Source organism: Chelonia mydas, chromosome 1, assembly GCF_015237465.2.
Source record: "Chelonia mydas isolate rCheMyd1 chromosome 1, rCheMyd1.pri.v2, whole genome shotgun sequence".
Classification (NCBI taxonomy): domain Eukaryota; kingdom Metazoa; phylum Chordata; order Testudines; family Cheloniidae; genus Chelonia; species Chelonia mydas.
Window position 1 is genome coordinate 199,363,872 of NC_057849.1, and position 72,089 is coordinate 199,435,960.

Below are 72,089 nucleotides of genomic sequence, written 5' to 3' on the forward strand. Positions count from 1 at the left end.
CATCAACTCTTCCCCTCTCTTTTGGTACTGAGAGCTAGCCAACCAAAACACTCCCACTGAGTTTTAATAAGGGAACAACAGTCCCCTTACATTATGTAACTATGTGCATACCATTTGCAATAATACATTGCCATAATTTCTGGCTGGATGCGGATATCTTAACCAGTGCACCAGTACAACTGTTTTGGTATAATAAACAAAAAGCTGATAATAAATACCACGGAACCACTACTTTTTAAATGATGGATGCAAATCAGCTTAAAGCACTCCTTCCATTCATAGTCATCTGTCACATTAAAAAAAAAAATCAGGTATATTCTGAGTAGTAACTGATAACATAGCACTGACCTTTAAGGACTGCATGTTTGACACACCTGGCTTAAAGTATAATTTTAAAAAGTTGATTTTTAAACATTTTATCAAATATATATCTGCATCATTATCCTAGGCTTCTAATGTTTGGTACCACTGTGTTCGTGGGAGAAAGGGGTTTTGAAAGATACCCAACTTGACCTATTTCTGATGGCATCATATCCAAATTTCCACCAACCAGAGAAGCTGGAGTTGGGAGCCAGGGCAGCAAGCGAGGCCCCCAGCCATACCATACGGGGTGATACCACTGAAATTATGAGTCTTGATTTTTACAGACCAAATGACACCTCCCTTATCTTCCGATCACTAACTTGCCCACGGAATTACACATGCTTCCAGACTAAAGGTGATTATTGGGTGACTTCCAACTATGCAAATTTAAAAAACATGCCAATTCAAACCAATCTGAAAAATAACCAGCTAACATATTTAAAAGGACCAAAACAAATGAAAATAGAGGCGCAGCAAGATAAGCTGAGGCTATACTGTAACCACAGATGATTTTTTAATACCTTAATGCCTTGGCAAACATTTGAGATAGATTGGGACATGGAGAAGAAGCAGCTCAAGCTGAATAAAACCGGGGTGATGCTGGTAGTCTGAGGAAGGCAAATGAAGGTGCATACCTGTCATTCGTGACTTGTGTTCTCAATCTAGGGGTAACTGCTGGATCCTCAGATGCTGGTAGATAGTTGTGTTGCAACTATGACCAGGAATGCATTTTTCCATCTCCATCTGGTCAGGAGAGAGTCACCCATCATGTGCCAGCAATGCCCCTCTGCCATGTACATTGGCCAAACCGGACAGTCTCTACATAAAAAGAATAAATGGACACAAATCAGACATCAAGAATTATAACATTCAAAAACCAGTCGGAGAACACTTCAATCTCTCTGGTCACTCTATTACAGACCTAAAAGTGGAAATACTTCAACAAAAAAAACTTCAAAAACAGACTCCAACTAGAGACTGCTGAATTGGAATTAATTTGCAAACTGGATACACTTAACATAGGCTTGAATAAAGACTGGGAGTGGATGTGTCATTTACACAAAGTAAAAGTATTTCCCCCTGTTTATTCCCCCCCCCCTCCCCGTTCCTCACACGTTCTTGTGAACTGCTGGAAGTGACCCACCTTGATTATCGCTACAAAAGGTGATTTTTCCTCTCCTGCTGGTAATAGCTCACCTTACTTGATCACTCTCCTTACAGTGTGTATGCTAACACCCATTGTTTCATGTTCTCTGTGTACATAAAATCTCCCCACTGTATTTTGCACTGCATGCATCCGATGAAGTGAGCTGTAGCTCACAAAAGCTTATGCTCCAATAAATTTGTTAGTCTCTAAGGTGCCACAAGTACTCTTTTTCTTTTTGTGGATACAGACTAACATGGCTGCTACTCTGAAACTCATCCTATTGTGATCCATGCTTTTGTCACTTCAAGACCAGAGTGATGCAGTGTGTGTTCTGCATGCGGCTGTAACGTAAATCAATCCAGACAGTTAAAATGGTGCAGGAATATGGCAGCCCTTTTATGAAACAAGGGCATGACACCAGAGCTCTGTGCACTGTGCTGGCTGAATGCTGGCTTTGGATGGAGTTTAAGGTCTTGGTGGTGACCTATAAAATAGAGCTAGCTGAAATGTTTCAAACTTGTTCTTAAATCCAAAATGGCCTTTTTTAAATATGAAAAAATAGTTAATGCATGTTGACCTTTTAAAAAAAAAGTGGGGCTTTTGCAAGTTTTCACATTACATTTTTAATCAAAAACATCAGAATGGTCCCTGGCAATTTTAGTCTACCAAAATAAATGGTTTACTGAAAAAACCTTACCAGAAACCTGCTTTTTGCTACACAACGCCGCCCCCCCCCCCCCCAAATCAATTTGATAACATTTTAAATAAAAAAAGTTGACTAAAAATTCTCTTTAAAAATTTGATAAAATGACAAATGGGTCCATTTCAACCCTCTAGAATGGGTTCAAACTGAAATTTCAGAATTTTGCCCACATTCCTTTCCCATTTTGACCAGCTGAAGTATAAATCCTAATATAGCTTGGGCACCGCCTATTTGAGGGGCCGCTCTGTCTTAGTGCCATTCTGCTATAGTTGCTAACAGCAGAGGCGCTTGACCTCACGTCATGCGACTAATATTAGAATGTTTTCTGTGGCTGGAGCGTACTTTGGTCCAAAATAGATAAAAGTAGGTGCTGTTGACCTTCAGAATGTAGACAGACAGATATTTACTGTGGCCTGGTCTACACACAGATTTTAAACCAGTATAACTATGTCAGAGTGGGGTGTGATTTCTTACCAATGTAGGTGCTTTATACAAGGATAGTTTATTCCCACTCCTATCCAGGAATAGCTAAACCAGTATAAATCACCTCTATCTATATAAGAAGATTCCGGGAATGTCTGTTTGTGTGTGTCACTCTGAAACCTAGAATGTCTGTTGAGTCAATGTGAAGTGACGGAAACAGCTGCAAGCATGGCTGAGACCTTTTGGTTTAGATTACCACCAAGTTCAATCATCACTGAGATTCATGGTCTTTCAGCCATTTTGATTTTACAAATTGCACCCATGTGACAGCATGAGATTTCAACTATGAGTACTGCTAGAATCGCATCCGGACTAGGAGGTGGCACTGATTTAACTATATCAGTACAGCTAAAGCAGTGCAACTTGTGTGTAGACAAAGCCTCAGGCTTTTGGTAAGGGTGATGTGGACTGAAGTTTGCATAGCAGATGGGGAGTTTTGCAGGAGTTCTGTTGAGAAGCTATTGGTAAAGTTAAGCTGCTAGGTTTAGTTGGTTTTGGTAATTTATGTCGAATATGTTTAGAATGCTGGCTAGGCATCTTTGTATTAAATCAACGTCATAATATCAGCATCTTAACCCAGCCTTAACCTAGAGAGTGCAAGATGTCACCCTTCAGTAGCTCACATAGTGAAACACTCAGCTTCAACAGCCTTTCATTCCCTAGGAAGGGCAAATCAGCCCCTTTAGGCTAGGTACTCAGCCCTTCAGTCCACTCACTAGAGCAGCCTGGGACTTTAGCTTTTCCAAAGTGTAGGGTAGTACCCTTCGCTGAGAATGGAAGCAAAGTTGTTCTTTCTCCCAAAAAGAGCTTCTAGAATTTCCATTCCACATTTCCTCGGTAACAACTTGCCATCAGCATAATGTTCCATGGCACTTGACCATTCAGCTCCACAGTGGTTATAAAAATCCCATAATAAAAAAGCCCTTCAAACTTTCTATATCATTAAGAAAACATATCTGATCCTTCAACTCACCAATATACAAATGATACAATTGTTCATTATAAATAATTAGTCCAATTCTACTGTATGTAGCAAGGAGTCTAAGTCTAACCTAGATCCAAACACCCCTGACATTCCAGGAAGGTGAGGTCTGTTATATATGTAATATTAATGTTGCCTGTTGGACTCCTGCTGTACCTTGTCCCGAGTACTCTAATCTTTTAGATAGTAATTAGTGGATTGACTTTGGAATAAATGGAGCGTATCTTGCACCAGTTTCGGTCTGGTCTTTGTTACAGTGCTCTCTCCACCCTTTGTGCTTAGGCATTGTTAGCGACCTGCATCGCATAAAACTGGATTTAAAAAAAAACAAAACAAAACACTGGACGGAAGCATCAACGTCTTGGACACAAATAGTGAGTGCTTTTTTCTTTTGCTTGCTCGCAATGATTTCTTCTCAGTGACTGCAATCATGGCAACAATTGGCCATGTGACAAAATAGAATGAAAAGAAAGTGGACAGATTATATCTATAGAACCAACTATTTTTACAGCAGATTATATTCCTAGCAAAGAACATACGCCTGCATTGGCTAGGGTTAGGACAATATTATGGACCATGTCTCTCCTAAGCCACTCATAGCAGGGAAGTTTTGATTTCATAATTGTGATCAAATCCCCACAGACAGTGGGTCTCAATCGGGGGGCCATGAGCAAGTTTCAGGTGGGCCAACAAGCAGGGCCAGCATTAGACTCACTGGGGCCTAAAGCAGAAACCAGAAGCCCCACCATGTGGGGTGGGAGCCCAGGGCCCTGTGCCCTGCCACCCGGGGCTGAAGCTGAAGCCTGAGCAATGTAGCTTTACAGGGGCCCCTGTGGTGTGGGGGCCCCAGTCAATTGCCCTGCTTGCTACCTTCTACTGCTGGCCCCGGCTATTATATGCAGAAAACCAGTTGTTGTGGCGCAGATGGGCCATGGAGTTTTTATAGCATGTTCGGGGGGGCCTCAAAGGAAAAGGTTGAGAACCGCTGTGCACAGAGGCTGGTCAATATGCAGCTCTAATGAAGAAGCTCAGTTTTGAGAACTTGGAGCACATTTAAATGACTCATTAAAGGACCATCTCAGGGATAGGTTATGCAGTGACAGCAGCCAAAAGAAACTGTTGTCTGAAAAGGCCCTGCCCGGTCATAAAACAGTGCTATCGCTGAGTCAACAGAAGCTAGAAATGTCAAGGAGCCGAGTAGGGGTCTGTAACCATGTATGAAGTGTGGTAAAAATCAATCCCCATGAGATGGAATGCGAGTTCTGTTTGGAGATCTTACGGAAATGTAAAGGCCACATCCATAGCACGTGTGGAGAATGACACCAGAAGAAAAAAGGCAAGATAAGTACTAAAGAGAGTCAGGAATATCAAAAGAATCTCTGTGCAACAGATCATTGGCCAGACAATGAGTTGCACTCTGAGTCCCCAAGGCTTGAGTCCCCACCGTGTTACTCTAGTTTTACACTGGGGAGGCTCCATTGATTCCAGTGGAAATGCACTGGTGTAAAACTGGAGTAATGTAGTCAAGAATTAGGTCCCCGGTGTTTGGAATATGTGTCAAAGCTGAAAAATAAAAAGACAATCCAGAGAATCTGGGTTACAATGAAAAGTCAAGGAGTTCTTATAGTATTATTGACATGAGTTGGATAGAAGATCTGAGGTCTCTTTCATTCCACAATAGGTGTTTATTCAGTACTTCCAGGGCAAAATGCAAATTGACTGACTCTAGCCCTCTGATAATGACATCCTGGAGAAGACCTCATACTGTGGAGTGTTTTCATATTAAGAGTGGTACATAAAGTGTACATGAGAACTGGATTTGTATGCTGTGGAAAATGGATGACCTCTCTTACTTGGTCCTGAGTGTCTGCATTATATCCAGTTAGACTGGTGTGAAATCCATGGGTACTGTAGGCCAAATTTTTACAAGAACTCAACACCCATTTAGGCATCAAAACTAATGGACAGATATTACGAACCTGTGATCTGTTTTCAAAATCTGGCCATGAATATCACAGTGGGAGTGGAGCACTTTGAAAATGCTTCTGCAGATTTAAAAAAGTTTAAAAAAAAAGCCTATTCACACCTGCAGATGTTCTTGTTCTTGTCAAATGAAAGCTACCAGACAAACTTATGATGCAAGTGCATATGGCATTGGGGCTGTTATCAGCCTTTCGATGAAAGATACTAGTGAGAGGTCCCTTAATGTTTGCATCAAGGACACTTCCACAGGTTGAAGAGAACTATACCCCTATGGTCTCATAAGCATTGGAGCTGGTGTGGGATTATAGGACACTCCTCCTGGAGTGGTGCAGATGAAAGCAAATGCTAGAAGCCATTAAGGATCAGCTATACAATTGACCCTTTGAGAGAAGGCAGACATGCCTTGGGACTCAGCAAGGTATGCAGGGACATGCCTGTGGACAGAACTCTGAGGTTTTTCCATGCCATGTGATGGACAGCTTGTCCTTGGGACAAAAAGAGACCACATGGCAAGAGAATATAAAAAGCTGCTGCAGCTCCTCCATCTGGTCTTCAGTCCTGCTTCATACCTCTGGAGGGACTTTGCTACACTGAAGCTTTGAACCAAGGATGGAAAGACCTATCCCAGCTTGTGGATGTACTCCAGAGACTTGATTTGAACCTGCAGTTTATTCTATCACTGCTGCAAGCCTGAACCAAGAATTTTGCCATTACTGTATGTAATTGATTCCATTTAACCAATTCTAGCTCTCATCTATATCTTTTCCCTTTTATGAATAAACCTTTAGATTTTAGATTCTAAAGGATTGGCAACAGCGTGATTTGTGGGTAAGATCTGATTTGTATATTGACCTGGGTCTGGGGCTTGGTCCTTTGGGATTGAGAGAACCTTTTCTCTTTTACTGGGGTATTGGTTTTCATAACCATTTATCCCCATAACAAGTGGCACTGGTGGGGATACTGGGAAACTGGAGTGTCTAAGGGAATTGCTTGTGTGATTTGTGGTTAGGCAGTGGGGTAAAACCAAAATCCTCTCTGTCTGGCTGGTTTGGTTTGCCTTGCCTTGCCGTGCAAAGGAACCCAAGCCTTGGGCTGTATCTACCCTGCTTTAAGCAATTTGTCCTGAAATGGCACTCTCAGTTGGGTCCCACAAGAACCAGCATCATTCAGTACACAGTCAGCCAGCCATCTCAGGTGTTTTCAACCAAGGCTTACATTGGTTAATTGCAATATCTGGGATAAAGTCTTTAACAGAGTGCAGCCACCTATACTGGTGTCTCCCAGCATGGAGAGAAAGCCATTACTCCACCAGTGCAACCAACACTTCTAACCCACAATGCAGCACTAGAAACTACCCCAAACACCCCTGTTCTCAGCAACATTGTTGAGGACTATCAGAGGCCCAGAATGCACTGGCACAATATAAGGCTTAGTCTATACTAGAGTCTTGTTGACAAACATCAGGTTTCGTCGACAAAACAGTGGAGGTGTACACATTACAATGCTCCTTTTGCCAACAAAACTCTCCTGCTTTGCCAACAAAATAAAACCACCTCGACCAGAAGCGTAGAGCTTTTTGCAGCAAAAAGTTACTTCAACAAAGTGTTAGTGTAGATACTGCACTTGGTTATGTCACTGTACTTGGCCTCCAGGAGGTGTCCTACAATGCCCATCATGACCACTCCAGTCAGTGGTTCGAACGCCACTGACCAGTTACATAGGCATCCACCCCTCCCACTTTGAAGGCTCAGGAATTTTTCAAATTCCACTTCCTGTTTGCTCAGCGTGGACAGCTCACATTGCATCTTCCCAGCTGACCATGGTGGCTCCACGCAGCAAATGTGCTCCTGCTTGGAGTACACCTGAGTTGTTGGACCTGTTGGCACTGTGGGGAGAGGAGGCTGTGCAGTCCCAGCTCCGCTCCAGCCATAGGAACTTCGATACCTATGATCAGATTTCTTGTGGGTTGTTGGATAATGGTTATGAACAGGATATGGTGCAGGGCACAGTGAAGATCAAGGAGCTGAGGCAGGCATACCAGAAGGCAAGGGAGGCTAATCGCTTATATAAGGAGCTGGATGCCATCCTTGGCTGTGACCCCACCTCCACTGCCAAGAGCCCCATGGATACTTCGGCAAGGCTGGAGGTGGACAGTGGACTCAACCCCAAGGATGAAGTCATGGATGAGGAGGTCAAGTTGGAGAATGATGTGGAGCACACGGCAGGCTCATCCGGTGGCTCAGTGAGTCAGGACCTCTTTTCCACTCCTGAGGGGGCTATCCAGTCCCAGCAGTCTGTCTCTGGGATGCATGATGCAGGAGAGAAAAGCACTGGTATGTGATCAACTTTTGAGTTGATGCTGCTTGGATATATGAGGTAGAGCTGTCCTTTGCTCTGTATATTCTAGAAGTGGGCAAAGGGATAGAAATGTACATGACTAGCTGTATTTGAGTGTGCTCCACATCCCCTTGGGGAGCCAAGCAATGCGGCAGAACAGCATGTTAATGCACACCACGATTTCACAGGACTCCGCCAGAGAGATTTCTAGGACACTTTCCTGGAGGCACTTGCCAATCCTATGCCGAAGGTTCCTGGGCAGAGCTGCTTTGTTCCTTCTCCCATTGTAGGAAACTTTCCCGCGCCACTCTGCAATCACTTGTGCAGGGACCAAAGTGGCACACAGGCAAGTGGCAATCAGCATAGGGACCGGGTCTGAAGCCGCACATGGGCAGGAGATGCACCCTTGCTTACCCTTAGGAGTGAGACAGCAGCTTCAATGTCCACCACTTGTGGAAAATGGTGGCAGAATTTACAGTATTGTCCCTAGTATTGTCCCACAGCTCTACTCTTTGTCCCATCTTGAGTGCCCCCCGGGCCAAAATCACCATGTTTAGTGTGTTTGCCAAGGTGTGCACTTGCAAAGGGAGTCAGAATGTAATTAATATGTAAAAAGAGGTGTATTTTACTATAATGCTTCAATGGTGTGTGTGAACTAACAATCATGTCTCTGTGTACTGTTTCTTGTACTTCTGCAGATGTGGCCTTCAGGGGAATCCCCTACACACCGATGGAGTGTCTCCACTAGATAAGGAAGCAAGAAGGAGCAAAGAAGACCTGTTGCAAGAGGTGCTCCAATCCTCAGAGGCTGGGAAAAAAAAAAAAAAAAAAAAAAAAAGAGAACACAGGGAGTGGAGAGAGACCCTAAAAGGAAAAAAATTAAATAGACAGGCAGGACAGAAAGGAGAGTGAGGAGTGGATTGTAAAGGGCCAGAAGTGGATGCTCATGGAGGAGCAAACAATGATGTTGAAGTCCCTAATCATGCTCCAGGCAGAACACATGCATGCTTCCCCTCCCCACCCCCACACTAACCGTTACAGAACTACTTTCCATGCCCTCCCCAAATTCCTCCCACACATTCCTTAAAACTTCCCAGAACCCCGTTCACTTCAACCCTTTGGACAGCTTCCAAAATTATAGCTGGACTTACGCACCACTATGAGAGCCTACACTACCCTGCACTCTTATCTCCCTTCCCACCAAGCCATTTGTGTGTGTTGTTAATTGGTATTTAATAAAAACAAACTCTCTGAAAGATCACCATGTGTAGGAAACAAATAAAGATTGGTTGTTGCTGCTGGTAGAATACATAGCAGCAGTTTGATCATTTGCCGACTACAATGTTCCCTAGTAGGGAATCACCACAATTTTCATGCAGAGTGCTATATAGAAAGACACATTACTGGTGCTCATTGTCAAAATGTTGCCTCAAAGCCTCCCTGATTCGAATAGCCCTCTGTTGTGCCCCTCTTATAGCCCTGGTATCTGGCTGTTCAAATTCAGCTGCCAGGCAATCCCCCCAGGGTAGAGTGCGGAAGGGAAACTTTTAACCCTTAACCTCAAATATTATGGAGTGTGCAGTAAAGTGCTATGACCATGGGAATATTTAGGTCTAACCTTCCATAAAGGCAGCGCCAGCACACTTTTAATCTGCCAAAAGGCACATTCTACGGTGATTCAGCACCTGCTCAGCCTATTGTTGTTTCCCATGTAAGGCTTCATGAGCCATAGTAGTAAGGAGTACACTGGGTCTCCCAGGATCACTATTGGCATTTCAACATCCCCCATTTTGGTGTTCTTGTGCTGCAGAGCTGGCGCAAACTCTGCACACAGTTCCAGGAAGATGACTTTCCACAGCCGAAAATTCTGCAGCCCCTTATCCTAAACCTGCATAACCATGTGATACCACCACTCAGTGCTTGTTTCCCGAGCCCAAAAGCAACAGGCCATAAGTACAGCTGCTCCATGAATGCCAAAGTAATCTGGTGTTTCTTGCCATGGCATACAGGTCAGGCAACTCTGATTCCCATTCAGATTGGTTCATGATATACTGCATGACCAGCCATGATGTGTTCATAACAGTAACCACAGCAGTAGAGTAGTTTGGGTTCCATCCTTTCAGACAGAGTTGGTGGATGCACAGTAAACGGGCCAGTGAAAACACAGTTGGAAGCCCATGGAATGCTGGGAGGGAAAAAACTGCCTCATGGGACACTGAGCTCACACCCATGACTCACTGCGATCCACTCTGCCTTCCCTCAACTCTTAGCTGCAGAAGGTGGTAAGTAGCACAGTGGGATAGCTACCCACAGTGCACTGCTCTGACTGTTGATGCTAGACCATCAATTGTGGATGTGCTCTGCCAACAGAAGGAGCACTGTGTGAACATGCCGAAGCAATATAATTATACCGGTTTTGGATTGTTGGCTTAAGTTGTGTTGATACAACTGTGTAGTGTAGACAAGGTCTAAGATGTACTGCATATTGGAAGTGCCAAAGTGATCAGAAACATTGCTGCTGTGGGGATGAGCTGAATTGTCACAAGGAGAAGGGAGAAGCGGCTGTTTCATGCCATCAGCACCACTTGTGATGGCTTCCTTGTTCAGTGGAGACACACCTTAAGCTAGAAAGCAAAAGAAGCTAGGCTATGTAGGCAGGATAACAGCAGAGACATCAAAGCAGAGGCTATGTTCTCCATTGTGCAAGATACAAGGGGAGAGAAATGTTCTTTCACTCTCAGACATAATAAAAGACTGAGCTGTCTGTTAATTTAAGATGAAAATGGAGGGAGGGGGAGGAAAAGGGCCTGATTCTCAGAGCAGCGTTGCTCCTTTGATTTCAATTGGAGCTTTGGATGCTCAGCACCTCTAAAAATCAGACCCAAAAAATCTTTGGCATATATTGTACCTTGCCACTAGAGCTGGGTCAATAATTAAATTTTTTTGGTTTAGTGGTAGTTCCAAAAATATAGGGAAAAAAAAAATCAGTGAGGGTTGTACTATACCTGAAAATTTTTGGTGAATCAAAAAAAATGTCTGTTATGGGTCTGTTCCAGAGCAAGGACTCAAACCCAGGTCTCCAATATCCCAGATGAGTGCTCCAAGTACTGGCTAATAGTTATATGGGGAGAAAGCAGTACCACCACAACCTCCTCCTCTGGCCATTTTGTGAACGGCCAAAACTATTAGTACCAAACTTGTGACTAGCTGTGGGTTGACCGAAACTGCATTTTTCATTGAACAAACTATTTGTCCAAAAAAAATTGCCCAGCTCTACCTCACCAGATTCAAAGTGTGTTGTAAACACATTCAACAAAATATAATTTGCAATTATCACTATTCTGTTTCAAGATGCTACAGATAGCAATATTTGTAGGCGCACAGAGAGGGTTAACTACCCTCTAGTGGTCATACATATTATAGTGTTTCTTAGTACAGGAAATGCCTTTCGGGACTGAAGGGTCCATAATCATCAATGGGACATAGGGCGAGTCTGTGTCTGGAGATGGAAAATTAAGCCTGGTGGATTGTGACCAGCAAACCTCATAGTTACTTTGTCGTTGGAATTTTTAAAAATTCCCTGTGTTGGCAAAATACCACAATAATAATGACGGGCCAAATCTCCTTTTCTATAGAAAAACTCAAAGAGGAAAATCTAAAGCAAACCCTCTTGAGTTTTCCTCCCATAACAGTCTCCCTTGGCGATGAGGGGGCAAGTTAATGGCAGCACAAGGGGAGTAGCAAACACATGGAGTCTGAGGTGCCACAGGGCTAACCTCACAGGTCTCAGAGCACCTATGGAGCTTGTGGAGCTTGGCCCAGGATTCCCTGTGTCTGGTTCTCCACTATTCCCTGATAGCAGCCATGCTGCTACTATGTGCCATTCTCCCCCCACCATCTCCCTGCCCCTGCCATATTGAGATGTCATTCCACCTTAAATTACACAATAACCACCATCCAAAATTAAGATGGTTTCTTAAGGGACAAAAATCCTGTAACAGTGGCTGCTCCCTAATTCTGCCACCAATGACTGGTAGCCCTCCCTCACACACCAGATTTCCGCAGTGCCTCAAAACAGACTTGTTTCATGGGTAAGGGCTTCTGTTAGATTGATGCATGGGAGAAATGTAGCCCATTTGCTCCATTCCACTCAGTTCCCAGTCCCTGTTCAACACGCTTTCTACCCTTTAGCTCCCTTCTGCAACGGGGCCCTTTGACAACACATCTGTAATTTTGTCTGTGGTTATTTGAATTTGGAGGAGAAATGGGAGAGAAGGGATGGAAAGGCAGAAAGAAGAAGGAGAGGGAGAGAGATTGACAGAGATCCCATTCTGTGTGTGTTTTTATATATATAAATATAAAAGCAATAATTGGGTTGACAGAGGGACTAAATCCCCACTGAGGATAAAATACATCTGGGACGCAGAACAATTCTTCATCCAGTTTGGCTATCACTCACTTTCCAACCTAACTGGCTGCTTGTGCTTCCCAAGAGGCTTCATGATGGATCAGAGGCAGTGATCCCTTCTCTCCAGGTCCCCCCCCACCATTTCCACCCCCTGCCAACCTTTCCAGGACCATCTTGCTAGTTCTGAGCCTGCAGCTCTCTGAAAGAGGGAAGTGAAAGCAACAAACCTCTGGGGAAAGTGGGGTGAAGCTGGAAGGAGCTAGGATAAAGGAGAAGAGGCTGGTCCATGCAGAGAGCCTGAGGCAGTGTCTGTTCCTCATGCATTGTTCACAAACTCACAAGCTGTCTTACAGAGAGCAGCAGGAGGGATGGAGGAAGCAGAAATAACATCCCTGTGGAGAGACTAGAAGAAAGCGGAGGTTCAAAGAAAAGACAAGGCTGGAGCAATGCATTTGTAACCTCTGAAAGGAACAAAAAAAATATCCTTTATCTTCCCACTACAGCAGGGGGTTTTGGTGCCCCGGTCCTCAGGAGGGCATCATGTCAGAATTATCCAGAATGGTTTAGGGGTTCTATCCCAGGAGGACACAAATGCAGAAGCCTGCCTCCTTCCTGATACAGCCTGATCTTGGAAGAATGCAAGTTAAGAAGATTGCTACAAATGAAAAAAAAAACAAAAAACCAGGAAACTGTAAGAAGTGGTGTTGATGATTCGGCAGGTAGCTCTCTCCTTCAAAGTAGGACCGAATGCCCCAGTGTGGCGCTAGGGGAAGCTTTGCTGCTAGAAGTGTTGTGTTTCAGATGACAGAACTGATGCCCTGACCACTTGTGGTCATTCAAGTTCCTATTTTGCTAGAATAGAGTTGTTTGTTACAGTTACTGGCCAAACTCTGATTTGGCTAATTACTAGAGGAGGACAGAAACTGTAAAGGATTTCCATGAATCCTTCCTGGAATTTTCAAATGAGTTAAATTTGGTTGCATTCAAACCCCTTTTGCATTTATTTGCCATGAACTTTAGAGTGGTTGAGTTTCAAGGAAAGCAAATTTCAAAGTTGCTTATTAAGATTGCCTAACATTTCCTATTACAAGGCCCCGTTTTCAGTTGCTTATAACTTTGCCAAACTTTAACCCTTTGGGCTCTGTAATGATTCCCAGGATCTATCTGTATCACATCTGAACTCTGTAAGATTATGAACTCTCAAGCAAAACTTTATCAAGCAAAACTCCATTTTGAATGCAGTGTTGTTGCCTTCTTGGTTGTGATTTAATCTTCATGTTGGGCTGGAATTCCAAGGAAGATGGAGTTGTACAGGGATAACGATAGAGGGTTACCAGATCTGGATGGTCCTCTATGCAAATAGAGGCACTGTAGTCAATAGGCTAGCTCCTATCCAGGAGAACTCGTCTGTCAGGGAGAGGTGGCCTGGCAACAAAGTCACCAGGTAAGGATCTATAGTCACCTGTTGAGGCTGATCAGGGAGTCACATTACAGAGAAGACATGAGGTTATGAGAGAGAAAGGGTGAGAAAGAGGGAGAACAGACCAGAGACTCTGTGTTCTGGATGAGAAGCCATGTGTAGGAGGAAGAGGAAGGATCCTGGGTTTGATACTGGGCTCTGCCTGAATCCAAAGAACTCTCCAGAGTGGTGAGGAAACGGAGGCAGGGAAATGTGTATACATGTATTTATTATTTTGTCTAGATCTGTATATTTCTCATGCTAAGTAAAAAGTGAGGGTCTTTTAGAATGCCTGTTGGCTTTCATTATCATGTGACCCTGAAGAGTAAACTGCAAACCAGAAGGCTTACACCTGTGGTGGAACTGTGATTAAGTGCAAAGGCTGCTGGAGAACCATGGGTTAGATGCCACTAGTTTCAGGGTCTAGGCAACTGAACTGTAGGATCCTCCCCTGTGAAGAGGGCTGTCAGACATGAGGTCTGTAGCTAGATTCAGAGCCTAAAGGCCCAAAGCCAGGAAGGTAATTAAAGATTCTATCCTGGGGCTGATTTTGTTCAATATCTTCATTAATGATCTGGAGGAAGGCGTGGATTATACCCTCAGCAAGTTTGCAGATGACACTAAACTGGGAGGAGTGGTAGATATGCTGGAGGGTAGGGATAGGATACAGAGGGACCGAGACAAATGAAAGGATTGGGCCAAAAGAAATCTGAGGAGGTTCAACAAGGACAAGTGCAGAGTCCTGCACTTAGGACAGAAGAATCCAATGCACCGCTACAGACTAGGGACCGAATGGCTAGGCAGCGGTTCTGCAGAAAAGGACCTAGGGGTTACAGTGGACGAGAAGCTGGATATGAGTCAACAGTGTGCCCTTGTTGCCAAGAAGGCCAATGGCATTTTGGGATGTATACGTAGGGGCATTGCCAGCAGATCAAGGGACGTGATCGTTCCCCTCTATTCGACACTGGTGAGGCCTCATCTGGAGTACTGTGTCCAGTTTTGGGCCCCACATGACAAGAAGGATGTGGAAAAATTGGAAAGAGTCCATCAGAGGGCAACAAAAAATGATTAGGGGGCTGGAGCCAGGGCCGGCTCTAGGTTTTTTGCTGCCCCAAGCGCAAAAAAACAAACAATCCCCCCCCAAAAAACCCCACAGCCAGAGTGCCACCGCTTGAAAAGTGCCGCCCCAAGCATGTGCTTGGTTTGCTGGTGCCTAGAGCTGGCCCTGGCTGGAACACATGACTTATGAGGAGAGGCTGAGGGAACTGGGATTGTTTCGTCTGCAGAAGAGAAGAATGAGGGGGGACCTGAAAGGGGGTTCCAAAGAGGATGGCTCTAGACTGTTCTCAGTGGTAGCAGATGACAGAATAAGGCGTAATGGTCTCAAGTTGCCGTGGGGGAGGTTTAGGTTGGATATTAGGAAAAAAAACATTTTCACTAGGAGGGTGGTGAAGCACTGGATGGGTTACCTAGGGAGGTGGTGGAATCTCCTTCCTTAGAGGTTTTTAAGGTCAGGCTTGACAAAGCCCTGGCTGGGATGATGTAGTTGGGGATTGGTCCTGCTTTGAGCCAGGGGTTGGACTAGATGACCTCCTGAGGACCTTTCAAACGCTGATATTCTATCATTCTATGAATGCATATACACAAGAATTGCTCAATCTACAGTTAACAAAAAAGTTAACAGAATAAATGTTAATGATTTGAATGCAGTCAAGGACAATATAATCCACTCAAAGATATTTTTCAAATAGCAAACATGGCTAAACTAATTGGACAAATCCTTGTAACCCCTTTTCCATCTCAATCAGTTTGCTATAGTTAGCTGTAACCCACATCAAGGTAACTCAAAGGATCCATTAAAAAAAAAATATAGAAAGACCAGGAAAATCAGATAATGATATAGGGGTTGATTCTGTGCTGCATGCTCAGAAGGCGCAGCTATGGAGTGGGGTGGGAAGTTTTGTACCATTTCTGCACCACATAGGATTCTGTGCTGTTGCAGGGGCTGAAATGGACCCTGGCACAAGTTACAGAAGCCCTTATCTCTGCTGCTCTTATTTATAGCAGCTTCTCCGTGACTGCTGCCCAGCATCCCCAAAGTGTTCAGTGCTGTGGGCTCACCCTCTCCTATTGCCAGCAAGCCACATAGGCTGAGGGCCTATAAAGCTTTATGTTACCCCTTTACCAGAAGAATTCTCCCCTTACACCTTTACAGCCCATATATGCTGTCAGAGCCATGTAGAGGGGCTAATGCATGAACTGCCTCCATACATTTTACTTCAAGGAACTGAATGTTTTAAGCATAATGTTCAAACAAGTTCCCCGCCGGCAGAAATTTTGTACTGGTAGTTCATTCATCCTTTCCCTTAGCAATTCATTGCTGACACACAATTGCAGACACAAATTGTAACAGAAGGTCTGGTTTGAAAATCAGGCCCTTCATATGAATAGAAATACAGTGTAATTATCAGTCTAAGTAGAGGGAAAAGTCAGAGGCTGTTACTACCTTGAAAAGAAACTATCCAAAATGCATTCACAAGATACACATACCTATCCTACCCCAAGAAAATGAGCAGAAAATTGGAAGTCCCACAAGATTTCAGTACTGCAGACATCCGCAGGAAAAGCTGATCTATATCCCCAGCAGATCAGCTCTGCAGGTAGCCTCCTGGGCTTCACTTATCCACAGGTTGAATCCATAAAATAGTCCCAACAGCCCAGTCTCAAGGGGAAGAATTTCTATTAGTTCTTTGCAGGCAAATGCAGCAAACAATTCAGCTGAAGGCACCACTTAAACACATTAACATAAATAAGCCTTAATTCTAAAACAGCATCTTTAGCCAATTCACCTGGGGTTTTATCATCCACCTAAACTTAATTGCAAGCAATCTTCTCACTAAGAGCAATACATTAAGCATCTTCCCTCTGTGCTCCTGCAGATTGACTTTATACCTGGCTGGTTGGGTGCTACTCCTTTCAAGTTTGGCCCAGGGGCCAGCATTCCAAATGAGCTTTGTTAGTTCAAGCTTGATTACATTATTCATTATGTATTGTTTGCTCAGCTCTGTTAATTGCATTCTCATTGTCAATATTTTCCCCTGCAGTCTCAATTAGGTACAAGATTCTTCTTCACTTTCTATCCTAACCTGTTGTATCGGCGGTGCTTTTCAAACAGCTGCTGTGTTCTGTACTAGAGGTGGCAGCATTTCAGTGCTGGGGTGAGTGGTTCAGGAGACAGAAATCAAGCCACACTCAGTTCCAAAGATACGATGGGATATCTTTTTGATAAACTGCATTTTTCATCCACCTTTGACCACCTCACCTGAACACTGGCTGCTAATCCATCTTCTTCCCTACCCACCACAAATGTGCTTTTTCCTTTTCAAAATTACACAGGTCCAAAGTCCAGGAAGGACAATATTCCATCTGAAAGAGTGACCCATTCAACGTCCAGTATTGCATGAACCATTAGGACTCAGCACTGGTTAGCAGCTTGGCATATCACAAGATATCAGCCCTCAAAGTCACAACTCTGATTAATAAAAAGCAGCTTTAAGTCCTTATCATAGGTTTGCTAAAATGTATTAGTTCTTATTTTCCTCTTTCTTTGAAGTCTGTGCAGTTGGATACATTGATACTATGGCAACATGGCTTAATGGGCAGAAGGGAACAAAAATCTTACTATTCACCCCTTCCCTTCCCCCCCGCTCTCCCCACATAACTCTCTCCAACATTTCTAGACTATTTTCACAGTGAAATATGTAGCACATGCAGGTACAATAAGTGCAGTGAGAGACAAAGGCTTTGCTGGTATTTGTTTGGGATAACCTACATTACATGCTTGAGGCTCCACTATTCAGGCTGATGAAAACTGCAACCCTCACCATAATGCCATCACTATATATAGTCTGTAAAGTGCTTTTCAAAACCTTCCTGAAGAGAAGAGCTGTTCAAATGTACAATAAGTTATTGGTTTTTATTATCCAGGGTATCCTTTGCCCCACACTAGGAAGCACTGTCCCTGTACATGTCTCCATCAGAGCTCCCACTGCCCCACACCAGGCAGCAGTTGTCTCTGTACATCCTCCTGGCCAGAGTTGCCTCTGCCCAACACTGGGAGGGGCTGTCTCTGTGCCTCTGCCCCCCCAGTACCCCTTCTGACCCACATTGGGTGATGGTGGAGGATTACCTCTCACAGATTCATAGAGTTCAAGGCCAGAAGTGACCATTAGATCATCTAGTCTGACCTCTTGCATGTCACAGGCCAGAGAATTTCACCCAGTTACTCCTGTACTGACCCCAATAACCTGAGTGTTTGACCAAAGAACATCATTCTGTACCTCTCATTGTCAGAATCATATTGGTTCTCTCTTTCATTAGTGGAATATATTTAAACCCTGGCTTTTTACAATTTTCCTGAGTCCCTACTATTGTAGACCAGCCCAGTTCTACTGTGAGCCTGTGCACCGCACACTGGCTTTATCCTTAACAGGACATTTTGGTGTCCAGAACACAGAGATGTCACAGGTGAATGGAAGCTTGGGGGCATCACAGCAGCGATCAGAATGAAGCAAGAAACGTAGCGCAGCCCCAGGTCACTTATCTTCCCTGCTTGGATAATGGGATCCTGGCAGCCTCTCTCCTGTTCGTGAGGTTGCAGCTCTAAAACCTATTTTCCATGGAAATCCTCCAAGATAAAGTGAATGCTGGAAGAAAGAAAAAAAAACAGGGGTGGTGGTGGGGGGGATGCTATTTAATGGGCATGCACGCTGCAAAAACAAACCATTGTGAAGGAGAGTACTGCAGCAGCTATGGTGTTAAGGCTGATGCTTTGTGGGGATGGCAATGCCCATGAACAGGCCTCCGCTCTGAGCCCTCCTCTGCACAGCCATCTATCCCTAGATCCCTTCCCAGACCTGTTCCACCAGGCCTCAGCCTGGAAAGACTGAAAACCTGGGGGGTTGGGGGGCCCCTTCCCCAAACAAAACCCATGAAAACCCAAATGCAAAAACAAATGAAAAACATTTTCAATTCAAATGAGCTGAAACCATGCAATTAGTTTGCTTTCAAACTTTTACATCGAGAAATTGGCAAATTTCAAACAAAACGAAGCTTCTTGTAAAAAATTTCCTTTAGTTTGAAAAGCCTTAAAATCCAAATCCAGACACACACGTTGAAGACAGTATTTCAACCAGCTTTACTAATGAGACCTAAGGCCAGTTTGAACCATAGGGGAGCCACTGAGGTCAGTGAATTACACCAGTTTACATCAGGGTTGGATTTACTCTTAAATCCTTTAAATCAGTGCTGATGGAGCCCAACCTGCAGTAAGGCCAATAGGGGTCCAGTTGATTGCACCCAAACACTGGACGAGAGAAGCAAAATCCCAGGATCTCTCGGGTTTGTCTGTGCTGCAAGTGCTGCGGTGGCACAGCTGGGGCGCTGCAGTGCAGACCCCTGCTACAGTGACAGAAGCAGCTTTTCCATCACTGTAGTAAATCCACCCCTGCGAGAGGCAATAGCTAGGTCAATAGAAAATTTCTTCCGTTTGACCTAGCAGTGTCTTCACTAGGGCTTAGGTTGACTTAACTATGTCTCTCGGGGGTGTGTGTGAATTTTTCACACCCCTGAGCCACGGAGCAAGGTTGATTTAAGTTTTCAGTGTAGCAGAGCAGGCTTAACACCCAGCAGAAACCCAAAGAGGAGCAGGAAGGATGAAGTAATTCCTTGCCCATTTTGGTTACCGAGGCCAGGTCTACACTACAAACTTATATGGTTATAACTACATTGCTATGGGGTGTGAAAAATCCACCCCCCCACCAAGAGATGTAGTTATAGCGATCTAACCCCCAGTATAGACAGTGCTATGTCAGCAGGAGAGCTTCTGGCACAGCTGTGCTGCTGTAGACAAGCCCTGAGGCTGTTTCCTCCCGCCCAAAGCGGCCCCACCTGTCTCTCACCTGCTCAGTGCTCAACTCTAGGGCAGCGTTCAGTTGCGGGGCTGGACAAGCAGCCCATTGGTGCTGAGTGAAGTACAGGGAGAGAAGAGAGGGAAGGAAGGAGCACCTCTACAGCGACATCCACCACACCAACAACTCCCATAAATCCAGCAACAATATCGCCTGACCAAAAAAGGGGCCAAAAGAAAGACATGGCTAGAGGTCACACCTCAGTGACCACGCTGCTTCACTTCCCTACCGCTTTCTACACTGTCAGCCACAACGTGCTATGATCTGTTTCCGTGATACAGTGCTGCCAACCACAAAACTCCAGACACCCAAAATCCTGAGAGCAGCCCCAACATTGTGAGTTGTGGGAGAGGAAGTTTGTCTGTCTGCCTTTGGCTGCTTGACTCCCCTGCCTACCGTAGCATATAAGACGCTGCCTGATGGAGAGGAGCCGCCAGCTTCTCCCCAAACCCCACCAGTCTGTTTCATTAATTCTGTACCTCCCAGCTCCATATCTGCCTGCCCACAGCCCAGCTATTAATTATACACCCCCTTACCACTCCCCCAACCCCACATCTAGTCTTCCTACAGCTGTGGAGGTTCTTCACCCCCCTCTCCTGGGCCTGGAGGAGCAGCTCCAAGGAGGTTCTTCTCCTCCCACTTCCCAGGCCTGATGTTGCAAGGATGGGAGGGGAAGCAGCACAGAGCAGGCTGACCCACTGTTCACAGGAGGTGTCAGGGCTGGGGCATATCTTAGAGCACCCTCTTCCACCAACACCCCAGCTTGCTCTTGCTGAGCCAGCATCCTCCTGGGAGCAATTCTGCCTGGGACCTCCTCAGAGAGTCCAGGCAAGGTAGTTTCCAGCCCAGTCAGTTTTTGCAGTTTCTTTTTCTTTTATTTCAAGTCAAGTCTGTCCCTCAACCCCTGTAAGTTCCTCAACCCAAAAGTTCCTGGATCTTACGTCAGAGCCTCTGTGATAAAAGGACTTCCCTTCTGTCCATTTTGTTTCTGGGAGTGCTTGCTCCCAGCAGTAGCTCTAGCATCTGACAGGTACTGCAGCTCTCTCTTCATTTCCTGCTTGACCTTGTATGAAGATCAGCCAGTTAAGCTGCAGATCTTTTCCCAGGTGCAGCAGGCAGGGCTAATCAACCAGCCAGCCACCTGCTGGCCTCTGACCTCAGTGGAATAGCATCCTTTATAACCTTCACATACCTCCTTCCCCCTTGAGTGGGCAGGTCGGGGCACTGGACAGAGCTCCCCGTCTTCTGCTGTTCAGGAAAGGAAGTCTGCATTCCAATGGTGCTTCCCAGCCTGGTGCTCTATTTGAAATCAAAGGCTGTAAGGCTAAGTACCAACACGTCACACAGGCATTTGAGTTTTTCATGGTTTGGAGCCACCTTGGTACCTCATGGTGTGTGACCAAGATAAAGGGTGTACCAACTAGGTAATGACTCGTATTTACAGCCCAGTGGATGGCCATGCATTCCTTCTCAAAGACAAGAGTATCAGATTTCCCAGTCAAGGAATTTTCTACTTAGGTACAGGATAGGGTATTTTTGTCCATGAAAGCTTTGGGATAACACTGCACCCATAGTGCAGTGCAAGGTGTGTGTTTGGAGAATTCATTCTCCGGAGAAATCAGGGCTGTGCAATCTGGCTTGTTGACTAAAATCTGTTCAATTTTCCAAAATGTTTGGACACACTGGAGTGACCACGTGACTTGTCCAGGAGATGATTCTTTAATGAGGTCAGTAAGCATTGTGGCTAATAGGATGAAGTTGGGCACAAATCTTCTATAGAGCCCAGCTAGGCCTAGTCCTGTTTTTTTGTTCTTCGTATGGGAGTGTTTGCTAGGGCCACAACTTTGTCCACTAAGGGTTGTACCTTACCGTTCCCTACTAGATACCCCAGATATTCATTTCCCATTTTCCCACCTTGCACTTCTTTGGATTTGCTGTTAAAGGGGCCTCCTGTAGGACTTGAAGAAATCTGCTAGGTCTGGTGGTGGGTGGGCCAGTATTGACTGTAAATCACCATGTCATATAGGTAGGCAGCAGCATAGCATTGATGGCTGTTGGGTACATACAGATTTCTCTGTGGATACAGGAAATCTGAATGGATTGATCTGGATCCAAGGCTGTGGGTGAGATGCACCCTTGCTGAAGTGCAGTTGGACAGGAAAATGTACCAATAGGCACTGGGGATGGTTGTTGAAAAAGGACTTGGGGCCCCTCCCTTGCAGCATGGGCTCAGTCTTCAATGAGTATGGGGCCCAAATCAGCTGATCCATCCATTCATGCCTTAATCTACCACAGACAGGCTAATCTGTTCCAAGAAGCAGACTGACTGCTGCTGTGTGGAACAAAATATTCCTGCTTTGTCTATACTATGAAAAATATCTGGTGCTAACAATGTCTGTTAGCAGTGACTACAGCTCACTGGGAACACAATTTAGCCATCAGTGTTGACAAGGACAAACTGGGTTCAGCACTGTTTTGGACACCATGATTAACACCTACCACGCAACAGTGTGGGGGTGTGAGTGCATGTATGCACACCTGCACCAATTCATCCGCATAAAGGGACACAACTCTGCATGAGCAAATATGCATGCACACTCACTAATGTGCATGACTCTGTGAAGGAAGGTGCACATGTGTGTGAGAATTTGCATGCATGTAGGCTGTTGGATTTAAGGTACTCAGCACGGATATGGCTACAGGCCTTGGGACAGAATCTTCTAGATAGTTCAAAGCAGCTCATCTGTTAGTTCCAGCCTAGCTCCCGCCAAAAAACCCAAAACAAAAACAAAGAAGAGGGGTCTCTGTAGTATTAGAATTGTGTGCTAGTACGGGGCATTCCCTGGTATACAGAAGGGAAGAGAGAAGGCAGAGGTTAAACCATGATTTTTTGATCCCTCTTGCAGCAAGAGTATAGGGCATATTTTCATTCCATTATATAAAAATAATTTTGTCTGTTTTACGCAATCTGGATAGGTACCCTCCCCACCCTCCATTCATGGGCATTTGTAGGAGTCAAGGTCCTGGGGTAATATAGTTGCAGGTGTGCATGAGCGGTCCCTGCTCCACAAGGATTGCACTGGATTGTAAAGACAGAAATTCAGAAGTAGAAATGAAAGAGGTTTTTTAAAAAAGTAGCAAACTTAAAACATTGTTAAAGGTTAGAATGATTTAGAACACCCAGTCTGAGTGGCCACGCTTGGCTGTTCTCAGAGTACGTGTGAGGTGACTGCATGGACAGCGCTTTTGCAGTGGCCAGGAAAATTGCGCTCCTCACAGCCTCTTTCGTTCCTCAGCTATCTCTGCGAGAAGCCTGGTGGAGAAAGATACCTGCCTGCATACAGGGAATTGGTACAGATCAGCTCATGCTTCACTCTGCCAGACTGGGAGCAGTTGAACTCTAGGCGGAACACCTGCTCCCCTATCTTGGCAGTGGTGGTGGTGGGAAGAAGACATTCCAGCCACATGATCTACTCTTGTATCTCTTTTGCCAGGGATTAATTTTATTCTTAACAATAAAAATTGTGGCCAGATTAATGCCAGATGACCTCACACAAAGTGTGTGCATACCTGAAAAAGACACAGGACAGGCAGTACAGAGTCAGATACCCACTGCTAGATGCAGTAATGTTGTACTTCCGTATGTGGGTTATGCAATTTTTTTAGTTGATCTTTAGTATCATACTGTAACATGACAATAAGTTGCCTGTTCCAAAGAGCCAGACTTCTAAAAGTGGAAGCACCCTATCAGCAAATGCTAACTGGCTGGCTCCAGGGTGCTACCCTCAAGAGTGACATCATAGTATCAAAAACACCAATTGGCTGGCACTGTGAAAATAATTCCTATGATAATACTTTCAAATGTGACAACGTGCAGGACTCTCCACTCATAGCTTAGTAGAAGATGAAATAACTTATAAAAGACCATATTCCCATCTATGCACAGGAACGGCATTAGTATCATAGTCACGGGGAGGTAACAGGTCTTAATATTGCAGTTACTAAGAAAGAAGGAAATTTAGGGCTAGGTAGCCCCCAGCCAGCAAGAAAGGGTTAAATGCTGAAATGGAGAAGACATACTGTCTTGTTACATTACCTGTCATAGGTACTGGAACTAGGGGTGCTATTGCACCCCCTGGCTTGAAGTGGTTTCCTCCATATACAGGGTTTACAGTTTAGTTCAATGACTCTCAGCACCCCCACTGTACAAATTGTTCCAGCGCCCCTGGTAGTAGCTGCCCTACTTGGAGGGAAGGGACTTCATCTGTGGCTCATTGAGAGGGGGTGTGCATGTGAAACGGTTATTATGGATGGATGGACGGACAATTCTGTTCTTAGATGCAAATGGTTGAACTTTGAGTGTTCCCTGAAGATCTCTGCAATGGTAGTAAGCTGGACAGTATAGGGTTCCTGGAAAGCCTTTATACTTTGTGAGCTAAAATGGCCAGTATTACAACAGTGAATTTCCATTCAAACCTGAATTTTCAACTCTAACTTTCTCAAAATATCTTTTCCTAGTGGGATTTCTTGCCAAAGGATTGTGTTTTGGGCAAGTTGCATGTAATTTGGAAAAAGGTATTTTGGTGATACAATAATTAAACAGAAAAATAAGGGTTTTAACTTTTTGAAAAGTTTTCTATTGTTTTTGGTGGGGCATGGGTAACACCAGCTTGGTCTGAATCTCCACATTTGTTTTATTCACTGTCTTTAATTCAGTGAGATCTAGTGCGAGATTCATTTTTACAAAACCAGCTAGGCCCTGTCTATATTAAGAAATTTTGTACTTTTGTAACTACATCCATGTAATTACATTCGTGCAAATTTCCTTAATGTAGACAGGGCCTTAATTAACCATGGTGATATCTACAATAAATAACTGAATCTCTGATAGATCCATGATGTCTCTGCAGAGTTTATAGACTTTGAGTGGTTGTGTGGAGTTTATAAGCTCCATATACGAGGTTGCTCAGTTTCAAAATGCGTTCATTGAAGTAACAGTGCTTTAACTGAGCTCATATTTCTTTATCTTATTGCCTGACAGCCTCCAGGAATTTAATATGAAGATCAAGAACCTGCTGTCCCTTCCCTGAGCAATAGTATGCCGATATGTCCTCTCCTCAGCCCGGCATTCTCAGCTCAAAGGAGAGTAGAGGAAAAGGAAGAGAGAATTTCTGATGGCTTCTCAGCGCAGCTTGTCAGAGGCAGATTTAGGCCATTGGAAGTCATTACAACAGAAGCAACCTCTTAGTGTTTCTCCTTATTTTATAGACGCTGCAAAATAAAGGCAGAAAAAGTATAACTCTGGAGGGCTTCTCTTTCCTCCCTTTTGTGCTTCTGTCATTGCAGTTGACTCTTCTGCTAAGCTGCCTGGGAGCTGTCACCCTGTATAGTCTCTATGAGATCTACGGCAATCCAAAGCAGCAAAAAAGTGTGTGTGTGTGTGTGTGTGTGTGTGTGTGTGTGTGTGTGTGTGAGAGAGAGAGAGAGAGAGAAATCCAGGAGGCCGATGAAAGGAAAGTGATGAAGTAAACAAAAAAAAACACAACAAAAAGCCCATGACCAGGCTGGATTGGTTGTACTCAGTGTTTGCACACTCTGGAAATATCACTAATGATGAAGAGGAGGCAACAAATTGCTTTGAAGCCTGCTGTGATCCTCTCCCTATTCTCTGTCACCCTGGAGATGACCTGTGTGCATTGGTGTTTCTTTCTTTCTCCCCCCTCTGGGATTTAATAGATGTGGTAACCTTTGTGCTCTTTATTGTGCAGCCAGGAAATAAAATTCCACTCAGTTAAGCCACATTGTGAGTGGAAATGCAGCCGTCAGCTCAGGTAGACTTAAAATACTAATGCTCCAAAAATCCAAGTCATCTGACCTCTAAACGCTGCCAGGAGCCGAAAAGCTGCTCCGGAGAGCTAGTCTCCACCTCCCCCCCACCCATATCTTTCCCCAACCTACCAAAAAACCCAATCCTGCATCCACTGAAGTAGACAACAAATCCTGGACCCCTGTTCACCCACTACAGCATACAGATAATTCCTATTGACTTCAATGGCAATGACTCAAATTCTGCCCGGAGAGAATAGGGCACAAGATTGGACCTGTCACTGCACTATATTACAGTATTGCCTAGAGGCCTGTTGAGCATGGTGCCTTACAACCAAAGATAGTCCCTGCCCTGAAAAGCTTACAATCTAAGCAGACAAGGCAAACAAAGAACATGGACTGGAGTTTGGTAACTCACTGGGTCCCCAGCTCCAGTGCTAGGGAGAAGTACCTGCACCGGAATTCTTTGCTGCTCCCCCGGAAATGGACTCAGGGTGCAGATTGGGAGAAAAGAAGCTGTACTAGACTTCTGTGCTCTTGTGGAACAAGCACTGGCTGCAGTCACTTGGAAGAGCCTTAAATCAGGCATCTGTCCATGCTGTGAATGGACTCTGTCCCCACTAATCATTTGCATTAGTCTGATTGCTGGTGAGTGTTCTGTGGCAGCCAGAAAAGTCAGCAAGTCCCAGTGGGAATCTAGGACAGCTGGGTTCAGAACACCACCAGTTTACTGGTGTTAGCAGCCCTGTCCATCTAGTCAGCGTCAGCTTCTTCACTGAGTGGGTGCAGTGCTGGTCAGAGATGATACAAATCCTCATGAAGGGACAATTTATAGCATGCATTGAGTAACTAGAGTGCTGTAGTTTGGTCAGTTTCAGCCAACCCATAAATCTTTGTCTTAGATCAAGTCAAACGGGTACTAAATCTTCCTTTAAAGCTTGTAAGACAGTGCCAGCCCTCTTATTAGCAGGTACAGTTCCATTGACTGCAAACACTTGTTTGCATGTGGGTAAAGGCAGAATGTGACCCATCATACTCTGCTTATTATAACCTCACTTTGCTTCCCCTCCAACCTTTTTCATTCCCCCACCTCTGCCCTTCTTTGCCTTGTTTCTTTTCTTCCTCTACTGGTCTTCCCATTGTCTGCCTTTCCCTCTCCTCCTCTTTCTAATCCCTTTCTGGTTTTATCTCCTCCACTATCTGTCCCTTCTTCTGTCTCCATTACCCTCTGCTTGATCTTTTTTCTGAAAGATGTCGTGTACTTGTAATGGTCCAAACACTGCACACCAGACATTAGGGCTGCAAGTGACACATCTCCATCATTGACAGAACTCTGGGTTTAAAGGGTCAGACCTTGTTTCTTGTTCTCCAGATACAATTCTAATTCCCGGTGAACACACTGGCACAAGCCATTTCATCTTTTGCCAGATAATAAAATAACTCTCTGTGCCAGTCTCTCTGGGATTGTCACACCCTGTAATAGATCAGATCCTGGGGGGGGGGGGGGGGGGGGATAGGAATAGTAACACAACATATTCCAAGATTTCCTTGGTGTTGAGCAACATCATTTGTGTCTATAAGAAATATCCTTCCCTCTTGGATTATGTGATAAGTGACCATTTGCAGTTTATACAGAGCAGGAATATAGCAAGGTCGAGACTCACTGGTGCGGCGCCTCCCACTAGTCATCCTGGGAATTAGCTCTCCAGCCTCCAGAGCGCCCTCTGCAGGCTGGTGTCCCACTTGCTTCAGGCCCCTGTGTCCCTCTCAGACCCTGGTGCCCCTCTACATCAGGGTTCTGCCCCCTGTAGTACCCCTGCAGTCTGGGTCTCCCCTCCCTCTATCCCCACCTTGCCTCAGCAGCTACTGCCAATCCTCATCTAGCCCCCGCATACTGGGGCAGACCGCAGTCTATACCACTCATCAGCAAGGAGGGTTTGGACCTGCTGCCTTTGCCTAACCTTGGGCTGCCTCTCTGCAACCCCAGTACCTGCTTTAGGCCTTCAGCCAGGCTTGCTGTCTGGGGGTTTTCCAGCATGGAGCTCCCCAGCTCCTCTAGCCTTTCCCCAGCCCTACTTCACTCTCAGTACCATGGTGAGCTCCCAAGCAGTCAGGCCCATCTCTCCCTGAGCTCCTGGCTCACAGCCTTTTATAAGGCCAGCTGTGGCCTGACTGGGACGTGGCCCCAGCTGTGGCTGCCTTCCCCATCAGCCTAGCCTTTGGCTCGCAGCCCCAGCCCTCTCCCAGGGCTGGCTGTAACCCTTTCAGGCCCAGAGCGGGTGACCACCCCGCTACAAGGAAGAAGGAATGAACTGCATAAGGCAGATTGAAGACAGGGTAGAGGGAAATGTTGTCTCTATAGACCACAGGTGAAAGGCATCAAATAATACAGAGGGGATGTAGTCGTCTCTCCTCATCGCTTGGTGCAACCCCACCAGGAATATTTCATTCTCTCCTGGGCATCTCACAGCCAGAATGATATTAATACACTGGAGTGAGTAAAAAGAGCAACAACAATGATTAGGGAGATGGATTGGCTATATTATACTTTCCTCACTGGGCCAAAGTATGTATAGCTTGGCTTGGAGAGCAGGGCAAAGGGCATTGTCACAGTACACATTGCTCACCGCCAGGCTGGTGCCTTCTCCTAGTCATGCTGGGGATTAGCTGGAGGTAGACGCCCCAGCCCATGCACACCATCACTCAGTCCCTGATTCCGCCTACAACCCCCCTCCTCAATGGGCGGAACCACAGTATTCTCTTCACGACTCCACAGCATTCTCTTCACGACTCAGCCCTCTGGCTGTGCCATCATCCATGTTCCCCTCCATTCCAGGAGTTAGTATCATAGTCTAATAGCCCAGTCACTTCCCCAGTGGCAGGTGCAGGGGGGGACCGAAGCCTGTAGATTGCAGCCACGTGCTGTCCCCGCTCCAACTGCTCAGTATGTTTCCCTGGGCCACTTTCCCATGGTCCCAGCACCTTCTTCACCCTTACCTCAGGGTCTCAGCATGTCAGTCTTAGCAGCCAGCGAGGAGCTCCCTCTTGCTCCCATGGTCCCTGCCAGCAACTGCTCTGTCCATGGTGTCACATAGGGTTGCCAACTTTACAATTTCTGAAAACTGGACACCCTTGCTCCGCCCCCTCCCCAAGGCTCCACCCCGTTCACTCCTCTCTCCTCCAATCAAAACAGACACCTAAACCCTAAAACAGGAATTATTGCAGAAAATGGCATTTTTCCTACACCCTCTTTCAATCTTAACCATTATCACATGTTCAGAGGAAAGTGGGGGCGGTGAAGATTTGCTGCAATACTTATTCATTTTTGTCAAGGTACTTTAGGAAGTGTCAAGGAGTTGCTCACTACTACTAAAATAAGTACCATTACCTATATCCCTAACACAGCACTGAACCAGAGATGCTAACGAAAAGAAGGAAAAGACTGCTGCCATAACAACCCTTCAGCAGAGAACTGTGGGGATACTGATAGTTACTACACAAGGTACTTTGCATCATGAAATATAAAAACAGAAAATGCATTTCAGCAACAGAAACCTACTATGACTCTCCTTCTCTTCTCTGTACAATGAAAGAGAAACATGGCCATTTGCTGGCTACATTTTCATTTTGGCTGAAAAGTTCATTCTTTCCCCTGTCCAAAGAGACAGCATCTTAGCCTTACCTTCACCAAAATCACATTTAGATCAGGTGAAACATTCCTCTCCACAGAGATCTCTGTGCTGTGCAGTCAAAAGGTCCATGGCTCAACTAGGCAAGTCCTGTAATAACCCCAACAAGGCAGTGGGTATTTAGGACCCTTTTTAAGTAATATCATTGAGGAAGGAGGGAAAGGGAGAGAAAAATATAGGGAGAAGAATTGATACTGACTCTACTGAGCTAAACCTCCAGTGCCCCCCCCCCCCCGAAAAAAGGTTCCTAAAATGTTAAATAATCTGCAATACTGACACAATGGCACCCCCCCCCCCACACACACACACCCCCCAGAGCCGAGGATGCAGCACATAGTAATTCCAGGGTGTTGGGATCTGGTGGGTGAGCGGAAGAGAGGTATTGTGGTCTCCATGTTTCTCCTGGGCAATGAGTGGGAGGGGAGCTGTGTCTAGGTCTTGGCGTTTGTGTGTGTGTGGGGGGGGAGGGGTGTGCACACAGGTAGAGTGCATACCCTGGAAGGGGAGGGGGTGAGGCTCAGAGCCAAGGCAGTCCCTTTGGGGAAGCAGGGCACACGGGGGTTTTACTGCAGGGGCTGGCTGGGGACATGGCAACTCTGGGCTGTGGGGGGAAAGGAAAATCAGCAGCAAGGTGAAAATGCTGCTCAAAGCCCACTTACCCCACCAGGGGGCCAGCGGATCTGCTCTGCCCGGTGGGAGCAGGGATCCTCCCGCTGGGGCTGAGCAGGGATCCCTTTCCCTGCAGGCTGCATCGGGCAGGGGGCACAGCAGGCACACAGATGCAGGGGCATGCCCTGCCCCAGCTACTCACCCATACAAGGTGAGAGCTGGTGAAATAGGGGCACTGCCCAGGGGGCGGCAGGGCAGGAGCAGCAGCAGGGGGAGCATCAGAGCCTGGGCTGCTCCTGGGCATGCTTTCGCTGCCCATCCCCAGAGCTGGTGCCATCGCCAATGCTGCTACCACTAGAGGAGATGGTGAGGGGGACTCCAGAGCGGGTGCATGCTGGGTACAGCAAAGGGGGGGGGTGGCGGCGCATGGCCACTTGCTGTCCCCCACTGCCAGCTCTGTGCCACGATCCCCTCGCAGCGCCTCCCTGCCCACCAGCCCAGCCCCAACTGTTCTGGTGTCCCTGCAGGCGACAACCGGACTTTGGGTGTCTGGTCAGTGTTTCTGACCAGACACTGTCTGGTGCCCTGTAACGGGGTCAGCACCCACCTCTCATGCATGCTCCCTCTTCTCTGGCCTATATACTTGCAATCACAGTCTTTTCAGCAGTGGCACCTGCCTCTCAAGGGCAACCCCCTTTGGTTAGCTGGCTGTGAGCCTGCTTTTTGTTTTAGTTCTTATATCGGGGTGGCACCCCCTTCTTGTGGGCACCCCCCTGACTGATAGTTCTCTCAGTGGGTCTCCAGTGACTCAGCCCCCCGGCCAAGCCACATACACTGTCCCCCTTCTGGGGTATACCGTCCTGAGTTCTTATCACAGCCCTGGTATGGGGCTGTAACTCTTAGGCTTCTTCCCAGAGGCACTGCCTTCTTCAATCACCAGCCGGGACCCATCTTGGTACCCACAGGTGTTTCAGCAGGCCTCCCTGGGTGCAGTCTTCAACCAGACCAGCAGGGTCCATCTCAATACCTTCACTGGCCTGGCCAGGTTCTATGCTCAGTCCCCCTGGGCTTCAGCCTGCCCGCGCCGCCCTTCCGCTGGTCCTGCTGCTCTTCAGCCTCCTTCCCTGGGCTTCAGGCCTCTCTGCAGTGAGATCCCCACAGCGAGCTGTGCGCGGCACTGCTTTCAGTGCCTTTCAGCCCGCTGCCACACAGCCGTCACCCCTCCAGCTCCAGCCAACAACTGAACTTCTCTGCTCTGCTGCTTGTCTTGTATAGGACCCTTCTGGCCTCGGATTGGTCACTCCAGCAGCCCCTCTGATATGCTGCTCTTCTGCAGCCACTCTATAGACTGTCTGGAGGACTTCTCTAGGCTCTCATCTGGGGCAGGGTGATGCAAAGACACAAGGCCTCCAGCAGGGGGCTTCCGGACCTAGTCCACCCTGCCATATGCCCTTTTCATCTAGACTTTCTGGTTGAAAACTGGGCACTTGGCAAGCCTAGTGCCGCAGGACTCTCGGCCTGCTGGAGACATAGTCCTGACTCCTTGAGCTCCCAGCAACAACTGATGACTTCTGGCACAGCCGCTTCTTTTATATGAACCCCCTGGGCCTGGATTGGTTGCTTCCTGCAACTTTTCCCAGTTTGGCTGCGCCCAACACAGACTCTCTAGGCTGCTTGGAGGACTCACCTCCAGTGGTCATTTTACACCTGTGTTGGGTAGACATGCCATCACAGGCATGATCATCTGCCAATATTCTCCATTTATTAATGTGCCGATCCAAAGACCTCTGAGCACCACACAGTGTTGAAACAAGGACGGAGAGGAAGCATTTAGGAGATGCACTTACAAGGGAAGTGCATAAAATTTCAAGTATCTGGGAAAACACCTGGACCCTGACATATATTAGCCTGTGGGATGGTCTCATTCTGCTAAGTCTCCTCCATGCAGCTCCCTCAATATTGGGAAAAATGAGTTAGGTGGTGAGGACTAACAGAGGTTAATCAGAAGTGAAGACTGCTCATTTAAAGCACAGGCCTATGTCAGAGGAGCTGAGTTTATTTGCAGTGCCAACTCCGCCAAGCAAGGAAATCACAAATTAAGGCAACATTCGTGCCCAATGTTTTCCAAATGGAGAAACTGAGGCACAAAGCTGTGAAAAGACTTGCCCAAGGTCATATACAGGAGGACTCTCTTGATTCTCAATACTCTGCCTTAATCGCAACATTACACCAACTTGCACACTATCACAGCACATATCTATACATTGTGTATGCATAGTTGTTACACATTCCACTAAGGCTGCTTGCATGGGTTGTTCGGCTTCTTTTGGTGTTGTAGAGAAGACAAGCCTCCACTACAGATACTAAAGCACAAAAGCAGCATTTAAGGAGGATACATGCATACATGTTCCGAGTGTGCACACATCTAATGCACACAAATACATTGTCATGCACAGATCTGCATATATCCTAATCCTCACACACATGCATACATACATCCAGCATCTGCAGACAAGCACATATATAAATAGGCATGCACATATACATGGGTGCATATGTATAGGGCCAGATTTACAGATGGTACCAATCAGTTTAGCACCTACTCAACATGGCCATAAGGCATGCACAGAGTCCCACATATACACAGGCATATGTACTGGCCACACATTAATAAGCACTGGGATGCTATGTTACAGCTGCCAGTTTGGCCACCTCACAGCTCAGGTTTCAGATCCATCATGTTCCGGTCAACAGGAACCTCTGGTTCATTTACAAGGTATTGATGGAAAGGCTGCAAATGGTGGAGTGCGATACAGCAGGGCCCTCTTGAACCAATTAGGGTTAACACATTTCTGGTTAATGAGAGGTGTCGGTCATGATTGCAAATTAATATTTTCCAGTGGGCTACCCAAGTACTCAAATGTCAGTATTGATCAGACTTATCTTTGCCCAGTTAATACTGATGGATTCAACAGTACCATACGCCTGCTCATCTGTTAGCCAATCAAGATAAGCCCTGGACTTTTCCTAAGAGCTATATTTATCGTCATCGGGAATATTGATATATCTCAGTGCTACACACCAGCCAGCACTCTCAGAGGATGTGATACTACTCTGGAAATCATCCCAGACTGGATGACCCACAGTGTGGAGCACAATTGCTTATCTTTGGCTCAGGGGAAGCAAAGGATCCTCCTTTTGGAACTCGGGGCAGTTTTACTGGGACCTCCATATGTCCCCTGCATCAGAGCAGCACAGGGTCAGATGAGCAGAAAGCTCTATTTAGTTGCTTGTAGCAAATTTCATTACACAGTACAGCTGAGCTGAAGCTGCAAAACTGGGAGCAGGATTTTGACCCTAACCCCTCCTCTCTCCAAAATGAGCCATTTGGAACTCTGAGAGCCAGAGGTTCAGGTGAATTTAACCCTCTTGTTGCATGGGCATGTGGCACACCAGGGCTCTGGACATGTTTGGGAACAGCCTGCAAGAGGCACAGAGCAGGAATGAACTGGCACCTTGGGCTTTTAATATAGCTCTCTAAGCTGCTAGCCTGACTCAGTGGTAGTCTGGTGTGTGGACGCTGCGCCTTGTGGACAGGATTTGGCAGCGGCTATCAGTAAGAGGATATTATGCTCCAAGTCAAATGTTCGCTTTCTCCGTGTCAGAAATGCATACCACGCCTCCACCTTCAGCACGGGGAAACTGCATGAAGACTAAAACCTCAACACCGCCCACAAAAGCCCATTCTAAGCTGAAATGTAACCGCATAACAAGTTGGTGCAGGGGAGCGCATTTTGCCTCTAAGGCCAGAGTCCTCCCCTGCCATTAGCAGGAACAACTCCCATCAATTTCAGTTGGAATTGAACCCGTAGTGTGAGAAGCTGAACTGGGGTGGGGGCCTGGGGGAAAGAGGGTGAGAGGTTTAAGGCTGGTTCTGGTTTGGTGTGACACCAGGGGCTCAGAAGTGCAAGCTGGTGGCCAGGCTGCTACCGGACAAACACAGGCCCCTCTGTGTGTAGCACTGGCCTCTGTGCATGCTCAGTAAAGACCTCTTTCCTACAACTCTGCCTGCCTGCCGCATTGCTTATTGCTACTGAAACAGCGCTTCCTTTGGTAAAGGCTGGATTTCGGTCTAGGCAACCAGTCTGAATTAGAAGTTATCAGCAAAAGACTATTAAGTGGTGGCCTTACTCATGTTTCTAGTGGACAAAAACAACAACTCCTCACTGCCATGATTGTACCTTATTAGCTTCTATAGTATTGGTCTCAGCGGATAGACCAAGGTCTGAACGGTCCCTGGAGTCTGAACTCCACTGTGACAACACAGAGGTGGGGCTGCCAGATAGGATCTCCACACACTCTTGTTTGGCAGCATGGGGAAGCCTGCACAGCCACTGCCACCCGCGTCAAGTTTGTCGTTTGGATAAGTGAAGGACACCTGTCTCCAGAGCTCTTAACCGGACAATTTTCACCATTCACTACATTAAAAAATAACCACTTGACAATAGACATTATTAAATGGCACATCTCCTTGCCCCACAGTAATTGCCATGGTTTAACAGCCACAGATACGTTGCTGTTGTCTTTTTAATTTGATTTAAGTAAAAAATAAAATGTAAAGCCATTTGGCCTCATGCCACCCAACACAGGACTGCAGAGCAAGCGTGAATTATAGAGCAATATTTCACAACTTGTCGTGTCTTATTACTTAACTAATAACAATATTTACCCAGGGTTTTCCCCAAGCATCTGAGACAGGTTTAAAAGAAATCTTGATTAAAGAATGACAGCCAAAGTATTGGATATTAAATATAAATAAGAGTAATGTGAAGAGAGCGGAAGAGTTTACTGTTGTATCCTGGTAGTTTGCAGTAAATCAGTATGATGTGAAACTTCTTTCTCGACAGTCCTCCCCATCGCTAGCTCTTCAGACTCCAGCCAACACAAAACGTTGCCTGCTTTCTCACATGGACAAAGAAGTGCAGCTGTAGTGAACTGTGGCTGCTCACTGACAGATGTAATAGTCAGCAGTAGGAACTGAAACTGATCTTTGACACAATAATTGTTAGCTAGGAATAATTAGTGAGCTTTTACCCTTGCTGGGACTAATCACGAGGGAAACGTGATCATACATACCATTGTATTACAACCTCTGTCCACTAAGTATTCACTGAGTCCCCATTTATTTCAGGATCTAGCTCAAAATGGTCTGTACTGTGGCAGGGGCTATTCAGGGTTTGTAAAGCACTGTTAAGTGCTAAATTCATCAGAACACAGCTGTCCAGCAGCGGGAGACCTTGCAGCCCCACACGCCTGCAACTGCTTTTGACAGCTGTCCCTCCCAATAATTTTCAAAGCACGCTGGCCACTCTGTACAGACCCCAGCACACACAGCTGGGCAAGAATTCTCTTTCAGAAGAATGTGCTCCTCCCATCAAGCTCTATAAGCTCACATGCAAATTAATATAAAAGTAATAAATTAAGTTTAGGTATGTGCAAAATATCAGGACATTTGTGACAAAATTGTGAGAGTTGGTGTCATGGGGTCTACTCACCACTAGGGTACCTCCTTTTGGTTGGGATTAGCTCCTTCTTAGAGTGATGCCCCCTGCTGCTACTGGTTCACAAACCCTGCTGCCTCTCTCTTTGTGACTCAGGATGCTGTCTCTTCATAGTTTGGCCCTCCAGCCAGGTCACTGTATGTTTTCCCATTTGGGGGCATCAAAGTCTCCACATACAAACTGTTTCAGGCAGTCTTCCCATTCACTGCCCAGACTGCGCCAGTTCCCCATTGGGCACCTGGGCCCACCTTCTACTCCAGGTTCCAGTCCAGGGACCCAATGTCTAGCAACTATGGTCTTCTTGTTCCCAGACCCTGTTCTTATTTCCCTGGACTCCTTCCTACATCATCTGGTTCCCTTGTCTCTGGATTTACTAGTCCAAATTGCTGCTCCCACAGAGTAACTGCACACTACTTTCCTTACAGTCCCTTTCTGCTGCCAACTTCCTGTCTTTATGCCAGCCCTGTCTGATCCTTTTCAGCTGGTCTCCATTATCAGTCAGGCTTCCAGGCCCAGGCTGTCTCCCAGGTGCAGCCTATCAGTTAATTAACCTAATCTGCTCTGCTTTGTGTGGGATGGACACCCTGTTACAGTTGGCAATTGTGATGTTAACTCTCTGAGCAGGCCCACTGTGAACTAAATTTTTCTACATGACTGAGCAGAAGAAACAAGTTTAAAACAGATACAAGGAAATATTTTTACACAATGTATAGGTAACCTGTGGAACTCATTGCCACAAGATATCAATGAGGCCAAGGGCTTAGTAGGATTTAAAAACTTAGGTGTTTATATTAATAGTAAGAACATTAATAGGTTAGACAGGATAAATATTTGGAAAAGGATATAAACTCTTATGCATCAGAGCATCAGTCAACCAGTAACTACCCGGGGTGAGGAAGAAACTCCCTCTTTGATAGATCATTTCAAAATGCTTCATTCTGAGGGTTTTTCACCTTCCTCTGAAGCATCTGGTATTGGTTATTGTTGGAGACAGAATGCTGGGCTAGACAGTTCCTCAGTCTTACAGTCTAACTCAGGAACATGGGTTGTGTGCACATCCATGTTTAGAAGTACTGTGACTTCCCCACAGCCAACCTGCCTTCTGAAAATTTCCTAAATATTATTAAAGGTAAAAACTAGAAACTTCACAAAGCAAAGGGTAAAAATGCAAATCAAAGAGTAAATGGTGCAAAGTAAAATTAGAGTTTTAAATCAGCTCAGTTTAAGCTACTATTTGCATAGTCCCTTTAAAGTGATAGAGGAGAGAGGTCTACCCGCTGACTCACCAGCACCAATTTGCTTCTTGAAGGTCTCCCATCAACAAACCAAACAGCCCCGAATGTGCTTAAGTTATAAAAGGAGCAAAGATCACAACCCAAGCTGATATGTATGCAAGCCAGCATTGAGGACTGTAAATCACGTCAATTATATAGCCTTACATTAGCTGGCTAAGGGGCCAAATCCTGCAGTCCTTACTCAGGCAAAACTCCACCAGGCTCCAGGAGAGTTTTGAATGAATAAAGGCTTCAGGATTTGGTCCAATGGCTGTAATATTGGAGCAGGTTCCAGTTTCCCATCAGGAACATCCTCTGAAGAGGACTTATGATCCTGGCTGCCCTGAGGAGTCCGTGACATCACACCAGCAATCAGTCATCTGGTGAATTCCAGAAGCAAGCATGACTGCTACATATAGTGACTGGGGAGCAGAGCTGAGGCAATCAACATTCACCCTCTTCAAATGGGGCTCTCTCATATTCCCTAAAGAGCTGGCCTTTCCATCTGTCAGGAACTCAGCTTGCAGGATTTCCCCAGACCTGCCCCTTATGGGGCGGTTCTGTGGCATTTTCTCAGCTGTGTGGAAAACACTTTCATGTCAGAAAGGAGCATGTGTGCATATGTGTTTATATTGGTGGAGGAAGCATGGGGAGGTTTCCTGCAATTTTTGCCTTTGCAGATTCTGTGCAGCCAGTGTGCTACAGCTAGATACTGCTAGGAGGTGACAGTAAGATGAGGGGACAACGGCGGCTCAGTCTGCCAGCCAGGTCTCCTCACCAACAAGGAGATGCAGAGCATAAATCATAGAGTGTAACACATGCTTGCCCTGGCTAGGTAAGCAAGGAAGCAGTTGGACCAGGACCCTACTTCCTTTTGGATCATTAGCTCATAGGTCAGGTGATTTGAAGACTCTCAGTTCTATAAATTGGTCATTTCATCATGGCTACTTCTCTGAGCCTGCCTGCATCCACGCCAGGCTGCACTATATCTTGTCTGCGCTTTCCCAGTTCCACTCTATACAACAGCACCCTGCCTCAGACCCTCTGCATTCAGTCTAGCTTTCCCCACACCCTATCCATCCTTCGTGTCACACCCATAAAGCCCCACCCTAGCCTACTCCACATCCTCCCATCTCTCAGTCTAAGCTCCTCTGTTCCCCATACAAGTTGCCCTTTCTTCACACTGAGAACACCTACTGCTGCTCTCACATACGCCAGCCTAGAGTATCTGCAGGCCTGCCAGTTCTCTTTGGAATTAGACTCCCTGGCCATTCAAAGCAAGTCTCAATTTAACTCTGCCAGCTGTTTCATCACCCAGACTCTCTGAATGCCAACTACAAAGGCCTTTGTTCTTCTGGATACTCCTCCCAACTGGTTCTAAGTAGGTGGCTTATCACCCAGCTGCAGCAGATTTCACCGTTGTGAATTCTCTCTTCTCCCTCGTCCCTCTGTACTCCAGAGAAAGAGCCTCCCTCCTTCTCCATCTGCCCCCGACCATTCCTCTTTAATTTTTTTGGCTCTGTACCATCCTTCTAGACCTAACCCCTTTTCCTGGACTTTTTCTGTCCCTCTGTGTTGTTCAATAAGTTGTCCCAGAGCTATAAAGAGGGAAGAAATGGCCTATAGATGGCAGAGCACACTGGTGTGGGTTAACTTGCAGCAGGCTGGTCGATTCAGTCTTGGTGCACAAGCATGCGTGCGGCATGCACTTGTACATGTGAGTGAGTGAGAAAGAGCATTGGCTTATACATGTGCACGGATCTCTAACCTTTGCAGTTATGGAAGATGTCATCAGCTGGGAGTCTGATCCATAGGGACGAATTAGGGCAAGAAGCACCCAAATTACAAGTCCCATCAGGTTCCACAGCACCACAGGCAAATGCAGTTTAGCGTCAAACTGTCTTGAAATGAAATGTTTTGAACTTGCCAAACTGAATTTTTTTGGAACGTCTTGTGTGAAAAATTGCACTATTTTGACTCTACATCCTGATTTGGGTGGAAATGAATGTCAAAATAGCAGACCGAAATTCCGATTTTTGCTCAGTAGTAGTAGTTAACTCTCTAGAAATGCTGCAAGGCTTCCCACAAACAATCCCAATGGTCTTCTAGTGTTCTGGTTTCCAGCCTCTTCCCTTCTCCCTCTTTGCTGCTAGACTTCCTCTCCTGACCTCTCAGTGGGAAAGCATAACATGCATGAGGATGGCTATAAATCATGGAGAATCAGCTCTGTAAGGGTTATCTTCTTCCTCTTTGGGAGCCTAGCATGGTTCAGTGCAGCTCAGGAATGAAATGGGGACAGAAGTGCCCACAGAGAAGAGGGAAACCCTCCAGTGAGAGAGCCCTGAGGCAGAGGCAGCTGCAAAGAACAGGGAGGACAGCTAAGTGGAGCTCTGGTCTCAGTGGAAGGGACAACAGGACTGTCAGGGTGGGAAACAACATAACCTACTCAGGAGAGCCCTAGTTGACAGAGCAGCAATGATGGTGGGGTATGGGAAGGGAAGAAGAGAGCTCAGGCCCAGCAGTTAGAACAGCGGCTACAGAGGGACAGATGATCCATTCAGAAGAACCCTGGTTTCAGTGGGAGAAGGAAATCAGGTAAATCCTGTCTCTGACTTAAGTGATTGGAGCAGAAGCCACAGAGATGGGGCAGTAGGAGGATCTCAGAGTGAAAACAGGCCCCATGGGGAAAAGAGAGTGGTGGGGCTTCTGGTGAACAGCTCAGGAAAGCCCTATCCTGGGAGGAGGTTCACTCCTGCCCACCCCCACCTGACCTATTTTCTCTCCTGAGTAGAGTGCATGCATTTCTCCCTAATCCAGCATGTTTGCCTCCAGGCCGGAGAAGCTGTCAGTGATTGACTCAGTCTTGTGAGCAACATAGCAGGAGATCTCTTCCCAGCAGGAAGTGATAACATCTGGCATTGAGAGAAGGCAGCATGGGTTTATTAGACAGCTCAGACAGCTGGGATTCAGTGGGCTCTTCAGTGATGGAGAAGAAGGATCTTTAGGCTTCAGTCATCACCACAAGAAGCATTCCTGCAAATTCCATATGCTTCAGTTGATCAGACCTCTCCATTTGCATTGTAGCCTTCCGCCTCCAGCTAGTCCATGGTGAGCTAAGTAAAGGAGTGACAATAGGGGTCATTTGGGAACTGGGTGTCAATTATTGTAGGCAGTGAGTCACAGTATTTTACCAGATCATTGACCACCCTAGACCTAGAGAGGAGAGTTTTTTTCAGCTTGGGTGTTTTGGAAGCTTACAGGAGTTTCTGGGGATCAGTATCATATAGGCTATTCAGTTTCTTGGTGGAAAGACCTGATGGCCCTCTCCTGAACTGAAGATCAGTGCCAATGTGTGCCCAGCTTAATATTCAGGACTGCTGACTGCTTGGGCAAGGCCTAAAGTTGCCATGGTGGAGGCGAGATCATGGAGCAGCTTACTGGTAGTGGTATATACATGATAATTGAAGTCACCCAATATTTTAAGCTTCGGGCACTCCCGTAGCAGACTCAAGACTAATGCCATCAGCTCACCCAGGAAGCTAGTAGGACTGCTTGGAAAACTATACACCACTCATATTCCCATGTTGGAGGTGTCTCAGGATTGGCAAGACAGGTGGATTCACTCAAATGATTGGGATTTTGGGTTTCATTTTCATTATGACTTCAGGGTGGGAGTTTGATCTTGGGGCTTCCAGGTCTATCTGAGTTGCACAAAAGGTTCCATCACCAAGATGCCAAGCCCCAAATGGAAATAACTAGTTCTGTGTTTATAGTACATTACTTGTATAGTACTAGATCATGTTTTGAGGAACAGGTCAGCAAGATCCATACTCTAACATTCTCTTGGTTTTGGCAAGTTCACCATTCCCTCTTTCAGCTTTTCAAAACTTGACTTGATTAGGACTGTAGGAAAAAGTCTGAAAACCTTAAGTAAGTTCAGAGCAGAAGATATCTGCAAACAACTGGATATGGCAGTTGTTATACAACAAATATGTCTCCTTAGCTCTCTCGCTTAAAGAATATCCACAGTTATTAGAGAGAAATATTTGGATATTTTTGAACAGTAGTATGTTAAGGAGGGCCTCTACAGTTCTCCCATTTCTAAACCATGGAGGTGACCTATTTGGAAGGGAAGAATGCTGGTATGGAGAGACATAATCATCTTTGTCCATAAAGGTCTGGCCAGATTGGAGACTTACCACTTTACTTATTGTCTTGTAACCTGTACTGTCTGTGACCCTAAGAACCCCTCAGTGCCCATTGGCAAAGGGTTCCCTGCCATGTAACAGCAACTCTTGTTAGGCCTGACAAACTGACTACACCTAACACATTGCTGTTGTTATATTTATCTATAAAGAATGCCATGTGAGAGATCTAACGAAAGCTGGTGATGCACTGGTCATTAATGTCCTTGTGAAATGTACGTATTAACACTGTATGAGGAATTGTGGGTACTTATTATGCTTTAAAGTCTATAACCAAACAAATGGAAAAACAAGTTGTCTTCCAGACAAGTGGAGGGTAGTTATCTCTCTGTCTCTAGTGTAAATTGAGCATGGTGATGCCAGAAACAATGGCTAGTTCCTTTGCATCTGAGGTAAATACCAAATACCAGGAGCATGAGGAAACAGCATGGCACCAGCACTCCAGAGTCTCAATCCCTGTGCGTCATCCTGACTCTTCAGACAAAGACAGTACAACTTTGGGAAATATAGGAGAAACAAAGGGGCATCTTGTTACCCATTACTGAGGGGAAAAAGAGATCAGTGCTGTTTGCATTCATGAATGGTGGATCCCCAGCCATGTGGGCTGGTGATGCTAAGGAGAGGCTGTAGGTGAGAAAACTGCCTTAAGACAAAAATTGTAGCCTGTTGAGTTTTAATCACTAGAAAGTGTGATTAGTCTTTTGTTTTCTTTGTAACTATTTTCTGTGTTTATTATCTCTGCTTAGTATCACTGAAATCTCTGTTCTTTATTAATAAACGTAGTCTTCTTTTATTATAAATTCATTTCGGTGCTGATATACTAAAGTAAGGTGTGCACCCTCAGCTGAGCCAGCAGGCGGGTGTACGTTCTGTCTCTCTGGAGACAACAGACTTAGTCATTTCTGTGAGCATCCTGTGACAGGGATGGGGTACTGCAGAGGAACATTCTTCCAGGGGGTTCAGAAGCTGGGGGCACCATGTGTTACACCCACAAGGCAAAATAAGGGATGGCAGAGTCCTAAGGAGTTTGTTTGGCTGGCTAACAGACTGGGGTGGCAGGGAGCTGTCACACAGTTTAGAACCAACAAATCCCTCTTTTGCTAAGGCAGAAGGGTAACAAGTTCACCCATAATTCTGGACACCCCGAGAAAGCACCACACAACCATTTCTTTCCTTCATGACAATTTCCATTCCTGGCCCCGATGCCTTTTACCACCTTGCCTCAGAAATTAAAATACTTGCTATGCAGTCAAAATGTTTCAGTTTTTCAGGCTGTCACCTTATTTGTCTGGTTGGCCAGAAAAATTAAAAAAAGAGTATGTGAAAGAGAGGCTACTTTTGACCTAAATGAAATAATGTACTCATAATATTTTTTAATCTTATTTTTGTCTATTGTTTTAGGGGTGGTGTAATAAGTTTTAGGGAAGTGTTAAGCTTGTGGTTTTAATTTGTTTCTAAAATTTGTATCTGCTTTTTAAGTTGTGTCAATTTAAAAATTGTATGTATTTATTGCGCAATGGCCTATGGCTACGATGCTATCTTGCTGGTTAGTACATGAGTGTCCCTCCCTGCCTCTGCATTTCTGGGTCCCAGCTGGGACCAGAAGCAGAAGCATCATATGGAAACCCTCTTAATGGAAGACTTGTGAGAAAGCCTGCTCCTATGAGTAGTCAACTCCACTTTGACAGACTCAAGAGATTCGGATAAGCATTCCTTCTGGATCCCTAGTACCCTGAGATGTTGGCTCATCACTAGGGGAGAAATTTGTTCCCTACTAAGGAATGGATGTAAGCAGGAATCCTTCTAGCTCTTCCCACATCCAGTTTCTCCCTCCCCGCATGTAAACGGCATTTCAGTATCCTTTCTACACTGTTCCAAAAGAGTATATTAAATCCTTACCAAGATTCTGAGCCCTCTTGCACAAGTTCATACAGCTTAGTGTAAACTCTGGTGATCCAAGCAAGCCTGCTGGGTGCTATCACAAGACATGGCCCTGCGATCACTCGTGTTTGCTTTAGAATGACAAAGTCCTGCTCTTTTCTGACCCCTCTTTTTTTCAATGATTTTGAAATTTTTTATTTCAATTTTGACCCTTTTTCATTGTTAATTTTTTTAACAATATGCTTGTTTCCAAATGAAAAATCTTTTCAAATCAGAAAAACAAAATTATTCATTTTGAAAATGCCAAAATGAAACATTTTGACAATGTTTGCCAGTTTTTTTCCAAAAATTTTAACTGGAACATTCATAAGAAACAAACCAAAACAAAAACCTTTCCACCAACCAGTTGTGGTTTCTACAAATCAGCTGATGAAAAAAATGTTTTGTCAGAAAATTCCCAACCAGCTCTAATATTTAGCTACTTTACTCTTTCCTGGGTCATTATCACATGCCCTTTTGGTGTATTCAGTATTCTGTCACCTTCTGGAGCCCTTCTGGGAGAGAGGTTGCCCAGGATTGTATAAGGTGCAGTTTCATCAATACCAGACAACAGGGTTCTCTCTTCTCTGGTCTAGGACTTGCTACTTCTGCCAGTGCAGTTTATGCAATTTCAAATGATATCCTCTTGAATTATAATTGCAATTATATCAATTGACTTTATACTGCAGTTGTGGACATCATTACAGTCCACCCGTACCAAAGACAAACTTGTCTCCAGGGTAAGTAAATGTAGCAAATAGAATCAGACAAATGCAAATAACCAAAGTACAGTGGTGTGTAAGTTGGAGATGGGACAGGGGAGGGGGAGGTGAGAACTGGTTGAGTAGATGGGCTTGTTCAGCAGTGAAACAAAAGTATTTCACCAAGCAAAATTTTTATCCATGTCTTAATTAATAAGCCTTAGACGCTCATCTGCACTTCAAGAAGCACCATATCAAGGGACCCATTTACAACATCACTCCACCTGGTACTGTAGATGGGAGCTTAGCCATGTTTCTGACCATGCCAAAGCCATGTCCAAGGTTACTGCCTGGTTTGGAGACACATTTAATACTGCTAGGTCGCATCTATACTATCAGACTGAACTGTGCTGCAACTGGCATTCCTGATACAGTGCTATTTGCATTGCAGACAGTGCCTTAGTGCAACTATGTTACAAGGAACAAAACAAAATCTGGTTATTTAAACGAAGCAGCAAAGCCAAACCAAACTGTCCAACCACTGTTGTGAAGCTCTCTCCTCTAAGACCTGCCTCTTCTCTGACTATTAGGTAACTGCTGGAATAGTAGTACTCAAGTCCACTCTGAGAACCTAAATAGGCCCTTAGTTGCCAGCCCTGCCTCATTAAACCACCCTAAACCCCTGTGTGAGATCTCAGCAGGAGTTTACTCCCTGCTTGCTGGAAAGCAAGTAGGGTCTTTGGACCAGATCCTCCAAGATATTTAGGTGCCTAATTCCCATTGGTAAGAATCTAAATACCTTGGAGGATCTGGGTGTTTGAGCTTTGTTGCAGCGTGCTCCAAACTTTTTAGTGCCACTTATCTGGGATAATGTGAATGACTCAGACATAGCTCTGTCACCTGTGAGTAACAGGATCATCCTAAACATAGAGCAATCAGATCATTAGAGCATTCCACATCATCATCACATATTCCGTTAGAGCAGTCCACACTATCCGCTGAAATCCACAGGAGTCTTACCATCAATACCATTAGCAGGAAAATCTGTCTTCTGTATAACATTCTTGGGGCCTATTATCCCTTTCATAGAACACAAGAACAGAACAGAATCTCTGATTATCAAAACATAACCCAATTGGCTAACACAAAAGTGTGAGACTTCCAGTAGTTTTACACTATTGCTTTCCTAGCTAGTGAATAGATTTTGGAGCTTAAAATGACTTGATAGCCATTAGCTGAGACAGTCACATGAGACTCTGTGACTTATATCAAAGAATCCTCAGCTCAAGGTAAGTGATACGTCAGCACATTTCAAGGAAAAGGACTCCCCTTTGAGACATACAAACTTATTTCATTTCATTGATTGATTTTTTTACTTCTTAGATTTATAAAACGTGCCCTTTCTCCAGGCATATTTGCATAGTTGAATAAAAACACACATAAATCTTCCTCTTTTCAGAGATAGGAAGCCATGTATAATCCTACTTTGCCCTCCTTAAGTAACTATTTGAGCAAAGAGATGAATTTTGCACCATGCCCTATAGACATCTGTAAACTTTGACTTTGTTGGACCAGCTGAGGAGGCCAATTCTAGAGCTCTCTAGTGAAAACATAGTCTTGATGTTTCCCTTTAGGGTCAGTGCTCAAACAAGTACCCAAGCTGAAGAAAACTCAGAGCACATTTTGCAGACAAAGCAGTGTGTCTCTGATACTCAGACTCAGCATCAAACATTTTAGGGCTCTGTATATCAGAGATCATATGATCATATAATGATTTCCCTGACACCACACACTAACAAAGTTGTGTTTGACATAGACCAGGATCACATGAAGCAAATTGTAGAAGCAGAACTATCACCACAACAAGCCGGTTTCAGAAAGGGGATGAGGCACATGTGATCAAATGAAATTGAAAAATGCAAGGAGTACAATCACCCATTGATTATGTGTTTCATTGACCGCTCAAAGGTGTTTGATACTGAACATCATTGGCAGACATGGGGATTCCAAAGCAACTAACTCAACTCATTGCAAGTCGCTACCATCAACAACAGACCACAGTGCAAACAGCAGCAAATGACAATGCGTGGTTTTCCACTGGGCAGGTGTGAAACAAAGGTACACACAGAATATAAGGATTAGAAGGGACCTCAGGAGGTCATCTAGTCCAAGCCCCTGCTCAAAGCAGGACCAATCCCCAATTTGCTCCCCAAACCCCTTTTCAACATGTATGCAGAATTTATTATAAGGCAAGCCATAAAAGTTTTGACAAAGTGGCAGGAGCTGGGATTTCCACTAATGGACGCCTCTTAACTGACCTCAGCGAGGTTGGTGACACAATGTTCTTTGCTACAACCATAAATGCAATACAATGAATGCCAGAGTCTGTAAAAACAGTAAGTGAGGAATATGAACTGTCCCTGAATGTGGCAAAAACAAAATACAGTCATGCTGACACTATTATATCTTGATGGTAGTGAGGCTTTTGACATGATTTCACATAACATTCTCATTAACAAATTAGGAAAATGTGGTCTAGATGAAATTACTTTTAGGTGGGTGCAAAAGTGGTCAAAAGACCAAATTCAAAGAGTAGTTATCAATCGTTCACTGTCAAACTGGGAGAACATATCTAGTGGGGTCCCACAGGGGTCAGCCCTCAGTCCAGTACTATTCAATATTTTCATTAATGACCTGGATAATGGAGTGAAGAATATGCTTATAAAGTCTGCAGATGACACAAAGCTGGGAAGTGTTGCTGGCACTTTAGAAGAGAGGATTAGAATTCAAAACAACCTTGACAAACTGGCGAATTGGTCTGAAATCAACAAGAAGAAATTCATTAAAGACAAGTGCAAAGTATTGCTCTTCAGAAGGAAAAATCAAATGCACAAGTACAAAATGGTAATACCTGACTAGTCAGTAGTACTGCTGAAAAGGACCTGAGGATTATAGTGGATCACAATTTGAATATGAGTCAACAATGTGATGCAGTTGCAAAAAAGCCTAATATCGTTCTGGGAAGTATTAACAGAAGTGTAATATGTAAGACAGGAGAGGAAACTGTCCCACTCTACTTGGCATTGGTGTTGCCTCAGCTGGAGTACCATGTACAGTTCTGGGCACCATACTTTAAGAAAGATGGGGATAAATTGGAGAGAGTCCAGAGAAGAGCAACAAAAATGATAAACTGTTTAGAAAACCTGACCTATGAGGAAAGGTTAAACAAACTGGGCATGTTTAGTCTTGAGAAAAGAAGACTGAGGGAGGACCTGATAACAGTCTTCAAATATGTTAAGGGCTGTTATAAAGAGGACAATGATCAATTGTTCTCCATGTCCACTGAAGGAAGGACAAGAAGTAATGGGCCTAATCTGCAGCAAGGGAGTTTTAGATCAGATATTAGGAAAAACTTTCTAACTCTAAGGATAATGAAGCACTGGAACAGGCTTCCAAGGGGGTTCTGGAATGCCTGTCATTGGAGGTTTTTAAGAATAAGTTGGACAAACACCTTTCAGGAATACTGGGTCCTGCCTTGGCATAGGAGGTTGGATTAGATGAACTCTCAATGTCCATTCCAACCCTACATTTCTATGAATCTGTGATTCTATAGTAACAAAACAGGATGCAAGCAGACATTATGACTAATGGTCAGTTGTAGAGGCAGTAGATTAATTCCGTCAACTGGGATCATATGTATCCAACCAAGGAGGCTGTTTTAAAGAAATCAGAAGAAGACTAGAAATGGCTCACTCGTCCGTGGCCACCTTTACAAAAGTTTGGAAAAACCATGGCATCTCAAAATGTACAAAGGTTTAACTGGTGGAAAGCTTAATTTTTGCCCCTAACAACTTATGGCTGTGAATCATAGGAAATTAATGCTGCTGAGAAGAAGAAAATTGAAGCCTTTGAGATGTTGTGCTGGTGAAGAATCTTGGATACTGTGACATAGTTCCTCCTCTGCCTTGGTGGGTCCTGCGCTTACTGGCAGTTTTGCTCGCCTCAGAGATTTGCGGCAGCCCTCAGTTTGGCCACTTTTGCTAGTGGCTCAAACCTGCCGCTCACTCAGCTAACCTCATCACTGGCCAGCATGGGGAAAAGGAAGGAGAACAATCCCCGCAGTCTCTGCTGGTCCACCTAGTGGGTCAGGGGACAGGCCAGGGACCTTCCCTTCTGGCGGGACCCATAGTCCAGATCAACTCCTCCTGTATCCAATAGGGAGTTAGAGGGATGGGGGGAACCCAGGCCCGCCCTCTACTCCGGGTTCCAGCCCAGGGCCCTGTGGATCACAGCTGTCTACAATGTCTCCTGTAACAGCTGTATGACAACTACAACTCCCTGGGCTACTTCCCCATGGCCTCCTCCCAACACCTTTTGTATCCTCACCACAGGACCTTCCTCCTGATGCCAGATAGCATTTGTACTCCTCCGTCCTCCAGCAGCACACCCTCTCACTCTCAACTCCTTGCACATCCCTTACTGACTGAAGTGAGGTCCTTTTTAAACTAGGTGCCCTGATTAGCCTGCCTGTCTTAATTGATTGTACCAGCTTCTTAATTGGCTCCAGGTGTCCTAATTAGCCTGTCTGCCTTAATTGGTTCCAGCAAGTTCCTGATTGTTCTGGAACCACCCCTGTTACCTTACCCAGGGAAAAGGGACCTGCTTAACCTGCGGCTAATATATCTGCCTTCTATCACTCTCCTGTCCCTTTGACTGCACTCCTGTCCCTGTTATTTCATTAGTTGTCCCCCATACTCATTTGGCTTCCAGGTCCTGTGGATCCCCCTCTTAGGCTGGGGGGGGGGGGATCCCTTAGCAGTGAGCAGGCTTCTGCCCGCCCACTTCCTGGATCCCAATAGGATCACTCTCCTGTAGCCATCTGGCCCGACCCTGTCACAATACCTCCTGATGGAAAAGAAGATGAATGCTTACATTAGAAATATTATTGGAGAGAAGCAGATCCTGCTGCTGGAAATCAAGGTGGAAACTAATGCTACAGTTCAAAGTAGTCACCTGGCATTGCCACAGACGTCAATAGGAGCCCAGTGCAATGGTTGAAGAATTGGTGTATTGTACCATTTTACATCTGTACATAATTAAAAATGCAGCACCCTTTCAATCGTTAAAATTTTATGGGGGCTTATCAGTGCAGCCTTATTTATTTAAATTCTTTTAACAGAATGGAGTAAGTTTAGGCCTTAATATCAGCTGCCATAATGATAAATGTAATGGTAAACAGGTGTATTTTATGGAAGAAAAATGAAGTTAATTTAAATTTTAAAAAATCCAATTTAAATTTAAAGAATCTGATTTTTTATTTTTTTAAATAATCTCTTTCTGTCCCTGCTGGTTGCAATTCTCTTGACTTCAGTGAAATTTCAGGTGAATAAATGAGGGCACCATTTGGCACATAATGCCAAATTCTGCCCTTTTTATAACTGCTGCTCCTATTGACTTCCTTGGGAGTGGCTTCCATGTTACAAAGAAAAAGACGTTGGACTGTTGCCTCTGAAATCCCTTGAGGACATGTGTGAATTGGTCCTGTATATTCACTCTTGCTCAGAGGGCTCATTGTTAATAAGCAGAACAATATTTGCTTGCTTCTTGTTGGGTGCAACATATAACTGTGTCTGGCTGTGGAGCTGACGTTCCCCAGAGGAGGCTGAAATGCATTTGGCATTTCTCTGCCATATGAGCACCCTAATACACTCATCCTAAAATCATACTACTACACAGTTACTCAGAAATCAACACATGTCATCTCAGACATGACAGATATCCTTAGCCTGTGGCTTCAGCTGTTATAGCTTATTCAGATACCATGGTGATGAGGGTGGTGTAAAAAATTAGCTAGTTAGCTAACTCCTTGACAGTCACTTACTCATTCCATGGAGCAATAGTTTTCCACTCTAGATAATGCACTAGGTAGAAAGATCAACTAGTTTGTAATAATGAATGATAATGGGACGTAATGCCCCAAGGCATGGTATTTGCCCAGATGGAGGGAATGTGGTAAGGTGATAGCTAAATAGATTAGATTAGACAGCCTGGACTGATATGTATTGTGGGGAAAAGAGATTTCATTTGCTTCTTTTTTTCCTTTTGCCCAATTTCTCCACCCCCATTTCTCCACATTCCATCCCCTGCCCCTGCCATCCCAAACACACACAGTGTCTCCCTATTGGCAGTGTTTTTATCAGAGGGGTGTAGGTGTTGAGAGGGAAAGAGGCTAATGGGAAAATTCGAACACAGTGCTCAACAAGGAGATAAGACCGCCTGGGCTGGATGAAACTATTGAGTGGAGCCACACTGCAGCTTGTTCAAATGTGTGCAGTGCTTAAGTGTAATGGCTGTAACCCTCCCATCCTCTGGCCAAATGCTCTTGTGTCTGCCTTCCCTCGCAATGTCTTTAGCTATACTAGGCAAGAGTCCAAGGGAGCACCAGGGAAGAGAGAGAGGTGAGAACAACTGCGGAGTATGAAGAAAGAAAGAACAGAGAGAGAGAGAGAGATGCACAGATGGGAGTGAAGGAATGAGAGAGAGATTTATTCTGCATTCCCTTGTCCATCTCCTCCATACACTGAATCACACAAGCATGAAAACAGATGTACTGAATCTCAAAGGAAATAAAAGAAGTGGAAAATTAACTACAGATGAAAAAACTGGCTGTGTCCAGAGATTCCTGCATATCAATCTATTGTGCTTTCTCTTATCACCTTCTGAAAGGAATGGCCTGGGTTCTAAAGGGTCAAACACAGGGAAGGAGCAGGGAAGGAAGGAAAGAGTTAAATAGACTAGGAAGGGAGAAGGAGTGGAAATAGGGATCAAAGCAAAGGAGCAAGAAAGAAGAAAGATGATCTTCTTATGGAGATTTGTGTGACCTACAGTGTGTGATATCTCCAGCAGGCCTCCATGTTTAGCATAATGAATGGGTGGGGTTTGGTAGAGTACCAGCCCTTTTTGTTTTTCCCAGTCTGAGGTCTGGCTGGCAGCAGGCAGCACCAATGGACTGGGACAGCTCAGGTATGACAGCTGAAACCATCTGCATCACCTTACAGATGAACCAACGGTGAGCAGCGTTGTGGACAAGGAACTCTTTCCTGGTGGTTACTGATGCCTGAGCCACATGGTGATGTAGGTTGATCTGTGAGGCTCTGGCTGTGTCCTCTGCCCTATCTTTCCCTATACCTTCCCTTGTGAGCCATCATTTCCTCTCAGCTTGTTGTGTTTGACCCTGTTCACTCTCGGGACTGGTTGCCAGCAACACTGACTTAAATGGTCACAGTGAATACCAGGCAGAGCTATGTGGGGTGGTGCTTTTGTGACTTTCACACCTCCCATTCTACAACCACATGTGGGCTTGGTGCATTCCACTAGCCCCCTCCCAGTCCTGCCTGCACTCAACCTGTGTATCTCAAATTGAATGCCCGGAATGGTTATGGACATTTAGCACACCCTGTTTTCTGGGCAGCATTTGGTGCAACTGGTTTCGTTATAAACTTTCCCATGCAGACTTGGACACATGGGCCCGCAGAGTCCAGAGGCTGTTAACCCTTGTGTGAGAAAGAGAGAGAGATTCCTCCATTGTGATCATCTTAAAGAGAACAATGATGAGTTGTTACTGTGAGAAGGAGTAAGGTGTATTTTAGGTGTATGGTTTTCTTAAGCTAGCTCAGTTATTTCCTCTGCAGATCGACAATAAAAGAGTAGAGAAAAGAATCCATAAGAAAAAGAAGCTATGGGCTCTGGCACAGTAGCCGCTGCAGTGTATTCAATGGCTACTGAACCTTGGCATATGACAGAGGTATAATCTTTTGTAACACTGTCCCATGTCTGGTGATAAGGGCCAGGAAATAAAAACCAATCTCTTACTTGACTCTCCTTTATGTCACTTTTTTATTAGAAGGCCCACAAAAAAAAGGATTTGAGTAGGTTTTTTATTATTGTTGCTCCTCTGCCCAGTGGTAGGTTTTTTATTATTGTTGCTCCTCTCCCCAGTGGTAGCTGCCTGGGACCTTGCAGGTTGGCTTCCCAGGAAGGAGAAATTAGTGGCATGAAGTCTTGGTGTATTCTAAGTGTAACTTGCTGCATCTACACACTGTGACAAAGTTCCTGCTCTACCTTGGTGGGTCTTGCGCTTATTGGCGGATTGGCTCACCTTGGAGCTTCATGGCAGCCCTCAGCTTGGCCGTTTTTCTGACTTCACAGTCCAGGTCGACTCGTCCTGTGTCTGACTCGGAGTTGGGAGGATTTGGGAGGAACCTGGGCCCGCCCTCTACTCCGGGTTCCAGCCCAGGGCCCTGTGGAATGCAGCTGTCTAGAGTGCCTCCTGGAACAGCGGTGTGACAGCTACAACTCCCTGGGCTACTTCCCCATGGCCTTTTCCCAACACCTTCTTTATCCTCACCATAGGACCTTCCTCCTGGTGTCTGATAATGCTTGTACACCTCAGTCCTCCAACAGTCCGCGTTCTCACTCTCAGCTCCTAGTGCCTCTTGCTCCCAGCTCCTCACACGCACACCACAAACTGAAATAAGCTCCTTTTTAAAACCCAGGTGCCCTGATTAGCCTGCCTTAATTGATTCTAGCAGCTTCTTGATTGGCTTCAGGTATTCTAATCAGCCTGTCTTAATTGTCTCCAGAAGGTTCCTGATTGTTCTGGAACCTTCCCTGTTACGGGAGGCGGAATCGTTTCTTCGCTCGCTCCTGAGCTATCTGCTTTCCTTTCTTTCCTAAAGCCCCCCGGCCCGGATTTTTCACACTTTTACTTTTGCTTAGTTTCCCCCCCCGCGATTGGGCCGGACGCTTTGTTTTTTTGGTTTCGTTTTTTCCCGTTTTTCTGAGCTGCGTCAGTGGGCTGGCCGGTCGCCAGCACCCCCCCCACTGCCTGCTTCTGGACTTTGCTTTTTGCTTAATTGAAACCCCCGGAGAAGGGGGGAGGACTGCCGACCTGCTGTCCGGAGAGGGGAGTGGACGCCCCCAGACCCAGCTGTTTTGTTTTCTGCCTGGACTTTTTCCTTATCATTCCAACATTCCTAGCTGCCGAGAGCCTTGGGACAGAGCCAACAGCTGCAGCAGACGCCAGAGGCCGGAGAACTCGCCCGAGCTGCTATGAATCATCGTGGAGAGAGGCCGTAAGACTGAGGGATTTCCTTTGAATTCTACCCTCGGGAGGGGGGAGTTGACTGCATTTCAGCTGCGTCTGTGGCGGCACAGGGGTGTAGCAGGGAGCTACCCCCAGATCCATCGGTGCCCCCAACCCCCGCACCACTGCTACGACTATCACGGCCCCCGCTGCTTCGTCCCTGCTGGCAATCTGCCATCTACCTTCGGACCCAGCTGTTTGCTTTGGACTTTGCCTTTCGGACCGGGCATAACAACCAACCAAGCGAGACTCTTTGGACACCTGTGGTGGGTCATCCTCCCTCCACCCCCCCCCCCCCCCCGGATTGTTTATCCCATAGCCTACCCCTACTACCGGACCCCGATTTTTGCCCCCCCCCCCCTCCTCCCAGTGTCTCCCTGTCTCTCCCTGCTTACAATGGCAGAGAAGGAGGGACGCAAGGCCCCTCCAACGAAATTGGTTGTCCCTTCCCCATCTACCCCCCTGCCCACCCCTCAAGATCTCCCCACCGCCTCCATTGTTAGAACCCCTGCCCCCGCCCCCGCCGGGGCCTCGGCAGTGGGAGGCACCGGGGCAATTACTACTGCTGCTCTGGTTCTTACCCCATTAGATTCTAGGACCCCCCCCCCAGTTAGACGGAAAAATCGAAGCGGGCCGAAAGGGAAGGGCCCCGCTAATGCCGCTGGACCCTCCGTGGCAGAGGCCGCCCCCACCACTGTGGCCTCGTCATCGATCGCGGCACCCCTCCCAGCTGTTCCCTCCACCAGCTCTGCGACCATCCCTCCCCCGGCCCCCAGGACGTATGCCCGGGTGGCGACAGGCCCCCCCTCACCTGCCGCCTCCTCATCTCGCCCACCCACTACCTCCGCTGCCATCACTAGCAACCGGGGCCCTCTTCCCGCCCTGACCAGGAAGCACGGTGTCCGTTGCCTCCTAGTGCCCGCCTCGCCCCACGTGGAGGCATACGTGCAGGCGTTGGCGAAAGTGGTAGGACCCATGGCCATTGTGGCGGCCTCCAAGATGTATGGGAAGGTCGTTTTCTTTCTGGCTTCGGAGACTGCCGCCCAGGAGGCGGTGGAGAAGGGCCTAGTGGTGGGGGGGGTGTTTCTCCCCCTAGAACCGCTAGAAGATCTGGGCGTTCGCTTCGTCCTCACCTCCGCTCCTCCCTTTTTACCTAATGTTGCCCTGTTACCTGCTCTCTCTGCCCTGGGGAAGCTTGTCTCTGCTATCAGCCCTCTCCCATTAGGCTGCAAGGACCCCGCCCTCCGTCACGTCCTTTCGTTCCGCCGGCAAGTGCAGATTTCACTGCCGGCGGGGGTGCGTGACGGAGAGGCGCTCGAGGGGTCCTTCCTAGTCCCCTACCAGGGAGCCCGCTATAGGGTCTTTTATTCCACCGGAGAGGCCCGGTGCTTCCTCTGCCGCTCGGCGGGGCATGTCCGCAGGGACTGCCCTTTGGCCCGGGGGAGAGAGGCACCTGAGTCCCCCGAGACCCGGCAGGATATCGGCCCTCTCGTTGCCGACACCCCTGGCCACCCGGCACCTGAAACCACCCCTCCTCCCACCCGATCCAACGCTGCCCCCGTCCGGGCCCAAGAGGCACCTCTCCAACAACGCCCGGGCGACCACGGGAGTCCCGCTCTTGCTGTAACCACCTCGGCAGAGCCTATAGAGGAGGGTGTGGCAAAGCTTTTACCGGGTGCAGGAGAGGGCTCGCCCCGAGGAGAACCCCCCGCCCCTAATGCTGCCTTACCGCTACCCCCCCGAACCCCTGAACCTCTGCCTCCGCGCCCCGCTCCGTCCCCTGCTACTCAACCCCCGGACGACGCCATGGAGGGCTGGACTGTAGTCCAGGGGAAGCGAGGCAAGCGGAGGGCTCGAGCTCCGCTGCATTCATCTGACGCGGAAGCCCCCCGGAAGACCAGGAAGGGAGGTACCGACCTTGAGCCTCCCGCCTCGGCCACGAGTGCGATCCATTCGCTGGTGTCGGGAGGTGAAGATAGACCAGCATTGGAGGATGGAATCCCCCCTCCGCGGGGGACCCTCCCCTCCGAAGCCCCGGAGGAAGCCCCTTCTAACCGGATACCACCTGAACTCCCTACGAACCCCGACGTGACCGTTGAGGCGGGCCCTAGCGGAGAGGCCCCTGGGGTGGTGGGAGTTGGCCTCTCCTCTGTGTATGCAGAGATTGAAGCTCTAGATTTGACCCCGGTCACCCAGGGAGGGGATGATTTACTGCCGGCCGGCCTCGATTTGGGCAATCTCACCCCAGGCCCCCTTTCCCCATGTCCTTTCCCCCTGACTGCCTTTCCGGGTGAGCACCCCACGGAAAGTGGTTTACCACCTGATGCCATGGCTGCCACGACCACCCCGGAGCCAGTACCTAGCATTCCTCGGAGCCCCCTCCCTTGCCCCTTAACCCCCGACCCTGCTCGGGAGGCACCTTCTTTCCGCTGCTCGCCTCCTGAAGCCCAGGGCCTTACCTCTGCCCCTGCCCCCACCCCTATTCCGGTTCAGTTTCCCTCCTCCTGCAAGGCTACCGCCGCCCCTGGGGTTATTTCTTTTCCGCCTTTTGCAGATTCCCCCCAGGGAGCAGTCTTTACGTTTTCTAGTTGCGACTCCTCAGGAGTTGCACCTTTCCCCCTGCCATCCCCGTCCACCCCAAGGCATGAGATGGAGTTAATAACCCCAGCCTGTCAGACACCCCGTCGGCGGTCCGCACCCTGCCTACCCGCCTTAGCGGACCACGAGGCTGTATCAAGAGCCCCACCAGGGACTGCTCTGGGAATTGTAACCCCACCCCCCCATGTGCTGCAGCATGCACTACGGGAGTTCTTAGAACGATGCCGTGGTGCCCGCGGTAGGGCACAGCTGGCTCTCCAGCAATGGGGGGACTTTGATCAACTCCTTCGGGCCGCGAGAGCCCTTATGAGGGAGGGCAGAGGGCAAGGGAAGAGCGGTGCCGCGGCCTACGAGCGGGCCCGCAGCTTCCGGAGAGATTTACTTACTCACGGGATGGGACACGGGTTACTACGCGACCCGCCGGGGGCCTTGAGTACCCCCACCAATGAGAACTCCCCACCCCCCCAGCCCTCCGCATGACACCTCTCATTATTGTAACCCTGAATACCAGGGGCTGTAGGATGGCTCTCCGCAGGTCCCAGGTGCTCTCCTACCTTCGGGAGGGGGGGTACTCTGTGGTTTTCCTGCAGGAGACCCACACGGACCCAACCGCCGAGGATAGGTGGCGGCTGGAGTGGGGGGACGGGGTATACTTCAGCCACTGCACGACTTGGCAAGCTGGAGTGGCGACCCTGTTCTCCCCCACCCTGCGGCCCGAGGTGCTAGGGGTCACTGAGGCCGTGCCGGGCCACTTGTTGCACCTCCGAGTTCGTCTGGAGGGGCTCGTGGTCAATCTTGTTAATATCTATGCCCCGCAAGTGAGTTCACAGCGGCCACAATTCTACCAGCAGGTGTCCGAATTTCTCGACACCCTAGATTCACACGAGTGCCTGATCCTGGGAGGGGACTTTAACACCACCCTCGAGGAACGGGACCGCTCGGGGGCCGAGCCGAGCCCGGCCGCCGCGACCATTCTCCGAGACATAGTCGACCATCACTCCCTAGTGGATGTCTGGCGTGACCATCACCCAGATGATACTTCCACGTTTACCTTTGTTCGGGTGGAGGCCCATCGGTCACACCGCTCTCGGTTAGACCGTATTTACCTATCCCGTCTCCATCTTTCACAGGCCCACTCCTCCACCATTCGGCCGGCCCCTTTTTCCGACCATCATTTGGTTACCGTCACGGTCTCCCTCCGTGCAGAGGGACCGGGGCCGGCTTACTGGCATTTTAACAACAGCCTGTTGGAGGACGAGAGCTTTGTGATGTCCTTCCGGGAGTTTTGGCTGGCCTGGCGGGAGCAGTGGCGCGCCTTTCCCTCGGTGCGGCGCTGGTGGGATTTAGGGAAGGTCCGCGCCAAGCTCTTCTGCCGCAACTACACTCGGGGCACCAGCCGACGGAGAAATGCGGCGATAGAGCAGTTGGAACGGGAGGTCTTAGAGCTGGAGAGGCGCCTGGCCGCCAGCCCCGGGGACCCGTCCCTCTGCGGAGCGTGCCGGGAGAAGCGGGAGGAACTTCGAGCCCTCGAGGACCACCGGGCCCGAGGTGCCTTTGTCCGGTCCCGCATCCACCTCCTTCGGGAGATGGATCGCGGCTCCCGCTTCTTCTACGCCCTGGAGAAAACGAGGGGGGCCAAAAAACACGTCACCTGCCTTCTAGCGGAAGACGGCACCCCCCTCACGGATCCGGAGGAGATGTGTGGAAGGGCCCGTGACTTCTACGCAAACCTTTTCTCCCCGGATCCGACCGATCCTGGCGCCTGCGGGGTGCTCTGGGAGGAACTCCCCACGGTCAGCGTGGGCGACCGAGACCGGCTAGAGCTGCCTCTCACCCTGGCCGAGTTCTCGGAAGCCCTCCGTCGCATGCCCACCAATAAATCTCCGGGCATGGACGGGCTGACCGTGGAGTTTTACCGCACGTTCTGGGACATCCTTGGCCCAGACCTGGTCACTGTCTGGGCTGAGTCCTTGCAGGGCGGGGTCCTCCCTCTCTCGTGCAGACGAGCGGTGCTCGCCTTGCTGCCGAAGAAGGGGGACCTCCGCGACTTACGAAACTGGCGTCCCCTCTCGCTCCTTAGCACGGATTACAAAATCGTAGCGAAAGCAATCTCGCTGCGGCTGGGGTCCGTGATGGCGGACGTGATTCACCCAGACCAGACCTATACTGTCCCGGGTCGCAGCATTTTTGACAACCTCTTTCTAGTCCGAGACCTTTTGGAACTCGGGCGGAGAGATGGTCTGTCGTTCGCCCTCCTGTCTCTCGATCAGGAGAAGGCGTTCGATAGGGTAGATCATGGGTACCTCCTGAGCACCCTGCGAGCGTTTGGATTCGGACCTCAGTTTGTGAGTTTTCTCCGGGTGCTGTACGCCTCCGCGGAGTGTTTGGTTAGGCTCAACTGGACCCTGACCGAACCGGTCAGCTTCGGGCGAGGGGTGCGGCAGGGGTGCCCCCTCTCAGGCCAGCTGTACGCTCTGGCGATCGAGCCTTTCCTCTGTCTCCTCCGCAGGAGGTTGACGGGGTTGGTGCTGCGGGAGCCGGAGCTGCGGCTGGTCCTGTCGGCGTACGCCGATGACGTCCTCCTCGTGGTCCAGGACCCGGGCGACTTGGCGCGAGTGGAGGCATGCCAAGCCATCTATTCGGCAGCCTCCTCCGCCCGAGTCAACTGGGTCAAGAGCTCTGGCTTGGCGGTGGGGGGCTGGCGGCAGGTAAGCTCCCTCCCACCCGCGCTTCAGACCATCCGGTGGAGTGCCGGCCCTCTGCTCTATCTCGGCGTTTACCTTTCTGCCACGCACCCTTCTCCGCCGGAGAACTGGCAAAATTTGGAAGGCGGCGTGATTGAGCGGATCAGGAAATGGACGAGGCTACTCCGATGTCTCTCCCTTCGGGGGAGAGCACTGGTGCTTAACCAACTAGTCCTGTCCACGCTCTGGTACCGGCTCAACACCCTAGCCCCGGCCCCGGGTTTCCTGTCCCACCTCCGGAGATTGATTCTGGAGTTCTTTTGGTCAGGTTTGCACTGGGCCCCTGTTGGAGTTCTTCACTTGCCCCTGAAGGAAGGAGGGCAGGGCCTGAAGTGTCTGTACACTCAGGTCCGCGTTTTCCGCCTCCAGGCCCTGCAGCGGCTCCTTTATAGTGCAGGTAGTTCGACGTGGAGCATATTGGCGCATGCCTTCCTACGCCGCTTCCATGGGCTCCGATATGACCGGCAGCTCTTTTATCTTTGTCCGAGAGGTTTTCCGCGAGACCTCTCCGGGCTGCCGGATTTCTACCAGGACCTCCTCCGGACCTGGAAACTGTTTTCAACGACCAGGTCCGTGGCGGCCATCGTGGGGGCAGATCTCCTCACGGAGCCCCTGCTACACAACCCCCAACTTTGTGTGCAGGCGGCGGAGTCCCGCACGGTGCGCCAGAGGTTGGTCCTGGCGGGAGTTACGAGGGTCGGGGACCTCCTGGACTACGACCGGGGAGACTGGCTGGATCCCCTGACGCTCGCTCGACGCATGGGGCTCTCCAGCCTTCGCACCCCCCGGCGCGTGCTTCAGGAGGTGGAGGCCGCTCTGACCCCCGCCGCTCGGGCTTATGTTAGCCGAGCCTTGCGCGGGGGCGCACCCCGCCCATCCCTTACCCCAGGCCCGCCGGACCTTTCCATCGGGCCCCTACCCTGCCGATCCCAACACACCCCTCATCCTTTCACTGCAAGCCGGCTGCATGAATTGCAACCGGTCGGTTTTCAAGTTGCACCACGGCAATATTTATATACACTCACGCTTCATACCCTTCACGTCCGCACCCTGGTGTCCCGCCCCGATACAAAGTGGCGAGATCTCTTACCACCTTTGGAGGGTGAGCAACCTCGGTGGGCCAGCCTGTACTCCACCTTGGTCCCGAGGCCCGTCGGGGACATCAGTTGGCGGCTCCTTCACGGGGCTGTGAGCACGGGCGTGTTTTTGACACGTTTTACCTCCGTTCCGGAGACTTGTCCCTTTTGTAATGTGAGGGAAACCCTGGCGCACGTCTATTTAGAGTGCGCCAGATTGCAGCCTCTTTTTCGGCTCCTCACAAATATTCTCTTGCGCTTTTGGCTTCATTTCTCCCCTCACCTCTTTATCTATACACTCCCCATCCGTGGCCCCACCAAATCGCGGGATCTCCTGGTTAACCTCCTCCTAGCCTTGGCTAAAACAGCCATTTATAAGACCAGAGAGCGGAGGTTGGCTCATGAGGCGTCCTGCGATTGTAGGGCCGTTTTCCGATCCTCAGTACATTCACGCATCCGGGCGGAGTTCCTCTGGGCGGCGTCCACCGACTCCCTTGACACCTTCGAGGAGCGGTGGGCGCTGTCCGGGGTTCTCTGCTCGGTGACCCCGTCCGGTTCCCTCCGTCTGACCCTCTGATTGAGGGACAGAGCGAGAGACGCCAGCCACAGCCGTTAGCTGCTGTGAATACCATCATTATTGTCATCTAGGAGGGGTCTTATAACACATGGGTGTACCCCCCTCCCTCCCAATTACCCACCCCGCAGCCGTGCCCATCTTGTCGGGCACTCTCAGGAGAGGGAGGGTCGGTGACCCTGGGCGCGGCACTAGGTAACTCGAGGGGGTGGAAGACCACGAGTGTCGAGGAAGCCCCCCCGCTCTAGGCCACCAGGTAACTCAGGAGGGTGGAAGACCACGAGTGTCGAGGAAGCCCCCCCGCTCTGGGCCTGGGCTAGCCTGAACACCTCTCCCTCCTGAAAGCTGTTGTGTTATACCTTCTGATTGCGTTGTTTTGTTGCTAAGTTTTTCTTTATTCTTTTGTATTCTTTGTAACTGTTACAATTAAATTTCTTTCTGTTTTAATAAAAAAAAAAAAACCTTCCCTGTTACCTTACCCAGCGAAAAGGGACCTACTTAGCCTGGGGCTAATATATCTGCCTTCTATTACTCTCCTATAGCCATCTGGTCCGACCTGTCACGACACTTACACCTGTCCTGGAACAGAAGTGGTCACAAATAGCATGTAGAGCAATCCCTTTTCAGGAATCTCAGCCCAGCACCAGTGCTTGTGTCCCCAGAGGGAACTCTACCTCAAAAATCGACTCTAATCAGCAACCAAAGGAGAAAGCAAACACTCCTGCTTTTCAGACAGCTCCCTCTACACAGAACCTTGTGTAACAAAATCACCAACAACACAGAGAATGTCTTTCTAATACTCAACCTTTGCTCGCACCATAACTAAAAGACTTTGGAAGACTACCTAGTGACACCACCTAGTGACACCTTCAATTACATAATCACTAATTATTAGTTTAGCAGTATCTGTACAAACATAGAGTAAACGACAGCCTCTGCCCCAACCAGCTTACCCTCTAAAAGACAACATTTCACAGGGGCAATGAGATGAACAAGTGGGCTGGGATGTGGCTTTGTGAAGATGGGTTAACAAAACTATTACAATGTGCACAATTCTTAGCCAGCCAGGAGCAGCAATCACAACTCACCACCTACCCAGCTGTTATTGGATGGCAGGTTTGCTTCTTCACATTCAAAAGATCTTCCTGTGTGTATCAGAGTCAGATCTAGTGGCTTTAGTGACTAACATAGGGTTTCTACTAGTATGTGCTCCCACTAGTCCTGCAGAGCCAGCTCAGCTCTGGAAGAGGGAACTGGAGTCTACATATTACTGCCTACGCAAACAGAATTATTTATTAAGTTCCAATCAATTACATCTGTGCAAAGCAACTGATGGACAAAGAAGTGTATAGGTGTCACTGAAGGCCTAATTTGGTCCTGCAGAACTTTTCTGACTCCTGAGGACTCATGGAAGCTTGATTCTAAGATCGCAGGTTGAATTTTCAGGGCTGGCTGTTAGAAAAAAAGGTTTTACATCTAAACTGAGCTTATTGCTTTGTGATCATTGAGAGACAATACATGTGGTCCCACACGGTGCCCTCGTAACAGTCACACTGCAGAGCAGAACCACAGTCCAGATAGACTCTGGAATAAATAAAAGAGCAACCACACTGTGGAATTTGTAGATTCCAGCTCACAACTGTGCAGCATATGGCAGGTTCTGCTGCAAATTCCACAACTAGAGAATCACAGACTATATGGGACCCTAATCATAACTGAATCCTGAGCAATAGTTTCTTGTCACACTAAAACTAATGGCTCTCAGGAGCCCTCATTCTGACTTGGACCTGCCAAGGAATGTTAAAAGGGAGGGTGATAGGTAGCACAGACCCTTCTGGACCCCACAGGGGGCCCTCATGATAATGGTAGTCTTCCCACACCAAAGTTTCCCTAAATAAAAGTAAGCAACTTCTATCTGTGGTGTGGATGGCTAGGATACAAGGGGAGGAACTCTACTAAATGGAATAAAAGCAAGACAATAATAGTATCACTTGTTTATCAGAAAGGAACATATAAAGAGAGCAGTTGCCTCCTTAGGTCGGTTTGAGATCTTCTGTGGGAAGGACTTGGGAACTGGGCCCTGGTCTCATGAAGACATTTTTGAGGTGGAGTGGCAAGGGCTTCATTTGGTAGTAAAATATATGTGTTTCATAACCTGGCATCATGATGCACACTGCATGCAGAGGGAAAGGAGCAGGGTCAGGAAGGAATTTTCCCTCAGGTCAGACTGGCAGACACCCTGAGGATTTTTTGCCTTCTTCTGCAGCATGGGTCACTTGCAGGTTTAAACTAGTACAAATGGTGAATTCTCTGTAACTTGAAGTCTTTAAACCATGATTTGAGGACGTCAGTAACTCCCCAGAGGTTAGGGGGTCTATTACAGGAGCAGGTGGGGGAGCTTCTATGGCCTGCAACGTGCAGGAGGTCAGACTAGATGATCATGATGGTCCCTTCTGACCTTAAAGTCTATGAGTCGGGCAATCTGTAATGCACAGTGTGCAGGAGCACAGACTATGGCGAAGCTAAGGGGGGTGGGCTGCTTTGCCTCTCACTCACAAGCAGAAGGCAACTCCCTTGCATCTGCAGGGGCCATGTGGCATGCAAACATAGTGATTCCCACATGGGCAATACCTACTGGGCTGCCATACCCTGCATCAGGAGGTGCAGCACCTCCTGTGTGGCCAGAATCCATTGGGCTATAATGCTTGAGGCTGCTAAGCTAGGAGCAGGCATTGCCAAGAATTCCAGCAGCACCTTGTGGGCCATATTCCTCCCTCATGTAGTCAGTGGAGTTACTCCAGGAACGGATTTGGCCCTGCTGGGACATGAAGCAAACTGCCCATGGCCCAGCCCTGCCTTTTCTGCCTGATTTCCCGGCACTGGGCAGAGGGAAAGGGGAGGGCTTTTTTCCAGACAGCACCGCTCGCTCACCACTCAGCTGTAGAAGTTTCTTGTTATCAGTGTCCATGAGCCAGAGTCCAAAGAAATGAAGAAAGTGGAGGCTATTTGCTGCTGTTGTTTTGAATGTGAAGCAGAGCGGAGCCTGGATTTCATTCTCAGAGCAGCACAGGGTCACAGGCTGCACAAAGACAGCACCATTGCTTATCGCTCCCCAAGGCATAGCTCAGAAGAAAGAAAAGAGATACACAGCACTGCGCAGGGTTCACTGCTCTTGGCAAACTGCTGCCAGCACCTCAGAGGCAAAGGACTCCCTCCCCTTGCTCACCACAGGTGCCAGCCATTCCTACCCCTTCCAGTTTAAAAAAGAAAACTCTACTATTGTTCCCACCCCATTGTTTTGGGCACCAGGGGACAGGGACAGGCAAGGACTTACAGCATGCGGCATCACTGCTGCTCTCTAGGAATGGGTCTGGCCACAGGGAAGATACCAAATGCACAGGCACCCTATCTTCCGTAGACGAGCAGGGACAGCTACAGGTTCACTTGGGTCCAAAGCAAAATGTAGGGGCCAGTGGGATGCAGTTAACGTTCCATTTCACAGAAGACCCCAAACCAACAGCTTTATGGCTGGGAGGGGAAGCTGAATAAGAGCTTATCAGCCTTTTCCCCCCTCAGCCTTACCGTTCACGCTTCAAAGTGGACAGGCTGTGGACAGAGGAGGAGCAGAGGGAACAGAATTGAGTGCAAAATACTCTTGCATAGGCAAGGAGGCTGAAGCTGTTTATTGCACAATAAAGAGTCTGGGGGTGAGGACAGGAAATGGTTCAGGATGTACACCTGAGTCCAGGAGGCCTAAGTAGCTTTGTAGGGCACAACAGGACCAGAAAGTTACATAAGGGTAGAGATAAATGGAAAGTCAGAGAGGCAGCTATGGGAGTAACTGTAGGTGTCATGAAATATGAAATCACAGTTATTCTTGAGCAGTGTTTATCAAACAAGTACAAATTACAGACACAGACAGACTTCCACACACAGCTTGAGTCCTAGCTTTGTTTCCTCTGTTTACCAGGGACACATTTTGCCTGGAATTCTACAGTATACAGAGACATATAGTGGCTGACTAATACACCACAAGTAAACACATCATTACAGTAGTGATGGAGCACAACGAGCCGGAAGGCAAGCCAGAAGGATGAGGTCCAGGTGCCCCCAGTAAAAGACCTTAGATGTCACGAAGCACAGTGGCTGGATGAGCACTGATCCACTGCAGGGGATGTAAGCAGAGATAGTGGAGATTGCCTTATTGTCCTCTCCCATAATCACCTTCTGCCATGAACTGCACATAAGACCAGCTCCCAGGTCAAACCTGTTTGACAGGAGCCCTTCAGAGCTGCCACTATTTACCAACAGGATGCTGGACAATGATCTGGCCAGATCTTACAAGTTCTTTTCAAGACAGTTTCGCTCCCCCGAAGCTTGCCTTCCCCTCCATTCCCCTCGCCATCCCGAGTAGTCCTGACATGGGGGTGGAGGGCTACATCTCCCTGCCCTCATCTGTCTACAATTGAGAAGAAAGAAAGTTCACCCAGATGGATTTCAGCAGTTCTCATGAGTATTTTACTGATTTACAGCCAGTTCAGCATTCTTGTAAATGGTCATAAATTGGACTGAAGTCATAAATCATAACCAGAGAGAGAGAGAGAGTGCGTGTCTGAGTCCCAGCCCAGGCTAAACTAGCATCTATGAATATACCCAGAAAACAGGTTCCCTCACTCCATGTTCTTTGGCTCCCTGCTGTCTACACAAATAACCCGGACAGCAGCTCTGTTCCTAGTGGGCCTTACTCTCCCACTCAACTTCCCACTCCACAGGGATACATTTGTGTAATACACAACCCCTCATTTCTTACAACTGGCTGGCATGTCTGTCTATCTAAGGTACTTAATGGCCCCCATTATAATTGTCTGAGCACCTCCTGCCTCTGGGAGGAAGGGCAGTGCTATTATCCTCATTTTACAGAGGGGAAATAGAGGCACAGAGAGACCAACAGTGGTCTTTTCAAAAGCCCCTAACTCCAATTGATTTCAATGAGACTTAGGCACTTTTGAAAGCTGTATGTGACTTACCCAAAAAGGAAGAGAACCCAGGTCTCAGCTAGAGCCACTGAACCATCCTTTTTCTCTCTCCTCTTCCTCCTCCAGATGAACCGGCAGGAAACTCACAAAAATCACAGTGACCCAATCTAATATGCTGGTTAGAGCAGGAAGGTGGGAGTCAAGACTCCTGGACCCTGTCCTCATCATGGCTAAAGAACTGGTGGTTGATTTTGGCCAGGTCATTTAATCTCTTTCTGCCTCAGTTTATCCTCTATAAAATTTGAATAATGATACTGACTGACCTCCTAAGGCTTGTAATTAATATTTGTGAAGTGCCATGAATTCTTGGATGAAAGATGCCATGGAAGACCAAAGGATTATGGGTGAAGTTTTCAAAGTGCTGAAGTGATTTAGGAACATGTGTCACTGAAAGTCAGTGTGCTTTGTGTTCCTAAGTCATGTAGGTGCTTTTGAAAATACCACCCTGTAAGAATGAAGTGGGATTTTTTTTATTAGGAAAGGGTGAAAAACAACAACAAGACCCAACAAATATACTGTGATGAAGAACCATGCTTACCTATATTAGTGACTCAAGCATGGCTAGGTTTTGGTTGTGTGCATGGGCTCAACGTGAGTCATAAACATTGAAGGAGCCTTGATCTAATTCTGCTAAAGGCCCAGGCTGTAACACAATTCCCAGAGGCGGCTAAAACCCTTTAGGTTCACTTGGTTCAGTCTTGGCTATGTTTATTTATTATTTAGATCGATTTAGCCTTATACACACATCTGAAAAGGAGAGGCTATGTCTCACTCTAGGCTCCCCTTGACAATTCTTAAATACAAGTACATGGTTAATTTTCAACATGAATGGAGGCTGGTATAATAGTAGCATGCCCCAAGGATCTGAACTGGTAACAATGACTTTATTTATTAATGATCTGGAAAAGAGGATGAATGATAGCTCATTAAGTTACAGAGTCAGAGAATTTCAGGCCATAATCATCAAACCACTACCTTGTGCTCCCGTTGTCTGCTCGTTGCATCCATCTCTGCGCTCTCATTATTACATATTTATTATTTGTATTATCATAGTGGCTAGAAGCCCCAGCCATGCATCAGGATCTCCTTGTGCTAGGTGATGTACAAACACAGAACAAAAAGATGGTTATGTTTATAGATTCATAGATATTAAGGTCAGAGGGGACCGTTATGATCATCTAGTCTGACCTCCTGCACAACGCAGGCCACAGAACCTTTCCCACCCACTCCTGCGAAAAACCTCTCACCTATATCTGCGCTACTGAAGTCCTCAAATCGTGGTTTAAAGACTTCAAGGAGCAGAGAATCCTCCAGCAAGTGACCCGTGCCTCATGCTACAGAGGAAGGCGAAAAACCTCCAGGGCCTCTTCCAATCTGCCCTGGAGGAAAATTCCTTCCTGATGCCAAATATGGCAATGAGCTAAACCCTGAGCATGTGGGCAAGATTCACCAGCCAGATACCCAGGAAAGAATTCTCTGTAGACTGAAAGCTTTTGGGGGGGGGGCAGGAATTGTCTTTTTGTTAGGTGTATATATAGAGCGCATGGCACAATGGGGCCCTGTTTGGGGCTTCTAGATACTACTGTAATAATTAATAAACAATAATCAGCCTTTTTTCTGTTTGTAAATTATCCACAAATAGCTCATGATTTTCTTCCTGATTCATTCTTTATTCATATTTGACAGTTTGTGTAAAGAAACTGTAACCAATGGATCATTCAAAGGTTGGTCACCATAGGTGTTCGCTAGTCATACTCTATAATGCACTCTATAATTGGTTATGTAAGTCATTCGACACAGCTATCCCACTGAGTAGACTGTAAGTGCCTTATGCAGGGACCACCTTGTTGTTCTGCAGTTGTACAGCACCTGAGCTGGGGCTCCTTGTCACTAAGATGATGAGGATAATAAATAATAATTAATGACCTTTTCAAAATAGCAACCAGAGCCGGTCAATTGCAAACACTCTCATACCTGTTTATTTATTGGGCCTTGCTTTCCACAAACAGTCTTGTGAATAAAAACTCTTTCTTCTAAATGCTTGAGAACAGGGGACTATAAAAGTTCTTGTATACCAGTGACATCAATCAGCTGGTTTTGTTTGCAAGGATAGTCAAATTCTTTTTTGCTGTATTCATCCAGCCATATAGTGAGCAGAAGGAAGACCAGTAAAATTTACAAAATGACACAAAATCATTATGATCAGCCAAGATTAGAGAGGATTGAAATGAGGTTCTGGTGTGAGGAGAAGGGCTCTTGAGATCTCCTAGTGAAAATATCATCACCAAATTAAAGAGAGACTTGGAATGAGTCCCCTGCCTTTGATGGAGCATCCTCTCCTAGGGTACTATTAAACTCTCCCTGTCAGAGGGGACACAGCCCTGGGGATCATTACAAAATAATTCAGAAAAGTGGACTTTTTGCCTTTGGGAATGGATTAAACGGTACCAAATGGCAGTTGCATTACAGAAATGCCCCAGGATAAGAGAACCCTAGGCCTCCTACAAGGTCTCCATCCCAAATCTGCTCTTGCCACTTCAAATTAAATACATCAGCCATTGTGCCGTGAGAGCAATAGACCTGGCATTGTTTTCAGAAATGACATGTAGACATTTCCAGCAAAGGGTAGAGCAGTGCATGTTTGTTTGCCATCTAGTGCTGCCTCCCTTTTGGTTGTTTACATGGCAAAATAAATGGCCAGCATTCACAGTACTGCAGCTCTCATCCTCAGTGTGCCATGTGCCTGGGAAGGAACCATGGAGGAACCTAGGGGTTAGGAAGAGCTGTGAGCGTGGAAAGGTGGGGGAATTGTTTGATTTGTTAATGTTTAGTACTATTAACCTTAACCCTTTCCAGCCCCAGATCCTATTTTCCTGCTTCCAATAAAGTCTCCCTTTGCTATGGTATTATTGTGGGGTATGCCATTTCTTTGCAAAGAAATGTACTTTATTGTTCTTATGTAGTGGGTTTTATTCTCCTTGCTCATTAGTAGCATTGTTCATTTTCCCAAGGGACAGCATCTGTTTTGTCTCAGGCACAGTGAGGAGTCACCTTGGGTAGAAGCACTGAGCACCAGAAAAAGAACTCAGGACCCAACCCATGTGAGGAGCAGGGAGAAGCCATTCCAAGTAGCAAGCCTGAGGGAGGAGGTTTGAGCCACACCTCAGGGATAGGGTTACACATAGCAGCAGAGCACTTTCCCACCTTCATCTGCAACTAGCAAGAAGGTGGTGTCTCACCGTCAGACACAGACCTGGGCACAGATATCCTTACATTCCTGATTACAGCTGGGTGGTTTCCAGCAATAATGAATTCACTGAAAAACCAGTGCATGTGGTGGGGGGTACTGAAAATATTTGCAAACTTGGATTGGATTCAGCAAGTAGTTTTGGCTGAAGAAAACCTAAAACTGAAATGTTCAGAAATTTCACAATGGTTCTGGTGTTTTTGAAATGAGACATTTAGATGTTCCATTTTGAACCAACATTCAAATGACTTTTGTTTGAGCCAGAAAAGTTTTGGCTGTTTTTTTATTATTGTGAGAAAAGCTGAAAAAAAACCCCAAATTAATTTTTTTTTAAATATACGATTTTTGGTTCAGGCACTGAACCCCCCCCCCCAAAAAAAAAAATCTATTAGTTGCTCACTTCTACTCACGACTTCCACAACTGATTAGTGCACTTAATATCTACGAAGGATGCTACATACCCTGGAATAGCGCCAGTTGATACAACATACAGCATCCAATCTGTTTAGCAACTCAGGTTACCGTGAACACCTCACCCTGGTGCTCTCCTGCCTGTACTGGCTCTCTGTTGAGTACAGAGTCTAGTTCGAGGTCACTGCTGACACTCCAAGCCCCCATAGCATTACTTTCACTACCTAGAGAGCGCCCCTCTCTCTGCATGGCCATAACGGCTATGTTCTGCCAGGACAAGAGAACTGGATCAACAGCGTGAGGCTCCTGAGTGCAGGAGACAGAACTTGGGCAGGACCTGGACCATGGGGCTCACTCCCATGAGGACCACAGGTCTCCTTGCTTTCACAACAAAATTCTAAAACACATTTATTTGATTAGTGCTCGCTCAGTAAACTCTTGACATACACAGACCCACAACACGCCCACACATCCACTCACTAACATGCACAAATTACCCTATAAACTAATCAAGCTCTTTCTCCAACTGGCTGAGGAGCAAGAAAGAGGGAGAGGTTATTATTTTTGTTTCTATTTTTAAATGCATGTGAGGCTCATATACAAAGAGCCAATACTGTAGAACTCAGCAACTATGTATGGTCCCTAGTTCCCCAGCCACCAAAAGCTACCTCCCTCTTAATCCAGGCTACATCTGTAGCAGTTCTAAACAAATATCACCAGCCTTTTGTTGAATTTAATGATTTCCTTTCCACCAAGTTCACTCCCCTTTTGTGTTGTCTTCCCATAAACACTCTGGAGTGAGTTTACTGACAGGAGTGTTCATGGACGCAGCAAACTTCAAGTCAGTGTTGCAGAAAGTGCATTTTGAGTTTGTTATCGCGAGTCTGCCCATCATCTCCTCTTCGTAAAAGCCTTTCCACCATAACACTGACACCACTTCTACTCCTAAACCCCTTCCAAAGAAAACAAAAAGAGACAGGAAATTAATAACATCTTGAAAAAAATCCTCCCAACCCCATCCAGAGTTTTGACACACAAAAGGGAAGAGTGGCAGAGACCCCACAAAATCTACTGGAAACTTTGCTATTGCTACTGATTTTACATGGAAAGCACACAGACAGACAACCTTCCTAGCATACATGCAATGTGCCCCAGGTGGCCTGTGACCAGGACTTATCACCGAATGTGATCCGCTGGTTGGATCATGAACTTCCCCAGCTTGGTCCAGGTACTGTCAGGGAGTGTGATTTGAATGCTGACCTGTGCCCTTCACACAGACAGTAAGGTGAGGGGAGGCAGCATGAAACAGATAGATAGGTCTTAAATTCTGACTAGAGAATATCAAATATGCTATACAATTCTCCCAGTGACCAAATTCACAAGCAAGCCATAGAATGAAATATTTTGGCTGAAAATATTCATTGGACAAAAATGACCACAAGTTATTGGATACTGTGGTTTGTGCATAGACTAATGGTGAGCAGAAGAGAGGGCTACATTTGATGAAGCCAGACAAATTCAGATTGGATATAAGGCACACATTTTAGAAGCGGGGATCATCAACTTTGGAACAAACTACCAAGGGAAGCGCTGGAGTCTCCATCTTGTGATGTCTTCAGATCAAGACAGGACGCCTTTCTGGACATTATGCTTTAGCCAAACTCAAGTTGTCAGGCTCACTTCAGGGGTGACTGGGTGAAATTTAATGGCCTATGATATACAGGAGGTCATACTAGATGATCTAGTGGTCTCTTCCGGCCTTAAACTATAAGCCTACAAATCTATTGTTTCAGGGCTTCCATGTCCCAAGTGCCACCTCATGGCCAGCAGCACTGCCTTGGTTTCCTTCTCTTCAGAAGACCTTAAATGCTCTACACCATTATCCAGTTCTATTCAAAACAAGGTTCCTCATCTGGGGTCCAATTTATTAAGTCCCACCAATATGGTGGAATACAACAAATGGAACTCAAAACAAAAAAAGTCTTCACCCCGTTTCAAGCTGGGTCCGCTCTACTCACTGAGAGCCTGTCTTCCTTTCACAGTTCACATACTCTTCTGCCTCAGTCCCAAACTGGGCCAAGCCCCACCTCCCTGAGTATCTGTCTTCCTGCTCCCCCAGCAGTAACTCCCAGCCCTTCTTGCCTGGAGTTTGGCCTTCTGGTCCTAGAGAGGACCCAAGCCCTTCTCTGCCTCCTCCACAGGTCACCTTCCTTAGCTTTCCAATGGTAACTATTTTACATGTGCCAGGCCTGATTGGGTCACATGACCTACCACTCTCATGACCTTCTCCATTGTTTCCCCACCCGGGGAGGTGAGCTAGTCTTGTCACAGGCCCGTCTCTCCATAAGGATCCAGCCATCCTTCCTATGATGCACAAATTGTTCATTGCAAATAGAGGTCAGGCCCATCAAGGCCCTCAGCTGATATAGTCAGACATAACTCCTTTGACTTCATGAGCTGCACCTGTCTACACCAAATGAGGATCTGGCCCAGTTTGCTCAGCTCTAGTTCCAGGTATGCAATGTACCCTAGAATAAAAGCAACAAACGAAAGCAACAATCAGATTCATGGAGTTAGATTGAGTGGTCCTTAAAGGGTAACGCTGTAACCATTCCTTCTGTATACCTTGAGGGTGCACATTACACCCGAGGCAGGAAAGGAAGGAGGATTCAAGGCTCTGTGTACAAACCACCATGCATACAAACAGACACACCAGGACCTGGCATCGCTGGGACATACGTTACAGTCCCTGTAGCAACCAACCAGTGAACCAGCCAGACATGTGCACCCAGAGAATCAGGGGGCTCTGAGAGGAATTCTGTTTTCCTGATGTAGCAGTTCCTCCCAGAGCTACCTCTTGTTCAGAAGCCACACCCTGCTCCCAAGGCCAAAAAACAGGATTTCTCCATACCATTGATTTTCTAGCATTTTGTCCTCTATTTTCATGCTCTCAAGCAATAGGGCACCACTTCCCAGGAGGTTCACTTCCACCCAGCTCACTTCAAGCTTTTTTTTTTTTTTAAGTGTGCAGTTTAAATTTTCCCTTTCTCCATTTCCTCCCATTAGTTCTACTGATTCTCCCACACATCACCTTCAATGGCTTGTGTTTTCCCAAGGTTACCATGTCCCCTTTAGTTGCTGCTTAGCCAAGCTATCTGGATTTTGTCCTTTTAATCTTTTCCCTATGAAGCAATCCCTCTAGCCTCTTGATTTTTATTTATTTATTTTTGCGCTTTTCTCTGAACTCCAGTTCTTAACAAGGACTCACATGGAACAAAAGTGTGCAACTTTTATGGAAATACCACATGAGCATATGAGCAGTGTATGTTTTCAATACTGGACTTAAGTGACATATACAGATTCATGGGGCCCCTTTCACTTATTACAGAAAAACTGTGTGTGGACTATGTAAAAACATTACAGTGCATTTCTGCTCAAAAAGCAGAAGGGGGCTGGATGCAGGGGCAGGCTCAGACAGGGAGTACACATCCCTTGTATATAGCACAGGGGCCAATTCCGCAGAGGCTCCAGCTAATGCACAGTGGGCGGGCCAGGTGTGGTATCTTGGGTAGCACATGGGAAGTGTACAAAGTTACTTTAGCCACTGAATTGAACAAGCCTCCACAGCTGCTCCATGGG

At 47.0% G+C, this 72,089-nt stretch overlaps 2 long non-coding RNA genes across 5 annotated transcripts in view; both read right to left on the bottom strand.

Annotated features, from left to right (window-relative positions):
• Positions 1 to 18,507: 18,507 nt before the first annotated feature.
• Positions 18,508 to 35,900, bottom strand: LOC122462205. The gene is made up of 3 exons (XR_006284623.1): positions 35,514 to 35,900; positions 21,027 to 21,133; positions 18,508 to 18,571 (listed from the first exon to the last, which is right to left on the bottom strand). It is a non-coding gene; the product is annotated as an uncharacterized LOC122462205 (long non-coding RNA).
• Positions 35,901 to 68,252: 32,352 nt separating this feature from the next.
• LOC122464174 overlaps positions 68,253 to 72,089 on the bottom strand; it is a 14,160-nt gene continuing 10,323 nt past the window's right edge. For all 4 annotated transcript variants that reach the window (XR_006288103.1, XR_006288102.1, XR_006288100.1 and 1 more), the window contains exons 5-6: positions 70,722 to 70,978; positions 68,253 to 69,403 (exon numbers count right to left, since the gene is read on the bottom strand). This is a non-coding gene — a long non-coding RNA (uncharacterized LOC122464174). The remainder of the gene's footprint in view (positions 69,404 to 70,721; positions 70,979 to 72,089) is intronic.